The 53,197-nt window shown below is 51.0% G+C and overlaps 3 protein-coding genes, 1 long non-coding RNA gene and 1 other non-coding gene across 14 annotated transcripts; 2 read left to right on the plus strand and 3 right to left on the minus strand.

The window, feature by feature from the left end:
* Positions 1-1,734: 1,734 nt before the first annotated feature.
* On the minus strand, positions 1,735-19,308 carry ZBTB49 (zinc finger and BTB domain containing 49). 3 transcript variants are annotated; one of them, XM_036328705.1, is made up of 8 exons: positions 19,168-19,308; positions 15,932-16,102; positions 13,471-14,573; positions 9,191-9,237; positions 5,288-5,361; positions 4,110-4,192; positions 3,862-4,023; positions 1,735-2,846 (listed from the first exon to the last, which is right to left on the minus strand). In XM_036328705.1, the coding sequence occupies exons 2-8, from the start codon at positions 16,081-16,083 to the stop codon at positions 2,170-2,172; spliced, it is 2,298 nt and encodes a 765-aa protein (XP_036184598.1). In that variant the 5' UTR covers positions 16,084-16,102; positions 19,168-19,308; the 3' UTR covers positions 1,735-2,169. The 3 variants fall into 3 exon arrangements, with proteins under 3 accessions (XP_036184598.1, XP_036184589.1, XP_036184608.1); XM_036328696.1 differs by having other exon boundaries at positions 13,471-14,591; XM_036328715.1 differs by lacking the exons at positions 5,288-5,361; positions 9,191-9,237 and having other exon boundaries at positions 13,395-14,591.
* Positions 19,309-19,350: 42 nt separating this feature from the next.
* On the plus strand, positions 19,351-36,127 carry LYAR (Ly1 antibody reactive). 5 transcript variants are annotated; one of them, XM_036328738.1, is made up of 10 exons: positions 19,362-19,483; positions 23,302-23,355; positions 25,899-26,073; positions 27,964-28,078; positions 28,684-28,791; positions 28,894-28,977; positions 33,502-33,913; positions 34,242-34,328; positions 35,332-35,417; positions 35,823-36,127. In XM_036328738.1, the coding sequence occupies exons 3-10, from the start codon at positions 25,952-25,954 to the stop codon at positions 35,955-35,957; spliced, it is 1,149 nt and encodes a 382-aa protein (XP_036184631.1). In that variant the 5' UTR covers positions 19,362-19,483; positions 23,302-23,355; positions 25,899-25,951; the 3' UTR covers positions 35,958-36,127. The 5 variants fall into 5 exon arrangements, with proteins under 5 accessions (XP_036184621.1, XP_036184650.1, XP_036184641.1 ...); XM_036328728.1 differs by lacking the exon at positions 23,302-23,355 and having other exon boundaries at positions 19,351-19,483; XM_036328757.1 differs by lacking the exons at positions 23,302-23,355; positions 35,332-35,417 and having other exon boundaries at positions 19,351-19,483.
* LOC118666454 lies at positions 28,785-44,611 on the minus strand. The gene is made up of 3 exons (XR_004970971.1): positions 44,574-44,611; positions 37,851-39,949; positions 28,785-29,677 (listed from the first exon to the last, which is right to left on the minus strand). It is a non-coding gene; the product is annotated as an uncharacterized LOC118666454 (long non-coding RNA).
* On the minus strand, positions 29,859-29,960 carry LOC118661345. Its single transcript, XR_004969304.1, has one exon. It is a non-coding gene; the product is annotated as a U6 spliceosomal RNA (small nuclear RNA).
* On the plus strand, positions 44,610-52,854 carry TMEM128 (transmembrane protein 128). Of its 4 annotated transcripts, XR_004970969.1 has the most exons (6): positions 44,611-44,764; positions 46,366-46,507; positions 47,471-47,629; positions 50,033-50,141; positions 52,280-52,355; positions 52,587-52,854. XR_004970969.1 is itself a non-coding variant. In XM_036328791.1 (5 exons), the coding sequence occupies exons 1-4, from the start codon at positions 44,668-44,670 to the stop codon at positions 50,130-50,132; spliced, it is 498 nt and encodes a 165-aa protein (XP_036184684.1). In that variant the 5' UTR covers positions 44,610-44,667; the 3' UTR covers positions 50,133-50,141; positions 52,587-52,854. The 4 variants fall into 4 exon arrangements, 3 of the variants coding, with proteins under 3 accessions (XP_036184684.1, XP_036184692.1, XP_036184672.1); XM_036328791.1 differs by lacking the exon at positions 52,280-52,355 and having other exon boundaries at positions 44,610-44,764; XM_036328779.1 differs by having other exon boundaries at positions 52,280-52,850.
* Positions 52,855-53,197: the final 343 nt, after the last annotated feature.

A 53,197-nucleotide genomic window follows, 5' to 3' on the forward strand; every position in this document is an offset into this window, starting at 1 on the left:
TCCCAGCCGGGCGTCCACACACCTCCCAGCCTCGCAGTGGGAGATGGGAGGGAGGAGGGGCAAGTTCACAGGAGACCTTGTGGCTGTGGGGCTCTGTGCAGGGCGCTGTGCCCCCCCCCCCCCCCCGCCCCCCGACCTCGGGCTCTCCGTCTGCTGCCGTCTGCTGCCCGGGACATGCCGGGCTGAGTGCAAGGGCTGGTGGGAAAACCAGGAGTTGAACCTGAATCTGACTTCAAAGCCGGTCCTCTCCTCTGCAGCCATGCTGCTTTTCTACGACATCCCGCCTCCCCGTCTCACTGGTGCCTGTGATTCTGAGTGAGAAATGACAGGGTCGGGTGCCTTCACTCCGGTCCTTTGTGCAGTTTTACAGGCAAGTACCTTGCTTGTGCCACAGGTAACTCTTTTCACGTGCTGATCTTGTTTTGAAATCACAGGACACGACTCATTCCCACAGAGGCAGCAGGTGTGCTGAGGGTTGGGGGATGCGTTTAGGGAGTCGACTAGTGGCCGGACCTGGGCAGCAGGGCGGTGGGCGAGGGGTCATGGGGCGCTTGGAGGAACAGAGATGCTCATCTCAGACTAGAAAAGAAAACGAGAGAAGGCTGAGGCTCAGAGCCCGCCATGGCCTGACAGCGGGGGGCAGCCAGGATGCGGCTCAGTTCTGATGGTGTCTGAAGCCCACTGTCCCAGGACGGCCGAGCCAAACCGGGACCTGTCCTTGAAGGGGGAGCCCTTCACTTTGCTACTATGGCCTTTAGATTAATAAAAATGCTGGAGGAAACACATTATATAGCAAGGCAAGTTTCATTTACTCAAATTATAGTATGAGTTTCATCCTATATAATAAAGAGCTAATTGCAAATGGTCGTCACACCCTCATGCCCTCACGCCATCATGGCTCAGACACTCAACACTGGGGGGAGAGGAATGGGGACCGGCCAGGCACAAATGAGCTCGTGAGAGAGGAATGGGGACTAGCCAGGCTGCGGCCCGGGAGAGGGACAAGCCGCCCGCCCTGCGGTCCTGGGTGCCAGCAGCTGCGCCTACGCCTGTGGCTTGGCCTGGGAGAGGGACAAGCTGCATGCCCCACAGTCCCGGGCGCCAGCGGCTGGGGCTGCAGCCCGGGAGAGGGACAAGTTGCCCGCGCCGCGGTCCTGGGCACCTGCGGCTGCTGCTTAGGCAAAGCTGCCCAGCCCACGGTCCCTTGTGGCTGTGGCCGGCCTGGACGCCTACAGCCAGCCGGTCCTGGGTACCTGCGGCCGGCCAGAGAGAGGGAAGCCTGGGTCCCAGGTGCCTGCAACCAGCCGGAGGAGGGAATCCTGGGTCCTGGGTGTGTGGTGAGGCAGAGGTGGTTAGGAGCAATCTGGCCAGCAGGAGAGCAGTTGGGGCGATCAGGCCGGTAGGGGAGCAGTTAGGGGTGACCTGACAGGCAGGCAGGCAAAGGTGGTTAGGGGCGATCAGGCAGGCAGGCAGAGGGGTTAAGGGCGATCAGGCAGGCAGGCAGGAAGGTGAGCAGTTAGGAGCGAGTGGTCCCGGATTGTGAGACGCAGTTGGACATCCCCCGTGGGGTCCCGGATTGGAGAGGGTGGGTGCAGGTCGGGCTGAAGGACCCCACTGCCCCTGCACATTTTTTGTGCACCAGGCCTCTAGTATACAAATAACATCTGTTTAAATAAAAATAGAAAATGCTATAAATTTCAATCATGTAAAAATGCAAAAATATTTGTATTTTACGTGTGTGTGTGTGTGTGTATATATATATATATATATATATATATATATATATATATATACATATATATATATGTTTTCCCTTTAGCATAACCACAATGTACAGTAGTTGCCCCCAAGTCCACACGCCATCATGCCAGCCAGTCAGTGGACGGCTTCTCCAGCCCTTGGCTTCTGTGACGCCAGCTCCCACTCTAGCGCCTGCTTCCACAGTGAGCTGGGCCTTTCCTCCCAAACCCCAAGCTCAGGAGGCTTTCAGTTACCAGCCACGTCAGGAGGGACCGTCCCACGTGTCAGGCTGGCAAGAGGGCGTCGCAGGGGACGGCTGCCTCCTGGACATCGGCCTCCTGGAAAACGCACCCGCGGCTGAGCAGCACGGTGTTGGCATCGCAGCGTGGGTATCACTGGGGTCGGCGTAGCGGCATCAGCATGCCGGCATCACTGGTCCAGCTCGCCCTCGTTCTGCAGCGTCTTCATCGCCAGCCCCCACAGAGTCATGCTGGAAAAGAAGGGCCCCTCTGAGTTCCTGTACGCCGCACCTGACACCCAGCTGCCCAGGGGGTCGCTGCAGGGATTGTCCAGAGTGGCCAGAGATGGGCGGACTATGGCCATGCTGTCCGTGGGCAGCGGCCCGTTGCTGGTGGAGGCGTTGGCGGCTGAGTAAGCGAAGGCCTGAGGCTGCGTGTGCTGCCCGGGGGCCTTGGCGAGTTTGCCAGGATCCGCACTGAGCTTCTCCGGGTTGCTGACCCCACGTGGCTGAGGCGTGGACCGGAACTTACAGAAGGAGCCGGCAGAGTGGCCGTCAAATTCTGTCACGGGCTCGTCCACTGGATGGATGGGGAGCTTCACAGACACGGGCATCAAAGTCACAGACACGTCCTGGGAGAAGGAGTCGGAGCTGGGAGCCTTGTCCAGGTCGGAGGCCTCAACAGCGTGGGTGAGCTCCCGCAGCGCGTCCCGGCCCCCATCGTCCACGCGGCAGTGCATCCGCCGGTGCCGCCGCAGCACGGCTGAGCGGGTGAAGCACTTGTCACAGATCTCACACGTGTACGGCTTCTCCCCGGTGTGCGTGCGGAGGTGCCTGCGGAGGTCACCCGATCCCCCGAAACTTTTCCCTGCGCAGAGAGAGGGGTCCTCTCAGAAGTGGGCATTGGGACATGAGTGGAGTGGAGCCTGCCACCACCCGCTCTGCCCTTCTCTCCCCTCTGCCCCCAGCAGCCCCCTCCCACCTGCCCCTTGGGTGTGGGGCCTCTCAGTGCTAGCCTCCTGGACCCTGTCTGCCTGCACAGGCGTCCCCGCTGGGCAGGCAGCTGCCACCCCTGCCGGCTGGTGGGTGCTGGAAACCCTGTCAGTTTCGTTTAAATTTCTGTGAACCTAAAGCAGCCGATCTATAATGAGAAACACTTTCCTCGCGGCATCTGTGCATTCACTTTCACTACAATTCTGCCCATATTTCCCCGAGTTCTATGTCCTTTCCCTGCGCATAGCATCAAGGTGGGGATTTGCTTCCACAGTCAGAGTTGGTGAGGGGATCAATAACCTTATAGAAGCATAGCATCATTACAGAGGAGTGAACACTACACACGTATGTACACGTATGTTTAACTGCTCCCTTGTCTGCATGTTGCTCTATTTGAATTCTCGGCTCTCCAGCCCTGGTCAAGCAAAGGTGGGCTATCTATAAAAAACTGCCTTTCAACAAAACTAGCTGTTGATGCCCACGTGTTAAATTTTTTTCTGTTAACCTAAAAATAAAAGGCCTTTCAAAGCAAGAGGCAACAGGCATTTAATTGAGATCAGTTAAGAATTGAGGAAGCACTGAGAGAGGCAGAAACCCACCTAGTGTTCTGATGGGAGACAAAGGCGGGAGGTGTGTATGAGAAAGGGAAGGGGACAGTGACTCCCTAGAGGGAAGGCGCCTCTACTGCTGCAGACGAGCTAACTTAGTGATGCTAATTCTAAACCAGTTTTTAATTTTCAGTCCAGAGGTTATCAGACAGCAGTTAGAACAACTGCGTCCTTGTCTCTGCAAACAGTTCTCTGGACAGAGTGTGGCCCTGGGCCCCGTCCAAAGTTAGCACGCGGCACGGGACGGGACGGGACGGGCGGCCTGGTCTGGGCGTCACTCACCGCAGGCCGTGCAGCTGTGGGGCCGCTCCCCCGTGTGCCGGACGCGGTGCCTCACCAGCTTCCTCTGCATGTTGAAGGACTTCCCGCATTCGTCACAGGTGAACACTCTGTCAGCCGTGTGTGTCTTCTTGTGCTCCTTCAAGTTGCTGAAGTTGCTAAAGCCTGGAGAGACCACGACAGGTCAGCGGAGGCCCGCGCGCGCCAGGCAGGGCCTCCAGGAGGGAAAGGAAAGGAAAGCGCAGCCATACCTCGGCCACAGATGTCACACAGGTGCGGCTTCTCTCCCGAGTGAATGACAATGTGGCGCTGGACATCCCCAGAGGCTGCAAACCTGCAATGGATGTGAAACGCAGCTGAGAGCCCGTCCACCTCACAGCACTGGGCAGCGCAAGGCACGGAGGGCAGCTGCCCCGCCTTCCTGACTTCATCGGAAATGGGCATTAAAAATATCTTTACCTTTCCCCCCCTTTTAAAGGAAAGTAGAAAATAATGCAGGGTTTTGTTTGTAAGACACTTTTTCTACCTAGCGGCATCAATCTTTCTTCTTCAGAGATGGCCACCACCGGCTCAGGGTAGGAGTCATTCCCGCCCAGGCCTGGGATAGGAAATCTAGGTGCGTTCCCTCCAGCCACCCTAGAGGAATGACAAAAGGGGGGACGGGAGGCTGGGAAGGTTGGACTTCTTTGTTCCTACCACCTGCTTCCTGCATAGGTGACTCTGCGCCATGGCCCTCTCTCCCTCACAGACCAGAGAGAATTTGCATGCTACCATCACAGCACTTACAGCAGCAGGTGGCTGATAGGTGCTGACTGAATGGATGGCTAAATGAATGGCTATAAAGGCAGGTGACTGGTACGGTCCGGGCTGATGCCTGTTGTCCAGCATGACCGTCAGAGGAGAGCATGTGGACTCTTGATACCTGACCCCTGGGGGGGGGGCGGGCAGCCAGCGTGCGGCTGTGTGCACTCGGGAGGGACCCTCTCCGCACTGCACCTCACCGCCACAATGAGACTGCGCCAAGTGTCGGGGCTGAGCTCCGCCTGCCTTCCTGCTGCTGTTCCCACAGCCGGAGGCCGGGCTGGGCAGCCAGGCTGCAAGTCTCACGTCCCGCTAGATACTCACCTCCCAGGGCACTCATCTGCTTTCATGGCCATTTTTAGAAAGAATGGACATTTCAGTGTAAAATCATTCTGTGTCACATAAAATCCCATTTCTAAGACTTCTGTCCTGGGTGTTCCTACTCTGAATGACTGTCCTTGCGCTTTTGTTACTCATCTGTGACATACAAGGCTAGGCAGAGGGTCCGACGGGCCTGCGCTCCTCCGTGGAGTGAGCCCCACGCGGCGTGTGTGCGAGCCCTCAGAGCACTGCTCTCCATGGAAACCGGACCAGAGGGCCCTACAGGCGAGGGCAGCCCAGCACTGACCTCTTGCCACAGACTTCGCAGATGTACGGCTTTTCACCAGAATGCCGACGCAAGTGAGTCTGCCAGTTACCGGCCTGCAAGAAAGGAGAACCACAGCACACCAATAACGAAAGGGTTTTTGGAAAGCAGGTCACACACATTCACATGGAAGACTGGCAGGTTTACCAGGTTCCAGTCCACTTTCCAAGGACGACTAGACACACACTCAGAAGGAGCCACGTGCAAGAGGAAGGACTGCCGGTTCTAACTGGGGGTGTCCCCACTCTGGTTTCTCCACTGTGCCCCCGGGCCCAGGGCTGCACTGGCTGCCCCATCGCGGGCCTGCCCTGGGCTGCTTCTCTCTTAAATGGGCGACACAGTGCAGGGTGCCGTGGAGGTTGCCAAGCTTGTACTTTAAACAGACCTTGATGTATTATTTCATATGTTTTTAAACTTGAACCATCTATATGCAAGTAGCACTTGAGAAAAGCAGCAGCGCTTGCATGTGGCTACTCCCTGCTGTTTCTCCCTGAGAAACATGCCTTGGTTAATAAAGGTACGACTCCCCGAGCAGCACCCCCTCTGCAGCGGCTGCTCTGCCTGGTGGGCTGTCACACTGTCCTGTGTGCAGAAACGAAATCAGGAGTCACTGCGGTCCTCCGTGGCAGGGACGCCAGGCTCCTGGTTTCTGACGCCAGCAGGGCTTTACCAAGAATGCCTGATTTAAGGGAGGCCGCGGAGCAGACTGCCAGTGCTCAGCAACAGGCCGTCAATATTAAATGGCCCGCAGTGAGGCTGAGACTGCAGATGCCTCAGACATTAAGCACTCCGGCTACTGCTTCCCACTTGGACGTGGAGGCAGAATTTCCCACTGTGGAGGCTTCAGTTAACAGTCTCTGTCACATCCCTACTTAATATTTTATAGAGTTCTGTTAAACACAAACACTGAAATAAGTGAGCATACCCACGGGAAACAATGCTCAGGCGTTATGCACAGAATAAGCCATGAAGGGGGCATGAACAGTAATACCAACTAACACACCTGGCTTTGTAAATCTGCATTTTTAAAAAAATATATATTTTTTTACTAGAGGCCCGGTGCACAAAATTCAGGGCACAGGTAGGGTCCCTAGGCCTGGCGGGTGATCAGGGCCGATCGGGGCCTTCCGGCTGTCAGCCAGGGCCTCCCTTTGTTCCTCGCCACCTCCTGGTGGTCAGCACACATCCTAGCGAGTGACTGAACTCCCGAGGGGAAAATTTGCATATTAGGCTTTTATATATATAAACTGATTTCAGAGAGGAAGGGAGAGGGAGAGATAGAAACATCAATGATGAGAAACACGGATATGCTCCCTACTGGGGAGTGAGCCTGTGACCCAGGCATGTGCCCTTAACAGGAATCAAACCCGGGACTCTTCAGTCCACAGGCTGACGCTCTACCCACTGAGCCAAACCAGCTAGAGCTAAATCTGCAATTTTTTAAAAAAATTAAATGCAAAAGACAGTCCATGGTGACAGGTTTGAGGATGGGTCTGAAGTCCACCTGTGGGTGGAAACATACAAACGTGCAGGAACAGAAACTGAGGTCGGGATTTTCTGTTATGACATGGAAGTCCTTCTATCTGTCAGACACTGAGAAACACTGTGTCACATCCTACCTTTTAGAATATGATACATATGGTTTACACAAAATCTCGGGTTTATTTTAGGTAACCAAAGAAAAAGAACTTGGCAAGCCCTGACCGGTTTGGCTCAGAGGATGGAGCGTCGGCCTGTGGACTGAAGGGTCCCAGGTTCGATTCCGATCAAGGGCATGTACCTTGGTTGCGGGTGCATCCCCAGTGGGAAGTGTGCAGGAAGCAGCTGAATCGATGTTTCTCTCTCATCGATGTTTCTAACTCTCTATCCCCCTCCCTCTCCCTTCCTCTGTATAAAAAATCAATAAAATATATTTTAAAAAATTAAGAAAAAAGAACTTAGCAAAATATTAGGAAATACCCAGGTTTTAACAGAATGACTATGCATAACAATAATAAAGTGACTGCCCAGCCAGTGTGGCTCAGTGATTGAGTGTTGACCTATGAACCAGGAGGTCACGGCTCAATTCCTGGTCAGGGCACATGACAGGATTGTGCAGGAGGCAGCTGATCAATGATTCTCTCTCATCATTGATGTTTCTCTCTCTCCCTTCCTCTCTGAAGTCAATAAAAATATATATTTTTTAAAATAATAGTATAAAGCGACAAATGCTAGTAGCAAATATATCTGGTCTAGTAGGCCTTCACACACATTACCACGTTACCCTTAGTAACTGGCATTGACATCTATTTTCTAGACGAAAACGAGGTTCAGCTAAGGGGGTTGCTCCAGTTCCTCGGCTGGGCCAGGAATGAATGCCGCCTTACTGAGGGGAACCCTGAGGACAGCACATTTCTGTGGCTAAACTAGCTTGTGTTGAGCACTCAGTGTGACAAGGCCTCGGTGCCCTCAGGAAGCAGCCTCCTGGAGTGAAGTAATGTACCCCTGGCTGTGTTAGACCAGTCACTTCCAAATTTCAGAAAAGCTCATCAGTCATGGAACAATTCAAACAGCACCGTCTGCTCAGCTGTTAAATGAGATCCCTCCTTCCCAGCTGTTTTGTAAACTATGTATGAAGATAGAAATTGTCTCTGAATCATTCCTAGCAAGGCTGCATTGTCCCTTTTTAAGTCAAGCATAGCAACTGTTTATTTTCCAAGTAAATATCATCGAATGGTCTTCCACTCAGTATTATAATAAGCATAGTGAAAAAATTTTAAAAAGGTTTCTTTAGGTATTTAATAGTGGAAATGAATAATGGAAATAATTATTTTTCCCCACAGAAAGGAGCACATATTAGTCTGACAAATTACATAAAAGTACATTAAATAATAGAAAAATTCAGGCAAAAATGTTCAATAATGCATTCAGATAATTTATATCAAATTATGTGGCAAATTGGGGCCCAGATTGTTTGACCTTTGTTATGTTTTTAGTTGTAGTAAACTTTGCTATGCTCTAATTATATGCTAAGGACATAGATCACATCTTAGAAATTACCTATATATAGTGGATCCACGAAAACTCTGGTAAGAGCTAATAACAATAATAGCTGTCAAGTGCTAGATGCTACTATGAATGAAGCATTTGACTAAGTTGCAAGCAGTGTTTCATGTAATCATCACAATGTCCTTAAAAAGGAGTGTTGTTCCCATTTTACAGAGCAGACTGGGGAAGGAGGACTGAGCTGTGGACAGCGTTGTACAGCGTCGGGGCCCAGCATTGGGGGGCGGGGGGGGAGGGCAGGGGGCGGGCGGTGAACACTTATCTTGTTTCAGAAGGAAAAAGAGGCTGCATTCAAAATGTTCTCTACAACACTGCATCTCTAGGTTCCTTTAGGCCTAGTGCCCAGATCAGCACACAGCCCATTGGACACAATAAACATTGGCTGGATGAGAGATTTAATACTTCACCTTAATAAGGATCAGCTACAAGACAGCAAAAGCAGAGAATGCAAACCGGTCTGTTGTCCAACATCCTAACATCTACAGTCCCAACAGGAAGAAGGAGGCATCTGGCTGAATGCAGTCCAGCCTCATTTGCAGCCTCCAGATGTGAGCTCAACATGGTTTACTGCATCTCTGAGAGGATAGACTAGGACTGCACCCACCCGGGGGACGGGTGGGTTGTGAAGGGTCCTCACACTTATGAAAAATGGCATGTTTTCCCCAATGTACTAGGATTTTGTTTTCTTAAAAATTATTTTCTCCTGATGTAGACTAGTCTTTAAGTTACAGATACCTTCAGAGGCTTCTCTCGCAACTCCAATGCATGTCTTACTTATAATAAAAATCAACACTAGGTTTCAGCTTTCCAACTATTAACAATAAATAAAAGTATTCCCACCTGAGAGAAATGTTTCCCACAAATGTTACATTCAAAAGGTTTCTCACCTAAAACAAAACAAAACAACAGCTTGTAAAATCATTTGTATTATCTGCACAACCATTTTCTGTCTAAAATGCTTAAACTATCCCGTGTCCACCACTCCAGGCAGGCACTACGCTCCTCGTCCAGCGTGTATGAAAACCGGACCCGCACCTCTTCCTCGCCTCTCGTCCTTAGACAGTGGGCAGGGTGACAAACTGAAATCTGATTAGTTTCCTCTAAAAAACCAAACGGTGCCCTAGCTGATTTGGTTCAGTGGATAGAGCATCGCCTGCAGACTGAGGGTCCTGGGTTCGATTCTGGCCAAGGGCACATGCCCATGTTGTGGGCTTGATCCCCCGTGTGGGGTGTGCAGAAGGCAGCCAATCCATGATTCTCTCTCATCACTGATGTTTCTATCTCTCTCTCTCTCCCTCTCCCTCTCCCTTCCTCTCTGAAATCGATAAAAATATGTTTAAAAAAATCATATTGTTCTCCAAATATGAATCTATGTTGAAGTCAAACTTAACTTGTTAGCGTTCAAACCCTGCCTCAGTTTTGGGCACCGGCTTTCCCTTCCGCTGAAAATCAACTGTGAGTTTCTTTGCTGAAGGGCCCAAACCTGCTTACAGCCCCTCAGCCCGACTCCTTTACTCTCCCACCAGCTCCTAACAGAACCAGGGCCTCATTCACACACGTGAGGTGTGGGCACGGCACAGCCCCAAACCGGGACGGACCTCCTGAAGGTGGGACGGGGAAAAGCCCTGCCCCTGCATTTGACCTTGGCTGACCATGCTCCCAGGGGAAACAAGAGGACACTATGGGAGCCACGTCTGATTTTAGAAACTAAGCAATTACGCTTTGGTATAGAATAACCTGCAGAGAAGGGAACTCTGCCGCCAAGAAACCACAGCAGCCCTGAACACAGACTCTAGAAAATGACCATTTTAACAGTACACTTCCAGGTGCCACCTTGAACCTAGGGAACTAACAAATAGGCTGGGCAGACGAAGAACCTTCTGTTCCCCCTCCGCCCCCCACAAGGGGTTTCACTCTCTAAAAATGACAATACCCCTTCCTTCTACATTGCTGGCTGCTAGCTTTCTGGGCTCCTGCCAGGATACTTTTACTTTGATTTTTCCTGAAACTGTTTAATGGCTTCTTCAATGGCTTCTTTCTGGAGCAGGCAGAAAGCTTTTGGTGGAATAATTATAATCATACTAAAGGCCCGGTGGACAAAATTCGTGCATGGGTAGGGTCGCTAGGCCTGGCCGGCAATCAGGGCCGATCTGTGGGGCGACCAGCAGGGTGATCAGGGGGTCCCCCGCTGGTACCTGCCTTGGCTGGCCTGGGGCCTGCAGGCTGGGGGCAGTTCCTGCGTTGAGTGCCTGCCCCCTGGTGGTCAGTGCGCATCACAGCAACCGGTCATTCCACCGGTAGTTCCGCTGTTCAGTCGATTTGCATAATAGGCTTTTATTATATAGGACTAGAGGCCCGGTACACCAAAATTTGTGCACTCGGGGGAGGGAGCATCCCTCAGTCCGGCCTGTGCCCTCTCGCAGTCTGGGACCCCTCAGGGGATGACCACTTGCTGGCTTAGGCCCGCTCCCCGGGGGATTGGGCCTAAAGTGGCAGTCAGACATCCCTCTGGCAGCCCGGCAGCCCTCAGGGGATGTCCATTTGCCAGCGGGGAATAGGCCTAAACTGCAGTCGGACATCCTTAGCGCTGCTGAGGCAGGAGAGGCTCCCACCACCACCACTGTACTGGCAGCCATCAGCCTGGCTTGTGGCTGAGCAGAGCTCCTCCCATGTGAGAGCACCCTGACCACCAGAGGGCAGCTCCTGCATTGAGCCTCTGCCCCCTGGTGGTCAGTGTGTGTCATAGTGACCAGTCATTCCCAGTCCTTCTGCTGTTAGGGTCAGTTTGCATAATACCCTTTTACTATATAGGAAAGAGGCCTGGTGCATGGGTGGGGACCAGCTGGTTTGCCGTGAAGGGTGTCCCGGATCACAGTGGGGGTCCCGCTTGGGTGCCTGGCCAACCTGGATGAGGGGATGATGGCTGTTTGCAGCTGGTGACACCCCCTTCAGGGTGGGGGTCCCCACTGGGGTGCCTGGCCAGTCTGGGTGAGAGGCTGAGGGCTGTTTTCAGGCTGGCAGGTGACTGAAGCTCCCAACCTCTCCTTTTTTTCTTTTTTATTCTGGGATTTATTTACCTTCTATGGCTGTCACTGGAACTGAGAGCCGGCTTTAGCTCTAAGGCTCAGCTCCAGCTCTGAGACCTCAGCTACTGAAAGCAGGTATCTGGGTTTGTTTGGCTTCTATAATTGAAACACTGTTGCAGCTCCAGCTCCGAGGCCAGCTGGCTGAAAGCAGGTTTCTGGGGTTTGTTTAGCTTCTACAATTGCAACATTGTTTCTTAGAGTGCAGCTCAGAGGCTGGCAGCAGCAGGCGGGGAACCTTGGCTTCCTCCATCACTGGCGCAAGCAAGCCTCCTGTTCGCTTCAGCTGCCTGGCTGCTGGCTGCCATCTTGGTTGGCAATTAATTTGCATACCCCCCTGATTAGCCAATGGGAAGCGTGTCAGAGGTATGGTTAATTACCATGTTTGTCTATTATTAGATAGGATTACTTCAGTATTTTGGGACAACATTTATGTCGGAAATTATGGGGATAATAGATAATGTTAAGTTAAAGCCCCCATTATGCGATCCAAAAATTTGAAAAAAAGAGGCCACTGGTTATTAAGGCTCCCAAGTGACCAGAATTGATAACCTTACTACAGTGGTTCTCAAACGCTTTGCTCTCAGGATCCCTTAACACTCTTAACTGAGAACCTAAAGTGTTTGCTTATGTGGGCTACACCCGTCAGTACAGTCCATACTAGAAATGAAGACAGAGTGATTTTTAACACATGACTAGACAGCTCACTGGCCACCTGGGTGATGACAGCCTGTAGCCGACTCCACTGCACACTTGTGGGAGAAGACAGACAAGGCAAGCAACATCCTACATGGTGACAGAAACAGTCCGGCCTCACAGACCCTGGGAGAACAACTCAGATCGTAAGTCGAGGACCACTGCTTTCTCAATAGAGTACGTCCAAGTGAGCATCCCACTGTAATGGATGACATTATTGTTCAAAAGAACAAACAATTTAATTTTTAAAGCTAAACAGATACGTTTCTCAAAAATTATACTGATCATGAGGCTCTAGGAAATTCAAGCAAATGGAATGACCTAAATTAAGGTGTTTTTTTTTCAGGGCAAAACTGAATCAGTGATACTGCCTTCATATGGAGAATACTTCTGAACTACTAGTAACAATAAAGGTAATACTTTATATATTCAAATACATTACAATTTATAAATGGCTTCCATAAATATTAAGTAAGTCTCTCTCCACAATGCACTGAGGTGGTAAACACCTAGACACACCAGGAGTCAGTGATAGCAGAACGTCACATCGATAACTGCAATTGCACAAAAGTCTTAAAAGCAGTTACTCTGGAAGCATCTGTAGCTCATCACTTCCCATGCCTGTAAGGTAACTGCCATTCACCTGCCGTGTGTACTAGAGTCATCCTGCTTAAGTGCAGGAAGTAACACACACGTACTGTAGAAGGTAACGTACATGTGCCGTATAACACTTTTAAAAAAGCTTTTGAAAAAGTAAACTTTTTGGAAAGGGGAGGAGGTATGAATTAAGGAAAATGGAAGAACTTTCATTTGAAAATATCAAATGGTTAAAGCTGATCCTTATTAAAAAGTTTACCTCCCACCTTCTGAATCACAATTTTTAAAATCTGATATTCACATTACTTTCCAGAGAACTTTTAGAATTACTCAAACTAAATTATTTTATTCTGATTAACCTACATTACGCTTTTAAAGAATAAACTTAATCTAATTCTAAAGAGACAACTAAATATAGCTTATCTGTTTTAGAACTTGAAAATTTCAGTCCATCAAAATAATTTACTATACTTCTTTAGAAATGGAAAGTTTGTCATAAAAACCTAATTAAAATAAAAATGAAGTGAGACATCTTTTAAAATTGGCTCTATGAAAGTATCTATAGATTACGCTTTAAGAGGCATCTCCAAAACTATGAATTAAAAAGTAGCTAACGCTCCTTGATGATTTTTGTGTGCAAATGTCAACGCCATAGCAAAACTTCTTACAGAGAGGAGCAGGCACCGTGTGCGTCTGCGCTCTTGCCTGTCCGGGCCCGCGGGCACTGGGTCAGTGTGCGTGTACCTGTATGGGACCGTTTGTGAAGCTCCAGGTTGCTTGGGTGTTTGAAAGGCTTCCCACACAGGTCACACGCGTACTGCCACTGGGACTGCGGCGTCTGGAACTGGTCCTCTGGAGCCTCCAGGTCTTCGGGACTCTCCGTTTTGATAATGCAGGGAAAGCTGCCGGAGCTGCCGGGCTCTTCACGTTCCTTCTCCCCGGCGCGGTGGCTGCTGGCTTTCTCTGTGGCGTTGTCACTAGCAGGGCCAATCCTCTGGGTTAGACCCTCATCCGACGTGGCTTCAGCAGTTTGCTCTGCAGACTTCTGTGACTTCAGGAAATTGAGCTTCTTCAGGTGAACGGCCTTTTTGAGCCTCATCTGTTTGGTGGGTGGCTGGCACGTGCTGTCTGACTCAGGGTCTGGGGCAGGTTCACTCAGAGGCTGGGCCAGGAAGTTGGGAGGCAGGTGCTCCGCGGACTGCAGGGCGCATTCGGAATGACTGACAGCACAGGGCTGGTTTTCCACGGCAGCCGGGCCTGCGGATGGGCTGACAGTGAAAGGCTGCTCGATTATTCTCTCGTGACTGGGACAAGCGGCTTGCTTATAGTACTGCTTACTGTACAAGTTTCTCAGTTTGTAGTAGTAATTTGGCTGTTTGAGCGGCAGTTCTGTGCAGCTGCCGTCTAAAGTGTCAGGGCCTAGTTTCGACGCTTCGCCTGCAGGGTGATGAAGCTGAACTGACGGTGGAGCCTGAGAGTGCGGCTCGTCCAAGGCCTTACCCTGCTGCACGTCCGCCGAACACGCCGGCAGTACGTGAGGAGAGTAGCTTTCACTGAGAGCACAGCTGGTTTCCGGAGCCGGAGCGCCCGGCAGGGAGAACACGCTACCACCAGGCATGCTGGGTGGCTGCTCCACAGGGGCTGATTTTAAGAACGTGTGACACAGACTCAGAACGTTCTGCACCTGCAGACACTGTGCTGTGTCCAGCATCACCTGCACATTGTCCTGGTTCAGGTCCAGGTGTGACGTGTACATGAAGTCCAGGATCTGCCCAATGCCACTGACATTCTTAATATCCAAGTGAAAAACATCGCTCTTCTGGCCGGGAGAATTCTGGAAGAGGCTCCTGACAAAACAAAGATGCCTGTTTCAGTGTTAACAATTCATACACACTCTTAACTTTCTCTTACAAATAATACTCATACTAATATTCAAAACAGCAATACTTCTATAAATGCCAGAATTTTATAATTAAGCGAGCTTTAACCCTTTTAAAAAATCTGGCTGGCAAGTCATCCAATAAAGCAATTCAGATAAATGAGTGTGATGAATATCCAAACTTCCAAGTAGATATCCAAGGAAGATTATGCAGTATACCCATGGCTCTTTTATCAAATAATCCATATGCATTATTAATAGTATATAGAGTACAGAAAACTAAAGGACACACATTTTTCACTACTTCCTGTTTGTAGTCTGACAAATCATGTATTTTATTTTAGGCCATAAAACACATATAAAAATATTTCCATATCTAAGTGCCTTAAAAAGTCTAAAAATAAAAATAGCTACAATAAACCAACCCTCAGTATACATTCATTTTGTTTATTAAATACACTTTTATTGATTTCAGAGAGGGAGAGGGAGGTAAAAACATCAATGATGAGAAAGAATCATTGATCAGGTGCCTCTTGCATGCCCCCTACTGGGGATCGAGCCTGCGACCTGGACATGTGCCCTGACCAGGAATCGAACGGTGACCTCCTGGTTCATAGGTCGATGCTCAACCATTGAACCACACTAGCTGGGCTACACTCATTTGTTTAATCTTAATTTTTAATTGTGTAAAAATTACATAATACTAAACATTTAATTATGGTTCAAGTGGTAAATTCAATGGCATAAAGTACATTCACGATGTTGTGCAACCATCATCTTTATGCATTCATTCTTGGAACCTTTGCATCATCCCAAAGAGAAACTCTGTTCCCATCAGACACTAACTCCCACTCTTCCTGCCCCGCCCCTGGCACCACCATTCTGCTTTCTGTCTCTCTGAATGTGACTGCTCTAGGACCCTGATACACTCTCATTTTATACTCAGTCATTCCTCTAGCTGTCTAGCAACCCAATGGTCCACACATCAGCAGTGAGAAAAGCCCTAGGAGTGAACGCGGCAAGAAAGGGCACACTTCCATAAAGCCCACACACTTTATTCTGGGCACAAATCAAATCCACCGGGGAAGGAATCTGTATGGTGAAGAATATCAAGCTAAGTTAGGTAAGCTGTCTTGCAACGTTGTTGGAGACATTTTATCAGATGCAGTCACCTGCTTCACCAAACAGCCCAGGCTGTGGGTTTGATCCCCAGCTGGGGTGCATACGGGAGGCAACCGATTGATGTTTCTCCTCTCTCTTCCTCTTTCTAAAATCAGTAAGAACATACTCTCCGTACAGTGAGAAGAACAGAGACTGAAATCGCACCTGAAGTACTGGCTGAAGGCTGCGAGGACATTCTTGTGCGCTTTGAAGCAGACGCCGTTCACCACCAGCATGCAGTCACAGAGCAGGCCCTGGATGCGCTGCTCGTGCAGCTGCTGGAGGAGGTGGCAGCTGTGCATGGCCACCGGGTCCATGCTCAGGCACTCAGGAGACCTGCACAGAGGACGCAGATAAAACATGAGTCTCGATGACAAGACTGGGAACTAAACGGCACCAAGTCCACGGATTGATCTGTGGTTCACTGTCATGAGTCCCTGTCACAGCAGCTTAAAAAACAAACATGCAAACAAACAAAAAAGTCGTTTCTTAAGCATCTTAACCAGTGCTGTTCAATGGAACTACCTGTGAAGATAAAAATGTCCCTAGAACGCTTCTGCTCCCCTTACTACGGCCCTAATCTGCCGTACTTCCTCCCCTGCAAGCCCCCGAAGGCTACTGTCCCTTAACACTCAGCCCTGAGCCGTCTTCACTTTCCCTGATAACATATCTGTCTCTGGCCTCCATCTGTTCTAAGCAGAAAAGTCCTAAATTTGAAACTTTAACTTCAACCACCAGTTGCAGATGTCCAACTTTCTGCTAACCATCTGTAACTGTATGACCCCACAATGAAGAATCTCCAAAACTTACCCCCATTATCTCGCCCTCAGCTCAGCACCTTGTTCTGACTCCCCTGTTTCTTCATGGAAAGCTCAGTTTCTGGTATGTGGATTTGGGGTGCTGGCATGATCTCCTGGTTTGAGATCAGGGTGGCATTCAGAGGACACTGGGACGAGAGGCGAGGTCATCTTTAAGGAGCCACACTGCAGCACTGGGAGCGGATGTTACCCAAGAGGGGACACAGGAAGGGGAGCCTCCACCGGGCGGCGGGGCACTGTCCCTAGTGCTGAATCCTCAGAGGTACAGAGCAGCCAAATGACTGAGTCATCAGTCACCCAACCCATCCCCCTGGCTGCCAGGGAAGAAAAGGCCTCCTGGTTTACTATTAGCCTCACTTACAGACTGCTCACCACAGGCCCGGCGCTGTGCTAAGCATATCATATATGTTAACTCAAATAAATCATGCTCTAAGAACCATGACCGCCGTTTTACAAGTCGGGAAATTAAGAAATGGGAGTTTAAGTAACATGCCCGTGATCATAAAACTTAAATCCCAACGCCAGCATTTAAACCGCAATCAGTGCCCGTGGGCTATGCTATCGCCGTGAGAAAGAGGATGTTAGAAAACAGCACAAAACCTGCCTCGACTCCAATGCTGAAATGCAGCAAATGTTCGGAATGGACACTGGACGCTTTCTAGCTCTACAGAGGTGACAAGGGGAACAATTCTTTGGAATGACCCTCAGAGTTACGATGATCTGCAGTCACGAACTATTCCATAATTTACTTTGACAATAAAAGTCATGATGAATCTTCCCTGGCCGGTTTGGCTCAGTGGATAGAGTGTCAGCCTGCAGACTGAAAGGTCCTGGTTTCAATTCCGGTCAAGGGCACATACCCGGGTTGCGGGCTTGATCCCCAGTAGGGGACATGCAGGAGGCAGCCAATCAATAATTCTCTCTCATCATTGATGTTTCTATCTCTCTCTACCTCTCCCTTCCTCTCTGAAATCAATAAAAATATTTTTAAAAAATCATAATCAATCTAATAGTTTCATCAAGTTAATCCTGTAAGTCCCTTATAAAAACCCTCTAGAAAAAGAATTGGTAATTTATATTTCTTACTAGAGGCCTGGTGCACGAAATTCATGCGGGGGGGGGGGGTCCCTTCAGCCCGGCCTGCACCCTCTCCAATCCGGGACACCTCAGGGATGTCCTACTGCCTCTCACAATCTGGGACAGCTGGCTCCTAACCGCTCGCCTGCCTGCCTGACTGATCGCCCCTAACTGCTCCCCTATTGGCCTGATCGCCCCCTAACCGCCTCTGCCTCGCCCCACACTCAGGACCCAGGATTCCCTCCTCTGGCCGGGTGCAGGCACCCAGGACCCAGGCCAGCTTTGCCCGGGCCAACCACAGCCGCAGGGGACCATGGGCGGGCGGCTTCGCCTGGGCCACAGTCACAGGAGCCCGGGACTGTCGGGTGGGTGCCTTATCCCTCTGCTGTGCTGCAGCTGCAGGTGCTGGTGCCCAGGACTGCGGGGTGTGCAGCTTGTCCCTCTCCCAGGCCGCAGGCACAGGCACAGCCACTGGCACCCGGGACTGCGGGGCGGGCGGCTTATCCCTCTCCCTGGCCGCAGCCTGGCTGGTCCCCATTCCTCTCTCCCCAATGTTGAGTGTCTGAGCCATGACGGTGTGATGACCATTTGCATATTAGCTCTTCATTATATGGGATGTGTCGTATGTGTAACAACTACAGGTAACAATGTATATACCTAATAAAAATAACAAATGTGTATAAAATGTTTCCTATATGCGACCAGGCACTATGCTGAGCCCCTGACAAGTCACCGCATTTAATGATCAGCGTCCCGGTGAGGGAGGCTGAACTGTCGCCCTCGCTCTCTAGAGGGGGACAGCGAGCACCTGCAGGTGACAGGGCGCAGGTCTTCCCTCTCCTCCTAGGGAAGCAGCCCCGGCCCCCACCCGCAGCAGCAGCGTGTTGGAGACGGGGCCCATAAAGGGGCGATTAAGTTAAAACCCTAAACCAGTCCGCCTGACGCCCTCCGAGGAGGGGGAAATGTGGGCACAGAGCCCCCAGGGGTGCTCCTGCCCAGGAAACCCCGGGGAGGACGGCACAGGACGGGGGGGCCACAGGCCAGGGAGAGCAGCCTCGGAAGAGACCACGGCGACCCCCGGAGCAGCTCCAGCAGGGAGCACGCCTTCCCTTCCAGGCCGACACTTCGCTGCGGGCGAAACCCTCCTGCTCGCCACGCTCGCCCCCTCCGCTCACACCCACCACCGCACGCCGGCCGGTCTGAGGCCCGACACCGGCTCCGGGCCGGCCGAGCAGGAGGCCGGTGGGGCAGCGGTGGGGTTTCCCGGCCGCAGGGGCCGCACGGGGGCGAAGGCCCCGCTGCAGGGCGACACCGGGTCTGTGTCCCGGAGCCAGCGCTCGGCTCGGCGCCGCCGCGGCTCCATCCCGCACGACCCGCAGCTCTCCGCCGCCCCTCGCGGAGCCCGGGATGCGGGGCGGCGGCTCCTGCCCCGCCCGCCTCCCCTCGGGCCGCTCCCCCCGGGCGGCGCCCGCACGCCCTCGCCTCGCGGCCCCGCGGCTCCCTTACCCTCGGACGCCGCTCTCGGACCCGCCGCCTTCTCCTCACCCGCCGCGCCGCCCCCAGAGCCGCTCGCGGGGCTCCCGGAGCTGCGGAACCGGCCCGACAACGCCCCCTCGGCGGCCCGGGCCCGCCCCCGGCTTCCGGCATCGTCACTTCCGCCGGGGGTGTGGCCGCGGCGCGCATGCGCGGGGCCGCGCAGAAACGAATTCCGCGCCGGGAAGCGAGGCGGGCGGCGGCGGCTGCGCTGGGCTGGCGGGCGGCCGCGGCGATTCCACGTGCTCCCCGCGGCCGGTTGGAACCGTTGGCGGACGCCGGCTGAGAGGTGAGGGGCGGCGGCGCAGGTCCGACCTGGGCAGCGGGGCTCAGAGAGCGAGGGGGCGGCGCGGCCGTGCCTGCGCTTTCACCGTCGGGGTCCCTGTCCGCCCGGGAGGAGGCCGTCCCTTCGGACCTGGTTCGTGCCCCGGGAGGTGAGGGAGTCCTGGGCTTAGAACGACCGGCTCCTCCCGGTTTTAAAGCCGGATCCCGCCCTGCTCGGGGCAAAGCAGGCGTTGCCCCGCTGGACTGGGCTCAAGCTGGGGACAGGCTGCTGTCTTCCCGGGGTCGGGGAGCTCGGTCCGGAGAGGGGCGGCCTCAGGGCGGGTGGTGGGGAGCCGGGACCGCGGGCCAGAACCACAGCGTGTGGATCCAGGTTCGCCTCCCACTGCACGCGTGACCCGCTGCGAGTTACCTGTTTGTGCCGCGGTGCCCTCGTCTGTCGAAAGGGAATAATGCGAAACCAGCTCCGAGGACTGCAGACGGGGGAAGCGCTGTGGCCGGCGGGGCTTGGGACCTCCGGCCTCAGCAGGTGTCAGGATGGCCTGCAGCCCCTATGGCTGGGGAGACCCGTAGGGAAGGAGGTGGAGGGTGAGTATTTGCAAGGCTGCCTTCCCTGCAGAGAGGGGCCACGTGGGACTCGTTCACGCAGCTCTCCCGCAGCCCCCCGTGTCCAGCATAGAGCCGGACAGGTAGGAGACCTCCACGGACAGTTACACCAGTGAAGGGATGCTGCTTCAGGCCGTACTGGCGATGTAGTGTGTGGGGCCTGGGGGAGGTTGGCTGGCTTTTCCCCGCCACAGTTTGCTCACCTGTGGAGTGGAGATGGGTGTACCTACCCACCTGTGGGGTTTTTGCAGAGAGCCAGGGAGAGGTCCTGCGTGGATGCACCCCCTATTCGGGGGTTTAGGCAGGACGGTGGACGTCATGTGCTCATCTGGCCTTCCCTTGCACCATCCCCGTGGTTTCTTGGAATTCTTCTGAAAGGGGCTCAGGATGGTCTCGTTGGCCTGACCCCTTGTTTCACAGATGGGAGAACCTGGAAGTTCGGGGAACAGTGACTAGCTGAGGCCACAGTGCTCGTGGGGACAGCTGAGGTTGCCAGCCTGGCCTGTCACGGGCTCTTTTGGCGGTGGCGGTGGCGGTGGCAGTGGCGGTAGCAGTGGGGTTTAGGTCTGTGTGTATGCGTGTGAGAGAGAACCCTATATAATAAAAGCCTGATATGCTAAGTGTCCGGTGGTCTAGATAGCTGTTTAATCAAAGTGTAATATGCGAATGATATGCTAAGGCCGCTCAGCCACTCGCTATGACGTGCACTGACCACCAGGGGGCAGGCACTCTGACCAGTAGGTTAGCTTGCTGCTGGGGTCTGGCGGATCAGGACTAAGCAAGGTAGGCCGGACACGCCCTGGAGCCCTTTCGTGGTCCCTCCCTGGCTGGCCAACCTCCCATGTCCCTCCCTGGTCCCTCAGCCTGGCCTGCGCCCTCTTGCAATCCAGGCTGAGGGACCTCCCCTGTCTCCCCCCACCCCCCCACCCCCAGTGCACGAATTTCATGCACCGTGCCTCTAGTGTTTTAAGAATAGTGACTGTCATTTTTGTAAAAATGTAGAGGGGGGCAGGGAAGGTTAAAAATCACCACAAATCCAATCCCAGAACAAAACCTGTTATCAGGGAACAGGGTGGTAAAGTAGCACCTGTGGGGTGGGGACTGAATTTATGAAGATAGATGGGGGAATTGAGGTCATCTTAAAGAAGTATGGGTTTAGGTGGGGACTGGGTGTGAAGCATTGATGTGCAAATCAAATCCTGCCATTGGGGAAGGAGTCTTTCATAGCTGGTACCTTACTTCACTTTCCGCACAATGCTCTGATGGCTTTATAGGTAAACAGATTCAGGTTAGCGCACCTTGAGGTCATTTAGGTTTTGATGGGGAGGTGCGGGCTGCGGCCCAGATCAGTCCAGGCCCAGTTCCACAGGACATGGCTGCCGGGGTCCAACCCCAGCGGGTCCAGGGGTTCCCAAAGGCGTAGACGGAGTCAGCAAAGACTATCCACCCTCTTCCTACGGTGGAGTCCTATCCATCCCGAGAGTGGGGCTTACCTAGGGGTCCCTGTTCGGGCGCCATATGCCAGGGTTCAACCCCAGCGGGTCCAGGGGTCCCCAAAGGTGTGGACGGAGTCGGCGAAGAAGGAATGATTTGGAGACAGCGTTCAGTTGATCAGCAGCCTTGCCAGGATCTCCAGCCAAGTTCTGGTCTGGATCTCCAGAGTGGTTCTGCTTAGGATCTCCAGCCAGGTTCTGTGTTCATGTTCTCTTGCTAGGTTCTCCAGCCAGGTTCTGTAGCCATGTTCCCTCACTAGGTTCTCCAGCCAGGTTCAGTCACCGGGTTCTAGTCAGGTTCTCTTGCCAATTTCTGTAGTCAGGTTCAGTCCAGGATCTTTTGCCATGTTCTCTCCAGCGAAGTTCTTCTGTCTGTAGGTTCTATGTATGTTCTGTCTTCTTAGTTCTGTGTTCTAAGCTCTGTATTCTAAGTTCTGAGTTCTAAGTTCTGTGTCTTGCTGTCTTGTTGCATCTGTATTTATACCAGTTGATTCAATCCTATCAATCTCTATTACAAAGGTTAGGGCGTTTCTTATCTCCATTCCAGGGAGTAAAGATTATGTAGCTTAAGCATGATTATTCGTAGTTAAAGTGATTAATTACCCGCCTGGCACTTAGTTGAGGGGTTTTATTCCCTCCCTAACTTCAGGGGAAAATCCCTACCTGGGGAAACAACCTTTCTCAGAGACCTTGGTTAAAACACATAGTGCCAAGAAGGTGAGCAAACATATTAAGAACAGTATGCCATATATGCCAGGTCCCTTGAAACAGCAAGCATGGACCAGCTCCCGGCACATGGCTGCATGTTGATAAGTTCCTGACGGCCCCAGCCCCTGGCAGATGCTGTCTCTGCCCCTTAACTCGGCACCACTTCCCCACCCCCGTCCTCCTCCCTGTGACGTGGTGGTTTGCTCAGTCCTCATATTTAAGATCTAAGACTTAGGGTCCTTGTATTTTAAAGGGGAAGGTCGTTTGTAGCGCCTCTGAGTTTGGGGGGATGAGGGTCTCAAGATCCCAGATGCCAAGGTATGGCCAAGGATATGACAAGTCATGGTGGAGAGGCAGGCAGGCGTCTCCAGGCAGATCAGAGCCACCCTGAGTCTGGGTGGTGGTCCGTTGTGATCATAGATGGGAGATAGCTTTGTGGAGAGCTAGTGGCTGTGTTCGTCATTCATCACCCTTTTCTCAGATCACAGCACGTGATGAGAACTCAGTAAATTGCCCAGTCAGACAAATAGACAGCAGAAGCTCACACAGAGGGGGGTCCGGGAGGGGGGTTACCTGGGTGTGTGGATCCCAGTGCACACCTGGCCTTCAGTAAATTCTGCTGAGTTCACTTACAGCAACATCTGGGGCTAAGATCTGCGTATGTGCAGCCAGTCCACAACCTTGCGTCCTACTTGCCCTTCTCTAGAAGGAAGGACACAGCATCTGTCTCTGTGGCTGGATTGGCACCCAGCCTTGGGCAGGCGAGGAGCCAGGGAAGGAAAAGCCGGCTCTGATGGAGGTTCAGCCCCGGAGAGAATGCCATCTTTTCACACTTGGGGCCACACACTGCCATGTTTGACATCCGAGCCCTGCAGACAGCGTCCCAGCGTCTTCATGCAGCATGTCTTCAGCTCCCCTAATTTCTGTTACAAATTTACCATTTCTGTTTAATTATTTAAATTTCTCTAACATTTATTTCGTCTTGTGGAATGTTAATGAGTTTAATTTTTTGTTTTAGGCAATGCTTGCTATCTTCAGTTGGAGGGACTGACTTTTCACATGGTGTATTTTTGTAAGTGTGTCGCATTTGCACTTCTGGAATTGTTTTGCCCTGCACTGAGCCTTGGCCCCTTCCTGTCTGCTGTGCAGTTAGGACGGCTTTCAGCTAGCTGTTCCTTGCAGCCCACCCCTCACACAGACATACAAGTGCTTCCTGCATAAGTGACAGGTGTTTCCCCCGGGGGCTGGGGCAGGTATGAGGCCTGATCAAGGTGACCCTCAGCTGGTGCTGGGATGTCCTCTGGGCTCTGAATAAGTGAGGGGTAAGCTCCTCACAGGCCTCATTTATCTCCTTTGCAAGCAGGTGGCCACAGTGTTCCCATTTCATATCAAGAGTAAAAATGCAGCCAAGGTTCTGACTCACTGTGCAAGCCACACGTTCGGCCTGTAAAGGAAAAGGAACACATCTCTAGATGCGGGCATTAGCTGTACAGACGGAGGGAAGAGGCTGGAGGTATTTTTTTGGTGGACATGTGATCAGATAATCCCATCCTGACTGATGTTTACACTGTGTGTGGCTCATCCCCAGAGAGAGGAGTTTTGCGCAGATACTGCCAGCATCTTGTTTGTCAACATCACTGGCTTCTTTCCGTCCAGCCGGTTTGCTTCCACCTGTCCTTCCCAGGACCTTCCATGATGACAGACCGAGCCTCCCAATGGGATCGCACACTTGCCAAAGCCCCCTCCCCCCTCTTCTCCCTGCAATCAGAAAACAGGAGACCTCAGCAGGGAAGGCCCGAAGGCTCTTGGCCATAGCTTCACTCTGAGGAGTATTTTTCATTGTTGAGCTTCATTATGAAAGAACTTACACATGTGCAGCAGATAAGTGGCTTATCACTCTGCTCCTACCTTGTGTGGACAATGGCCATCTGTTTCTCGGTGCCGAGTTGATGGTTTGCCCTTGTTCTTGTACCAGAGTGCCCTGCAGACTACTGACCTGATTAGGTGGTGCTGGCTCTTCTAGCCCTTGTTCTCCCTGAGGGGCAGGCAGCATCCGTCTGAGCATCCGTCTGCCTGTGCAGAGTGCTAGGCTTGGAGGGAGCTGCGTCATGGCCCACATGATGCCAGCTCCCAGGCTGGCAGCTGTGCCACACTTCTTCACTACAGCCAGGTGAGATGGTGTGGCCGCTGCACATCCTAGAACAAACAGCCGTGTTGCTTTCCTCTGGATTCGGTGCCAGGCTGTAGCTGACCACATGCCCTCCCTTGCTCACTGACCCGGATGGCGAGCTGCGGAGGGGGACCCTGGACCAGGGCCTGTGTTTTAGCGTAGCCAGTCAGGCTTGCTGATGTCCGGCAGTGCCAGGAAGAGCCAGAGGCCTCATGAGAGATCAGCTGGGCCTTCGTCAAGCCTGGAGCTGCAGCCAGGATGTACATTTCCACTCAAGGCTGAGCGGGCGTGAGCAGCTCCGGTCTCTGCTCAGGAGTGACCTGGGCAGTGACCAGGGCAGTAGAGGAGTGTGATGCAGGCGTGAGCAGGCCCTGGGAACCAGAAGGTGCTCCTTGGTGCTGAGGATTTGGGGAGAAGTCTTGCCCTGAAGCAAATTGCACCCATTTACTTGATCCTTGCCTTAATTTTCATAGTGAGCAAGGAAGTGCCGGGTTCAGTAGCTTGGATATAAAACAGCAGTCCTCTCACATGGGAAGTTACTGGGACGGTCACGCTTGCAGATGGGGGTGTGTTTTGGAGCACAGTGGCAGCGCCATGAATTTTTAAATGGTTATGTATCTGTACCGGCACAGGTCATGCTGACAGTGCTGGGGACACCAGGTCTGTGACCGCCCTCCAGTGTTCCAGTGCCCAGCAGTTAGGGCAGCTGCAGGTTCCATTTCTCTATCGATCCCACAAGGAGCCACAGAAGGAGGCCCCTCCCCCTGTCCACTCAGCCTGAGGACACACCCTCCTGTATTAACACTGAGGATGCATAGCAGTGCCGACAGGAATGTTTGTGTGCCCTGTAGAAATTAGAGGCCCCTTCTCTGCCCTCTAAAGCTCCCTCCCCTCCCCTCATTCTGCTTTTCCTGGATTTGGGGACCTGAGATAATTTGCAGTGCACACCTAAGTGTGAGAGAGGGAAGGAGGGACGGAGGGAGAGAAAGTTATTATAAAGTGTAAGATATTTTACTTATGCTCCCAAAACTTCATCCTTAGAGACAGCTGCCAAGTTTAAATCCTGATTCTACTGCTGTGTGACCTTGGGCAAGTTACTTAATCTCTCTCTGCTTCAATACCTCATGTAAAGTGTGAACAATAGTTTTCCCTCACAGGGGTGCCGTGAGGGTTAAATAAATTAATATGTGCAAAGCTCTTAGAGGGCCCAGCACACGGTGTGCATGCACTCATCTTGGCCATCAGTGTCACTGTTAATTATAATTTTGCTTACATGGTGGTAGAGTTACACATATATTGTTAATCAACTTTAATTTTGTTAATTTGTAGTTATTTTCATGTGAAATTATGGTTGAAAAGTTAGCTGTGTGATCATTTATTGGGAATAAAAGTTCAGATTATAATGATAATTACCTTTTTTCTCTCTTTCCTTTTTATCTTTTTAGGACAAGATTTAAAGCCTATCTTGGATAGAGAATACTTAATCATTTAGCTAAAAATGGTATTTTTTACATGCAATGCATGTGGTGAATCAGTGAAGAAAATACAAGTGGAAAAGCATGTGGCTGTTTGCAGGAACTGCGAGTGCCTTTCCTGCATTGACTGCGGTAAAGATTTCTGGTAAGTTCCGAGTAGCTCCTGTATCCATAGTGAAGGCCCAGGCCAGTGTTGGAAGCACTGTTTCCACAAAGCTTTAAAAAATAGAAGCATGCCTGAGCTGGTGTTGCTCAGGGGATAGAGCGTCAGCCTGTGGACTGAACGGTTCCAGGTTCCATCCGATCAAGGGCACATGCCCGGGTTTCGGGCTCCATCCCGAGTAGGGGGCGTGCAGGAGGCAGCCGAACAATGATTCTCTTTCATCATTGATGTTTCTATCTTCCTCTCCCTCTTCCTTCCTCTCTGAAATCAATAAAAATATATTTTAAAAAAGTAGAGGCAAATTTGAGGAAGAAAATTATGAAGAAAATTACAAGTGGGTTACAAGTCCATTTGCCTGGTCTGGATGATTTAAAAAGAAGACTGAGGAAGGGAATTGAAGTGATCAGAGCATCGGACCCATCAGGGCGCTTGCTGTCATCTCGTTGCCACCATCCCAGACCCTGGGGCGGGACCCTGGAGTGAGGCTTCAGGGCATGGGGCGCTGATCACACGGAAGAGGGGGTTTGTAAGCCAGAAGGATGTTTGCTAACTCACAGTGAGGCGGCGTCTGAGAGGGAAGCCGAAGTCCTTCCCAGGAACTCGGAGGTGATGCTGGGGTTCCACTGGGGGAGGGGGTTTCTCTGGAAAGGTGAGGACTGGGGGAGGGGCAAGACAGGCCTTGAGGTTCATCCGGCTGCATCTCTAGGGGGGTCCAGATGCTGGCTCACTTCCTCCATTTTCCTCCCCTTCAGCCTCAGACGCGGCCAGTCAAAAGGCGGCTTGGCACAGGTGCCACTGTCCTCTGGCATTGAGAGATGTTTGCTGACGGTCCGTTTTATTCTACTCTAGAGCAGTGACATTTAAAAACTGATTTGGGAAATGACTGAAGTCTTTGCTTGTACTGGATCCCAGGAGGAAGATTGACATATAACACAGGTTCTTTCCCTCCAGGGAGTTTGCGCCTGGCCTTGGCCCACACATTCCCTGAGGGCCCCATAAAGCTTCCGAGAGACGGAGACAGAATTGAGTTTTCTTTTTTCTGACTCTGAGACCCAGAACTTTTTAGTGACCTGATGATCCCTATTTAAAAAATATTTATTGCCCTGGCTGGTTTGGCTCAGTGGATAGAGCATTAACCTGCGGACTGAAAGGTCCCAGGTTCGATTCCAGTCAAGGGCACATGCCTGGGTTGCAGGCTCGATCCCCAGTAGGGGGTATCCAGAAGGCAGCCAGTTGGTGATTCTCTCTCATCATTGATGTTTCAATCTCTCTCTCCCTCTCCCTTCCTCTCTGAAATCAATAAAAATATATTTTAAAAAATAAATAAGCCAGAACCAGTTTGGCTCAGTGGATAGAGTGTTGGCCTGCGGACTCAAGGGTCCTGGGTTCGATTCCAGTAAAGGGCATGTACCTTGGTTGTGGACACATCCCCAGTGGGGAGTGTGCAGGAGGCGGCTGATCGGTGTTTCTCTCTCATCGATGTTTCTAACTTTCTACCCCTCTCCTTTCCTCTCTATAGAAAATCAATAAAACATATAAATAAATAAATAAATAAATAAATAAATAAATAAATAGTATCTATTTATTGAAGTATAATTGACATATAACATTAAATTAGTTTCAGTTGTACAGCATTATGATTCAATATTCCTGTTGTTTAAAACATGTATGGAAAGTTTGGCGGTGGGTTTCCTATTGAACAGCGTGCAGCTGGGAAAATGTTTCTGCAGCAGGATGTGAGCACAGTAAGTGAAGGAGGTGGGGGCGTGCGCAGTGGGCCGGCGTGGACTGCCGAAGGCAGGAGCAGCGTGCTGACATCACACAGCCACCACTGAGAATGCACCTAACGGTGGGACCTCTGTCACCTCACAGGGGCGAGGACTACAAAAACCATGTGAAATGCATAAGCGAAGACCAGAAGTACGGCGGCAAAGGTTACGAAGGGAAAGCCCACAAAGGCGAGATCAAACAGCAGGCGTGGGTGCAGGTACGTTCCGAGTCGTCTAGTAGTCTCAGCTGACGCCTTCCACTTTTCTTGGGAAGCCTAAGAAACTAAGAATAAATGCCTCACCCATCCCGACAAGAGCCAGGAACAGCATGCCTTAGCCAGACTGAGGGTCGTGTTGGCATCTCAGTAAGGCTTGCAGCCCGTGAACCGCTCCATTTGTCGGAGTCTTCTTTCTTTCAGCAGTGTGTCGTAGTTTTAACTCAGTAAGTGTTACGTACGCTCCTTGTTTAAGTTCTTAGTTTCCTTTTCAGATTGTCCGTTTGTAGAAATGCAGCTTGATATTTGAGTACAGTTCTGCTGAATTTGTTCATTGGTTCTAAAGGTGCTTTTTGGAGAATCTGTAGGGTGTTCCACATGTAAGACCATGTTGGCTGAGAACAGAGATAATTTTACTGCTTTCCAACTAGGATGCCTTTCTTTCATCTTCTCACCTACTTGCTCTGGCCAGGACTTCCAATGCTATATTGAATTTATAAGGATAGACATTAATACAAAATTGGGACTTGACATGTGGATTCTGTAGCCCTGGCTACATGAAATGTATGTCAGTTATTTTGTTGTTGTTTTGTCTTTCTTTTTTGTAGAAAGTTAATGAATTAATAAAAAGGCCCAATGTCAGCCCCAAAGTGAGAGAACTTTTAGAGCAAATTAGTGGTTTTGACAACATTCCCAGGAAAAAGGCAAAATTTCAGGTATGTATTTGAGATGGCTTCCCTGACTGGGGATATGGGCCCATCAGGGACAGCTGTGTTTACCTGTCCAATGGGATTTCCCCCCCCTTTTTTTCCTTATAGAACTGGATGAAGAACAGTTTAAAAGTTCATAATGAATTGATTCTGGAGCAGGTGTGGAATATCTTTTCTGAAGCTTCCAGCAATGTAAGTCAGACCTAGTTTTAGATTTGTTGCGTGGCAGACATGCTTACTAATAATGCGGTGGGAATGTCTTATTTTTGGAGGTCAAGACAGCCTTCTTTTTCAGAGAGCCTCTTGGGCCTTCTTTTATGGGAAGGAATAACTGAATGCCTTGCAGAGAAGAGTTCCTTATTGTGCACAGAAAGGTATTTCATCCCCATGTTTGACATTGGTAGCAGCTAACCTGGAACCGTTTACTTAGAAAGCAGGCGGCGGACGTATCGGGAAGAACAGGAGCTCTGGGTGTCCGGCAGACCTGGATTGAATCCCTGCTGCTCTCTGCCATATGTGTGATCTTGGGCACGTTACTTGTCTTGTGAGCCTCAGTTTCCTTTTCTTTAAAAAGTGGATCATATTCATTCATTCATTCATTCATTCATTCAGTACTTATGAGTGCCTGATCTGTGCCAGGCCATGAACAAAACTGAACCAGCTCAGGTGGCGATAGTGCTGGGCAGGAAGATAAGCAGGTGAGGATGGAGTGCCTAGGTGGCCTTCTAGGTAAGGGGAGAGGGGTCACCAGGGCCCTTACCTGCTGTGGTTTTAAAGTAGATGAGACTACAGAAGCACCCACCTATGCCCACCTTTCAGCGGGCACTCGTTAAGCACCGTCTCTTCCCTTCCAGTGGAGGAAGAATTCTGTGGGTTGAAGCCAGCCAACTGCCTGTCAAAAAAGGTTGGATATGTGAGTCCTCAGATGTGGATATAGGTGCAGAGGGTTTGGGTTTGATATTGTATAGCCACAGTGTTGGTTACATTGTTAATTTGATTTTATCACCTTAATTCTGTTGCACTTCCTTTTTGGAGCTTATATCCCATTCAGAGTTATATCTTTAATAGCTTTGTTAAGTATGGAACGCTTCACGAATTTGCGTGTCCTCCTTGTGCAGGGGCCATGCTAATCTCTGTATCATTCCAAGCTTAGTATATGTGCTGCCGGAGTGAACTCAGTAGTAATTTGTTTTTTTTAAACAAATAGGTTTCTTGGGGTTTTTTGTTTGTTTTTTTAATATATTTTTTATTGATTTTTTTACAGAGAGGAAGGGAGAGAGATAGTTAGAAACATCGATGAGAGAGAAACATCGATCAGCTGCCTCCTGCACATCTCCCACTGGGGATGTGCCCGCAACCCGGGTTCATGCCCTTGACCGGAATTGAACCTGGGACCCTTCAGTCCGCAGGTGACGCTCTATCCACTGAGCCAAACCGGTTTCGGCGCTCAGTAGTAGTTTAAAAAAACAACAGTGGTGCTGGCTGGTCTTTTCTTTTGGTCACATTGTAAGGAGTTGATTTGCTTGCTATGGAGAGAATAGTTTAGGCAGCAAACAGATAAAAATGAAGCTTTATCTTGGCAGTATATCTAGCGTTTGTCTCAGAACGCACAAATTGGGCCTTTGAAACCTTATGACCAGTCACTGAATTGGCCTGTATGTGGCACCTACTTTTTAAAGGTTATTGCCATTATTTTTACTAAGAATCAAAGATTTGAAATGACTTAGATCAACTGTAGTTTTTTTTAAAGTTCTTTTGAAGCTGTGAACATACTAGGAATTAATAGTCAGTAAACAGCTCGTGGTATCCTGGTAAAAAGCTTATTATTGGTTTGCCTGTGTTTTGTGAACTTCACGGCACATCCCAGTGTTTGGTGAAAGCAAGTAGTCCTGAGGCCCTGTTCATTCATGCCTGCAATTTTATCCCTCCCTTTACTCTGTGCTGGGCATTAGGTTGGCGGCTTTCTCTTCTACATGATACTTTTTATACCCAGCACAACGCACACCGGTCACTGGATACAGCTGTAATCAGTCCTGCCCTCATGCAGCTGTGTTCTTGTGGGGGAGACAGACAACTATCTGTCTCCCCCACAACAACTATGGGTGGGTTTTTGCTATAACACCAGATTGTGATAAGCACTAGGAAGAAATAGAAGGCAGGAAGAGGGGCAGAGAGCAAAGCAGGGTGCTCTGTCAGGTAAGAGCCAGTGAGGTGGTACTGAGGAGACCACACTGGAGGAGAGCCTGGAATAAAGGAGAAGATGGGGAATGGGTTGATCAGTCACTGTTGTGTGGCTGCAGGCTGGTGGCTGTGTGCCTCCTGCCTTCCCCCTCCTTCTCTCTGTGGTTTAAGGTGTGGGAGCAAAGCACCTGCTAGAGCAGCGGTTCTCAACCTGTGGGTCGCGACCCCTTTGGGGGTCGAACGACCCTTTCACAGGGGTCACCTAAGACCATTGGAAAACACATATATAATTACGTATTGTTTTTGTGATTCATCATTATGCTTTAATTATGTTCAATTTGTAACAATGAAAATACATCCTGCATATCAGATATTTACATTATGATTCATAACAGTAGCAAAATTACAGTTATGAAGTAGCAACAAAAATAATTTTATGGTTGGGGTCGCGGCATTAGGGAGGTTGAGAACCACTGCACTAGAGACTTGATCTGAACTGGGCGATGGCAGGCTGAGCTCTGGGGCCCTTGGTGATGAAGATAATAACCGATACGCAGTATGAACACAATTACAGGGCAGGAGGGAAGCTTCTTTTCCCCCTTCCTCCTGAGTCTGTACCTGAACTCATTCTCTGCTCCTTGCCCCCCACGCCGTGTGCCTGGATGACTTTCTTTCTCTGAACTGCTACCGAGAAAACCCCGATTTAGTTACCACTCCTCTGCCAGAGGGTGAGCATGGGTGTCAGAGGGAGGCATGACTGTATTGTACTTGAGTTAAAGCCAGTCGTTTATTTGATCTGTCTTGGAGGACAGTAGCTCCGTTCTTGTGACCTAGACTCTGGAGGGTGAAGACTGGAGGTGACTGGCTGGTAACTCACAGATGGAACTTGGGCCCGGTCTGCGGACTCATAAGTCTCAAGTCTCGGGATTTCCCGGAGCTGCTGCCACTGGCCCTCTCCCTGCCTGACAGGCACCTTAGGGCCGCGGCCGTTCAGTAGGTAGCTCTGCGCCAGCTCGTGGGCAGGGCTGGCGTAGAGATTTCTGCACATTTCGAGTCACGGAGTACAGCAGACAGTGGGACTAGCTGTGCTGAAGTTATTTTAAAAATAGGGCCGAAACCGGCTTGGCTCAGTGGATAGAGCATCGGCCTGCGGACTGAAAGGTCCCAGGTTCGATTCCGGTCAAGGGCATGTACCTGGGTTGCGGGCACATCCCCAGTAGGAGATGTGCAGGAGGCAGCTGATCAATGTTTCTCTCTCATCGATGTTTCTAACTCTCTATCTCTCTCCCTTCCTCTCTGTAAAAAATCAATAAAATATATTAAAAAAAAAAAAAAATAGGATCCAGCCCTAGCCAGTTGGGCTCAGTGGCTATAACGTCAGCCTGCGGACTGAAGGGTCCCGGGTTTGATTCCCAGTCAGGGCACATGCCCATGTTGTAGGCTTGATCTCCAGTGTGGGGCGTGCAGGAGGCAGCTGATCAATGATTCTCTCTCATCATTGATGTTTCTATCTCTCCCTCTCCCTTCCTCTCTGAAATCAATAAAAAGATTTTTAAAAAATTAAAATATGATCCATGTGCTGATTTGAATAAGGGATGCAGTGAGTGCGAGGTTCTCCCCACCCCAGCGCATGTAGTTAGTTTTCCGTGACTCCTCAGCCGCCACCTTTACTGCCCAGGCGTCGCTGACTTCCTCTTGGGACCCGCCTGGTCTGAATGACGGTTCAGTTAGGCCTCAGTGTAGCGCTGGTCGTTTACAAGGCCCTTCTCGTGTGCGCTGAGCGTGCCCTGCACTGAGCGCGTGGCATTTATTTTATTTGTACATGAACAGTGTGAGGAAGGGCTTCCTGCCTTTCATTGTACAGACGAGGAGACGGGTCTAGAGCAGGTAAATAACTTGCCCTGAGTCACCTGGTAATTGACAGCTGGAACTTGAACCCAGGCCTGCAGGTACCTAAACCTAGTTTCTGCCCCGCGTTGAGCGCTCACCTTCATTGGAAAGAAAGGTGAATTGTGAGCCATAAATAAAGGTCTGGCGGAAGTGATTTAAGAATTCTTTCCTTTTCAAGTGGGACAAAATGCCTGTTAAATGCAGAGAGGGGGCCCCAGCTGGTTTGGCTCAGTGGATGGAGCATTGGCTGTATACCGAAGGAACCTGGGTTTGATTCCGGTCAAGGGCATGTGCCCAGGGTGCAGACTTGGCCTCTAGTAGGGGGCGCGCAGGAGGTAGCCGATGAATGATTCTCTCTCACCATTGATGTTTCTATCTCTCACTCTCCCTTCCTCTGAAATCAATAAAAATATTTTAAAAAATATATAAATAAAATGTTTTAAAAATGCAGAGAGGGGTGTGGGCTGGGGGAGTTCTTCTCATTTTGTGTATTTACTATATTTTAACTGTGGGGGGGTCACAGTTCTAAAATGGTAAGTAAGAAAGACATTTTCCTTGGAACAGTGTTCAGTAGATACATGTAGGTTGTGAACGGGTGTGTGGAATGAATACTTACGTGTTTCTTGGTTTTTGCTTCATAAAAAGGAACCAGCCAGTAAAGGGCAAGAGCAAAAGCCACTCAACCAAGTGGCAAAGCCACCTGCAGAAATCACCACCACGGTGGCACCTTCCAAAGCCAATGACACCACGCAAGGACAAGCAGAGGCAAAGAAGAACAAGAGAGAGAGGAAGGAAGAGCGGCAGAAGAAAAGGAAAAAAGAAAAGAAAGAACTAAAATTAGAAAACCACCAGGAGAAAACCAAGAGTCAGAAGTCTAAAAAGCGCAAAATGAGGCCTGAGGCCGAGCAGGAGGCGGGAGGGGAGGGTGCCCCCGAGGCCACGGGCCCCACAGGGAACAAGCGCCAGGGGCCGAGGAGCACGGGCAAGTGTGGAGTGAATGGAGACGTGGACAAGGAAGAGACAAGCATGGGGAAAAGGAAGCGGAAGCTTTCCGAAGGTGTGTGGCGAATGCTGCAGGGCTTGTTTAAATGGCCATGCTCTGAATTTGGGGTACATAAAATCTGTTAGATCGTGCATTGGGAACCAAGTAATGCAAAGAGCATAAGCTTTGGGGTCAGGGCAACCTGGGCTGAGTCCAGGCAAGTGGCCTCACCTCTCAACTCCCGGTTTCCACCACTGTCCCCCACTGTCCAGGAGGAGAAACCCCGCAGGCTGGGTTGCTTGGGGGATGAGCAAGGTGATGGAAGGGGCTGGCCATGGACGATGCATTAAGTGTAGAAGATGTCAGAACTGCAAAATCTCTATTTTTTTTTAAATCTATTTAGTTGAAGCATATTCTAAGAAGAAAAAGATTAAGTTCCCAGGACTGGCTGAAGGCAGAGAACCAGAAAACCATGAAGCTCCTGCAAAAGGTATCACTTGTGTCATTTGGAAAGCTCTGCCCTCTGGGGTGGGAGGAGGAGGTGAGCAAAGTTCTCTAGGGCGGGAGTGACTCCAAAGGAACCCAGGAGGGCTGTGAGTCACTCCTACAGTGTGTCTGTCTGGCTTGAAGGATTAAGGGGAAAGCAGTCTGGATTGGAAATACGCATTATCTTTGGAACTTAAACCCCCGTGCTTTCCCAGACCCGCTCCCCTTCCTGTCCTCCAGCCAGACCTGGCTGTTCCCCTCTTATCTCTGGGTCTGTCCCTGGTGCCTCCTTGCTTGGACTCCATGCCACCCCGCTCCCTCGGCTGGCATGTGTCCTTGTCAGAATCCAGTCCCTGGCCTTGCCTCTTCAGGCTGCCTCCTCCACACGGCTGCTCCCGTTCCTCAGGCCCGAAGCAGCCCCCGGAGTCCTGCCAGTTAGGAGATCCAAGGACTCATGGGAAGCGAGGCTTTATTGTTGGAGGTTCAGTGACTGCCCAAGTTGGGTTAGATCTCTTAGCTTGGAACCCACCCCCCAACTTTAGTTTTTTTAAGGGTTTACTTTGAGGTAATTTTAGATTCACATGAAGGCTTTGGATCTTGTCGCCCACGTGTAGTGATATTGTGGCTGTCTCCTCTCGTTCAAGGTTAAGCTCCTCGCTCACCTCTGTGTTGCTCACTGCTCAGCCCCACGATCTCCGTGGATGCTTAGTGAATCTTGCTGAGGTCCTTCAAAGCAACTCTATCTTTTTACAGGAATTTGTAGTGGTGATGGTGTTTATGTTGCCTGGTTAACCTGCTCGCTCTGAGAACAAGAACGGTGAAGGGTAGCGGTGCTTTCAGGCTACTGTGATTGGACAGGCCGAGGGCCTGCTCCACAGTGCTATGGTCCCCTGCCCACTCAGGATTCATTCATTTCCCGGCAGCAAGTAGATGTTGCAGAAATCATTTCCTTTCCCTTCTGGTAGTACAACAAAACAGTGCTTTGCATGTTATTCTTTGTATTGTAGGTAAATTCAATTGGAAGGGGACTATTAAAGCAGTCCTGAAGCAGGCCCCAGACAATGAAATAGCAGTCAAAAAGCTAAGGAAAAAGGTACGCACACGAACCTAGGTACACCAGCTGGGGAGAATCGGTTCTTTATTTTAAAACACCTCAAGTGCTGTGAGTGTGTGTGTGTCTCATTTACGACGCCCTGGTAACCCGTCCGGCCTTGTGGGGAGGGAAGGGGCTGACTCCCACCCCTCCTCAGCCGGCGCAGTGCGGGCGTGATTTTGAAATGATTATTCTAGTTTGCGATCCTTTATTCCAGAGGAATGCTTTCTTCTCTGGTTTTAGTTTGTTATCGACATCTGACCCACATGCAGTCAGGTGCTCACATTCACATGTGCTGCTGCACCGATTTCGCAAGCACAACCCTGTGTGGCCAGCACCCGGGTCTCTTTTAGGTAAATGTTCAGGACAGTGACCTTTATTTGACGGTTGCTCTCCTTTGCGAAGGTTTTAGCTCAGTATTACGCGATGACGAGCGAACACCACAGGTCTGAAGAGGAGCTCCTGGCCATCTTCAACAGGAAAGTCAGCAAGAACCCCGCCTTCAAGCTACTCAAGGACAAGGTCAAACTTTTGAAGTGAATATTTTTATATTTAATAAATTGAGTCCATTCTGTTGATTTCTTCCTTTCACTGCTGTTTGTAAAACATGTAATAAATAATAACAACTCAAATTTTGTTTTCTTATAAGAAAAATATATATTTTTGGTAGATCTTTTATGAGAAAATAAACTATATTGTCCTGAATCCTCCAGTAGCCTCGGTGCCTGCAGTTCTTCGGTGTTACCCTCTTGTCCTTGAAACCCTTCTCCATCACAAGGATGAAGGAGATAATCCCAGAGTGCCCCTGGGTGGGTCTGCGTTGTCTTTAGGGAGGGGACAGACCACCCAGGCAAGTGCAGTGATGCATCATGGAGGGGTGTGTATAGTTGTAGTGTTTGCCCAGAAAGGGAGGGAGGCCTTCGCCCAGGGCAGGGACAGAGGGCATTAGGTTAAGGCCCCTGGATTGATTCTTGAAAGGTCTTACCTACTTGCTGTACTGGGGCGTCTTTCTCTTCCTGCCACTCCACCCACCCACTTTCCCCCGCAGACCCCCCCACACCCACGGGGGAGGCAGTGGGTGGTAACGGGCTCAGGGCAGGGCTCCCGGTACTACGGTGAGACGTGACCGTGAGTCTGGCTTTGGGTCTTAGCCAGCAGCCTCTCTCGGGCAGGTGACGTAGCCTCCCTGAGCCTCAGGGTTTTTGTCTGTTAGGCTGCCTTCCTGAGGTCATAGAGTGAAATTAAAGTGATGTGCACAAGCAGCTGTACGTAGGCGGTGTCGAAATGTCCCCTCCTCACGTGCATGAGGTGCGCACAGACTGCGGTTTACCATGGACGGCGGCGCTGGCTGCAGGGAGGCCCTTCCCCCGGACACCTCGCTTTTCCAGCACGTGGCTCTCCAAGTGCCTGGGCTGCAGCAAGAGAAGCTGCAGGGACCGGGCAGAGTGGCAGCTTAATGCAGAAATCCACTTCCGTTCTGAGGCAATCCTCCCATTTCATGTGTAGCCATTTCTCAGGACACTGGTCCAGTCATATAGTCCATTTTCCGAATGTAAACTTTCTACTGAAGTATCATACAGAAATGGGTAAAAACCTAAATGGACAACTCAGGAAGGCACACACGGAGCCAAATCTAAGACGTGGGCTATCTGTAGCCCAACAGCAACCATATCCTCACCATGTCAGCATGAACTACATGTGAACTAGAGGCCCGATGCATGAAATTCAGCCCAGCCTGCACCCTCTCTAATCCAGGACCTCCTCGGGGGATGTCTGACTGCCAGGATCGGGCCTAAACCGGTAGTCGGACATCCCTCTCACAATGCTGGACTCCTGGCTCCTAATCGCTCATCTGCCTGCCTGCCTTATCGCCCCTCACTGCCCCCCCACCAGCCAGGTTGCCCCCAACTGCCCCCCACCCCCACTGGCATGGTCACCTCCAACTGCCCCCCCTGCTGTCCTGGTTGCCCCAACTGCTCCCCTGCTGGCCTGGTTGCCCCAACTGCCCCCCTGCAGGCCTAGTCACCCCTCACTGACCCCCCCCACCAGCCTAATTGCCCCCAACTGCCCCCCCTGCTGGCCTGGTCACTCCCAACTGCACCCCCCTGCTGGCCTGGTTGCCCCTAACTCCACTCCCCCCCCCCCCGCCGGCCTGGTTGCCTCTTACTGCCCCCCATGCCGGCCTGGTCACCCCCAACTGCCCCCCCTGCCAGCCTGGTCTCCCCAACTGCCCCCCTCCGAGGGCCTGGTTGCTCCCAACTGTCCCCCCTGCCGGCCTGGTTGCCCCCAACTGTCTCCCCCCCACCCCCCGCCGCCTGGTCACCCCACACAGCCTGCTTGTTCAGTCGTTTGGTCGTCCCTCACTAACCCCCCTGCCGGCCTGGTCATAGGCAGCCATCTTTGTGAGGGTGTGAGGGTTAATTTGCATATTACCTTTTTATTATATAGGTTGGTGTCATAGAGCCTGTGCCCTTTGTGTCTGGCTTCCTTCTCTCAGCATTCCCGAGATTCACCACGTTGCATTGATGCTGTCTTTGTCCTGTACAGCACGTCTCCCTCTACTGCTGATGAGATGCTGGGCTGTCTCCAGGGTGGCTGGGTTTCTGATGAAATGGACATCTTCTGTCTCCTGGTCCACATAGCTCTCATTTCTGCTGAGTGCATGCCTATGCCTGGAACTGCTCAGTCATCGGGGGTGTCCGGCTTTGACAGCCACAGCCACACAGTTTCCCAGTGCTTTTACCCGTTTCCACGGCTGCCCTCTGTGTAGGAGGGTGGATGGGTTTATGTTGCCCCCAAATGCACTGAAAGTTAATATTCCTCGAATTTCCATCTCTGTATCTCTCAAGGAAGTTCTGTTTTTTTGAAACTGTCAAGCAAACTTAATCACCGGGGCTTTGCACTAGATAACACAACTGGAAAATGGTACCTCCAGGTTTTCTCAGCAGATTTCAGTCTCAAGTGATGCTAAAAATAAATCAGAATAGCAACTCCCCGGCGTCTTCTTACTCTACCATGTCCTTATCAGTGAAAGGAGCGCAGGCCTTGCTCAGCCCCCTTATCGCTGGATTTGTGAGCTCCTGTCATTTGGGCCTGGAGCATCCTGTGCTGGTTACAAAGCAGCAAAGGCTCCCGGGAGAGCGGCTGCTGGTGAACGAGCAGCTTTGTTTGAGTGCAGAGGCTCCTGCGGCTACTTTTTGCTACGGGATCCAGGCGAGCTTTCACTTATTCCCTTTGATAGAAGTGGTCCAGCTGTCCCTGTGGGAGTGCAAGCTGTCATTGCCGAGTAAATACATATGTCAGAGTTGAGAGGTCAGACACTGCTTGGAAGGCGAGGCCTTTGGCCACAGAGCGGGTACCGTGAGCTGCCGAAATCCTACTTTTGCCGCTCTGCCCACCTGGCGACCCCAGGCCGACTCCCCGGAGGCCGGTGGTAGTGTGTAGATTGGATTTCTCCATTGCAGATCAAAGGCGGGTAGAGCCTGGGCTCTCCGGGTGCTTCCCCACAGCACTGCTCTTGGGATCTGCCGACAAGTGTGCAGCAGGCACTAATGGAAACCTGACAGGACGGCCCTGCTCCAGCCAAGGGCATCCCGAGCGGAGACGTTTCATAGCTAACTGAACGGCACTCTCTCCTCCAGGTTTCAGGGGAAGTTAATAGAATTGTCTCAGCATTAAGGGGTTTCTGCATAAAAGTTACACCTCTTGGCACTTGTTACTGTACAACTCTAATTTAGATGCTGTGGGACTTGGCATCAACTTTTATAGCACGTGGTTGCTTTTTCACTTAATGGAGCCATATTCCATGACGTTCCACAGGAGTGCCCGATGCTCTACCATTTGAACATGTTTGAGAACCGTGGGCCTGTAAGGAGAGCCAGTGGTTCCAAACACGGTCATGGCACGGGCACTGTGTCTGGAGGGCTCTCTGTGCCAGCTCATGGAGGTCCCTAATATCAGGCCTTCTGGCTTCTTCAGAGCCCTGACGCCATGATTGGCGGCGTGGCCGCTCCTCCCCTCACAGCCGGGCACTCTGCTCTCCATTGCCGAGCTTAAGGGCAGATGTTTTCTCTCTCCTGCTTTGTCGTGTTTAACTTGAGGGCCCATGGTTTCCTCAAGGGTTGTGTGGGTGGTATCGGGGGTGATGTCCAAGGGAAGCTGAGAGTCCAGGTGACCTCTGTGTGCAGGGATTCACCCGCCAATACCACCTTGCGATGCCTCGATGTGCCCGAGGTTGGTAGGGGCTTTTCCTATGGGCTCTGTTCAAAATGTGCATGTTTGCATATTTACTTTTGTGATTTTTAGTACATTGAGATGAGCAATGGAAGGACACACAGATTTTTTGTGGCATAAAAGCAATCCTGCTTGCACTTCTGTCCTGTTGCCTGGCGTGCCCTGAGCTCTCAAGCTCGGGACAGCGAACAGATTTTCTCTGACGTCAACTCGTCAGTGGGGATGCCTTTCTGGTGCTGGTCGGGGTTCGGAGGCCCCGCTCCCGCTCGCAGGAAGGGGAAGAAGTGCTGCGATTGATTCTGTGAAAAACACGTTCGTAAAGAAAAGAAAGTTAAAACAGCAGATTCTTCCTCAACCCCAATGACGAATTGGGGAAAATTTACAGAATGGTAAAGCCGGCAGTTGCACATGTTCTGGTGTCTCCTGCCCCCTGCTGGCGCGAATGGGAAGTACAACAGGGTACCCTTTCCGGAGTTGGTGTGAAGAGAGCAGTCAAAAGCCTTTCCAATGTTCAGATCTTTGTACCTAGAATTCCAATTCTACAGCTTTTGTCAGTGAAGTGGGGCTGTAAAAAGGGACACATATCTCATTGTGTTATTTATATAACTAAAGGGAGTTTTAGAATGAAGGCCACTGTCCCCGGTGAGCTATATTACCATTTACACACTTGTTCCCTATGCTGGGTGCTTTTCTAAGGGCGTTGCATGTACGAACTCATTTCTGGAGGTGCTCGAAGTCCAGGAGGCGCTGCTGGGGCAGCTACCGAGCGCAATGAGAGAGGAGGGCTGCCGCACTGGTCTGGCCTCAGAGCTGCAAGTGCAGGAAACAACTCTAATTAGCGTTAATTTGAGAGAGAAAAAAACCTTTTTTTTTTTTTTTTTTTTTTTGCTGAGATAGCTGTGGAGTCTTAACAATGGATACTAACAACAGTGAAGACTGAGAGCGTCCTGCCGGCTAGGCACTGTTCTAAGTACTTTGCATGTCTTAATACTGTTAACCTTCCAACCCTAGGAGGTAGGTACTGTTCTTAGCCCCATTTTGCAAGTGAGGAAACTAAGGCAAAAAGGAGAGCAAGTGGCTTTCCCAAGGTTGAAAGGGCCAGCGGTACAGACCAGCAATGACAGCCAGCCAGGCAGTGGCTCCAGGGCGCAAGTCCTTACCTGGGGGACCTCGGCCTTAACTAGGTGGCTGGACTCAGGAGTTGAGACGACGCTACCAAGACCTCTTGGCTTGGCTTGCATCTCAAAGCTTCCTTCCTAGGTGGGCTCCATGTGTCTCCATGGTGACAGCCCCAAGCCCACACTAACCTCATAGCTCACCATAGCAACAGAGAAGGTCATCCCAACCCCCACCTAAGTCCTGGGGCTGACAGATCTGGCTCAGGTCCTGTGCCCTCTCCCAGCCTCCTGAGAACTCTGCAGGACTCCCGCAGGAAGGAGGGAAGTGGTTTCTCAGAAGAAGGATGCTGAGCAGACAGAAGTATGGCCACAGTGAAAGCCAGTCAATTGTGATCAAGGGCCAAAGTGAAAACCAGGTAATGGGGGGCTCCTACTACATGCAAGGCCCTGGAGAGATACTAAGACATGGTTGTTGCCCCATCAACTAGCGAGAGAATAGGCAAAAGGGAACTTGCAACAAAGAGTCGCTGGAGCCTGAGGAGAAGGAATAACTAAGAGGTGAGCAGGAGCCTGACAGCAAGGCCTGGCAAGCCCAGTAGCTACCACCGCTCGAAGGCATACGACAAGCCAGGCACTACGCTAAGCAACCGCTATACACGTTGCTAAGGGGAGGCCAGCAAAGGTCAGAGTCAAATTCATCTCCCCCCCGCAAGTAATGCACATGGAAAATGAGAATGGCTTGGCTGGTAGCACGCTGATATCATACACCTGTCACTAAGGTGCACAGCACACATTTAAGAACTCATTCCAGGGGCCCCAACAATGAAGATGTGCTCATTAGATACTGGATTTCTTCCAGCCGGCTTTGAAGGAGCACCAATATGGTGTGCAAGTAGTGCCGTTCAAAATATCGGGGGACAAAGCTGGAAGGATTTCAGGTCCAAACACAAAGGCCCTGAAACCACCAAAGGGGAAACCAGATCTGACCTGAACACACTACATATGGAGCCCCGGGGGCTGGTGCCATGCTCGGGGAATATTCAGTTACCAGGGAGGCCCAGCACTGACCTTTCTGCGGGGCGACAAGCCACAGAAGACTATTTGACAAGGGGAATTCGCTTCCTGTTAACAAGGCACTAGCCCTGTACAAAGGGGGGCAAAGACCCCATTGGCTTTGAAGAGATGAACCCTGGTTCTTTAGGAATCTGAGACGGAAAAACAAAACAAGAATGAGGAGTTATTGTGTAGAAAGGCCATATGATCCACCCAGCTGTTCAATCCTTTGCTCCAATGGGTTTGCTAGAAAGGCTGAAGAAATGATAGAATTAAACCAGTAGGAACTTGACATTCTTATTACATTTCTTTTGCAAATACCCACGGCATATAGAAGGTATGGAAGAGTGCCAACTGACTTAAATTTTACTTCCTGGGTGACTCTCCAGGCTACCCATCCCCTGTATCTGACACACCTCAAGTCACTTTTTTTTTAAACCTTGTTTTAGTTTATTTTAGCACCCTCTATTTAATGATCTCAAATAACATAATTTTAAATACAATTAGTGTAGAAATGAAATATAATTATAGTTTTGAATTAAAGATAACAAGCCCAGATATCTGTAGCCTTAGTTGTGGGATTTTTTAGTTTATTTTGTGTTGTTTTTCTTGTATCTTTTTTTAAAAAAAATTATCTTTATTGTTGAAAGTATTACAGATGTCCCTCTCCCCTCCTCCTCCCCCCCGCCCCCCGCCAGTGACCCCAGGCCAACAGCACTCTTGTCTATGTCCATGGGTTATGCAAATATGCATATAAATTCTTTGTTAATTTTCCTGCTCCCCACACCTCCCAGCGGAACACACTACCCTTTATTCTGTCCTCCCATGGCCCTACACAGTGCTTCTATGATGGCCCTGTAGTGCGGTTGTCTCCTCTTGACTGTAACCTACCTCTGCCCTAGGTAAGTTAGGGTTTTAGCAGCTGCAGCTGCTCAGAAACTGTCTGCTGCCGTCATGAAACGCTTCCATACATTTACACACACTGCAGGCACTGCAGGACAGCTGTGGTCACCTCTGGCCCGGGAGCTCCTCAAGCACATCATGTCTTACTCATCTTCCCTCTCTCCCCCACCCCCCTCGCCTGGCATGGTGCCTACCAGTTCCTAGCAAATGCTAGCAGGTGCTCAGTGAGTGTCCGAATGGTTAAGCGCATTCTACACATGGCAGGGTCGGAAGGGGGTAGCAGAGGATTCTTAATATAGAAAAACGTGTGAAGTCACGACAGTCTTTTCCGGCTTATGAGCATGACTGATGGGAGACGGCCGTTTCCGGGAAAGGATAATAAATTTAGTTCCCGCCTTCCCAGCTGGTGGCATTTCTCAGAAGTTGGACAAAGGGGGTTGATAAGAACAACATATAGGTGCTTCGGTGTCAGCCACCGGCGGGTGTAATCGCCCTGGTGCAGGAGAGGAAAGAGGTCCAGAGAGGTTGCTCTCTTGCCCAAGTGCACCCACATGGTCGGGGCCAGGCCTGGCCCTGCGGCCCTCTCCTCCTCCGAGGCTGCCGTCTCGCTGGGCGCCACGCGGAGGAGAGAACGGAGCTGGGGCTCTGATCCGCGGCCTGCACGCGGCACTTCTCCGCACGGGGCACCTCTCCCGCACGCACGGGGCACCTCTCCCCGCACGCACGGGGCACCTCTCCCCGCACGCACGGGGCACCTCTCCCCGCACGCACGGGGCACCTCTCCCCGCACGCACGGGGGCACCTCTCCCCGCACGCACGGGGCACCTCTCCCCGCACGCACGGGGCACCTCTCCCCGCACGCACGGGGCACCTCTCCCCGCACGCACGGGGCACCTCTCCCCGCACGCACGGGGGCACCTCTCCCGCACGCACGGGGCACCTCTCCCGCACGCACGGGGCACCTCTCCCCGCCCGCACGGGGCACCTCTCCCGCACGCACGGGGGCTCCTCTCCCGCACGCACGGGGCACCTCTCCCGCACGCACGGGGCACCTCTCCCGCACGCACGGGGGCACCTCTTCCGCACGCACGGGGCTCCTCTCCCGCACGCACGGGGGCACCTCTCCCCGCACGCACGGGGGCACCTCTCCCGCACGCACGGGGCACCTCTCCCGCACGCACGGGGGCTCCTCTCCCCGCACGCACGGGGGCACCTCTCACCGCACGCACGGGGGCACCTCTCCCGCACGCACGGGGCACCTCTCCCCGCACGCACGGGGCACCTCTCCCCGCACGCACGCACGCACGGGGGCACCTCTCCCCGCACGCACGCACGCACGGGGGCACCTCTCCCCGCACGCACGCACGGGGCACCTCTCCCCGCACGCACGGGGCACCTCTCCCCGCACGCACGGGGCACCTCTCCCCGCACGCACGGGGCACCTCTCCCCGCACGCACGGGGCACCTCTCCCGCACGCACGGGGCACCTCTCCCGCACGCACGGGGCACCTCTCCCGCACGCACGGGGCACCTCTCCCCGCACGCACGCACGGGGGCACCTCTCCCCGCACGCACGGGGCACCTCTCCCGCACGCACGGGGCACCTGGGAGCCAGGGTCGGCCCCGCAGGCAGAGGCACAGAGGGGGGAGCGGCGCCGCGGGCCGCGCATCCCCGACCGGCTGACTCGGCACCACCAGCTCCATCCCTCGGGGAAAATGGGTACTTCCGGTCTTGAGAGGACCCGCATTTTGAAATTAAATCATTTGGCGGGTTTGAGCGCGAAGATCACGAAACCAGTCCCGCCCTAGTTCCTCCCCTATTAAACCCCAAAGACAAAACTGGACGCACCGACTTCCAGAAGCCGGCCCCTCCGCCCGGAAATCGATTCCGGAAGTTCCCACGGGGCGACGTCACTTCCGCCGCGCTTCCTGGAGGCGCCAAGATGGACGCGGCGCGGGCCCGGGAGCAGCTCCGGCGGCGGTACCTGTTCTCGCCCGACGCCGAGGCCTCGCTGGACGGCAGAGGCTGCGCCGGGCCGGGTAGGCGCTCCCCCGGGCGCTCCGAGCCGCGCCGAGGCCCCGGGCCAGGCGCCCCGACATCGCCGGCCCTGCGGCCTCCCGCAGCCCGCCCCGTCGGGAGGGCCCGGCTTCTGGTCTCAGGGTTCACCTGTCGTTTGCACGTCGGGTGGTTAGTGTCCTAAGGACCCTTAACACCCCGCAGCCCTGCGCGTCTGCACCCCAGGCTGCGCTCCAGGAGTCCCCGAAGGCTGGGCTGCCCCGGGCTTGGTGGCCCCCATTCAAAACGCCCCCCGGCTCTGTTTTTAGGGATCAGCCAGGCGTACCCCGCAGGCCCGCGAGGGGTGGGTGCGGGGGTTTGGCTCATCTCGGCGTCGCTGGCCACAGCACCCGGTGGTCCGCCGCGGGGAGCCGGTCAGACCCCAGGCCGACTGCGGGCCGCGCGGGTGGTGCTCGCGGGGAGGCGCAGGGCAGCGGGTGGGGTACGAGCTCCCCCTGCGGCACCAGCGAGCGGGAGGCGGTGCGGGCGCGTTTCCTGGCGACGCGGGAGGAGAGAAGCCGCAGGAGGTGACACTGAGCTGCTTCTGGGCAGGGACCCGGGAGACATGGCTTCCACATTCGGGCTTTTGGCCCGCGTTACGCAAACCGCTTGCATGTGTTAGGTTTTAAAGAGAAATCAGAAGACATCGTGCCCAGGCGTGCGTGCTGGCGTCTCAGTTTTGAGGGTCTTTGTGTTGGGAACAAGCTGCTCAGGAATCCTAAGGGGTGAGGACCTCGGGTGTGCACCCCGGTGGTTCTCCCGTGAACGGAGACGGGGCGCGTCCATCCTCGGGGGGAACTTGTTGGAAATAACTCGTCGGATCCAACCCCAGCCGCCTGTTCTGTCAGATGGAGTCCCGGGTGGAAGACATGTGGACTCGTCCCCACCTGACTAGGCAGTACTGCGCCCGTTCCACTTTTTTTAAAAAAATATATATTTTATTGATTTTTACAGAGAGGAAGGGAGAGGGATAGAGTTAGAAACATCGATCAGCATACCTCCTACTGGGGATGTGCCCGCAACCAAGGTACATGCCCTTGACTGGAATCCAACCTGGGACCCTTGAGTCCGCAGGCCTACGCTCTATCCACTGAGCCAAACCGGCTAGGGCTCAGTTCCACTTTTGAGCGGCCTTAAAAGGTTGTGTTCGCTTAAAATCATTAAATAGTGATAAGTAGTATTTTTGGAAAATGGCACCTGTTTTGTGCTCTAACATGTGCCTGCGGCATTTTCCTTAATAGGACTAATGACTTTCTTAGATGAAATATGAGGCATAATATTAAAACTCCTACACTGCTAGAAGAGGTCATTCTTTCTGAAAGATGGAATATGTAGATTTGATTTCAGAATCCATTTAAAGGAGAGAAGTTGACTCTTGCACATGTTTTATAGTGGGCTCCTAGTAATTATTTCTGCAATATAAGCCTATTTTGGTGTTTTTTACAGAAGAAATTCGTGCTATGGTGGGAGAGATTTCTGGTTCGCAAAAAGCTCTAGGAAATTTTTTCGTTTGTCTTAAGAGAGATTGATTTTTCCCCGTGCACTTTATGGTGATTTAATAAGTTGAAATCTCCCTTATTTGCAGGAGCCTCTGCAGCTGTTGAGAAAAAGCAAAAACCTCTTCCAAGACTTAATGTCCATTCTGGATTCTGGATATTGGCATCCATTGTTGTGACCTATTATGTGGATTTCTTTAAAACTATTAGAGAAAACTTTCACACTAGTAGGTAAGAAAACTTCCCTGAATATCACATGATCGCACTCATTTGTGGACTATAATGAACAACATAAACTGATGAACAAAAACAGATCCAGAGACAGAGAAGCATCGATCAGACCATCAAACCTCAGAGGGAAGGTAGGGGAGGGTGGGAGTAAGGGGAAGAGATCAACCAAAGGACTTGTATGCATGCATATAAGCCTAACCAATGGACACAGACACTAGGGGGGTGAGGGCATGGGGGTGGGGGGCAATGGGGAAATAAGGACACATATGTAATACCTTAATCAATAAAGAAAAAGAAAGAGTAATAAAAAAAAAAAGAAAACTTTCCTGGTTCATAAGTTAAACACCCTTGTCTTATTTTTTGTGTTTTATTTTGTTAGTTGAAATTTTTGTTGTTAATCCTCACCCAAGGACATTTTTTCCATTGATTTTTTTTTTTAGAGGGAATGGAGGGAGTGGGAGAGAGAAAGAGAAGCATTGATGTGAGAGAGATACATTCATTGGTTGCCTCCCACACCCCCCCCCCAACCAGGACCAGGGATCGACCCCACAACCCAGTGTGAATTAACCATCTTGCACATTGATTTTCAGCATTTCAAGAAACCTGACACACAACTTCAGAAACAAAAGGAAAGCTGCTCTCTTTCCTGTGTTCTTGAGGAAAATGCATAGCCATAACCAGGGCTCTGTTCCGGGGGGGTGGTTTATGAGCGCACACGTGCATGCCTGTATTGAGAGGCTTACTTTTTCATCCTCTCGTGGGTCTCGGGCTCGTCCTTTCTCACTCATCTCCCCGTAGATTGGACTTTCTGAAATCTGGAATCCAGTGATTGTGGGTCCCTCTGTGTTCCTCTTCCAGTTGATATTCTTGTAGAAACAGATTTTTAGGCAACCAGTGAAAACTTGTAAGATTTCTGCTGATGTGCTAAGAGCTGTCAATCCTGATGACATTTTTGTCTTACAGTTGGTTTCTCTTTGGCGGCGCCTTGTTGCTTGTCAGCGTGTCCATTGCATTTTACTGCATTCTCTATCTGGAGTGGTATCGTGGGATTGAAGATTATGATGTCAAGTATCCAGCCCTGATACCCATCACAACTGCTGCTTTTATCATGGCAGGGATTTGGTAAGTTAACTTCGAAATACTGATAGAAATGAAATGTTGGTCAGGTACTGATGTGCATGGTACGAATGTCAAAGGAAAAAAACGAATAATGGGGAAAATAGTCTCCCTGTCATTTCTAGTCTCCAGTTTCCTTTTCAGTAATATCGTCCTTTACGTATGTATTTAACTATTTAAAACACAGATGGTGATGTACTATCTGTATTCTGCAATTTGCTTTTTAAGTCATTTTCTATGACGTATAATACATACAGAAAGTGGAAAAAACGAAACTGTACAGCTGAATGAGTCATCATGAAATGAGCATTGGCGTGAACCGCTCCAGGTCTGGGGAGAATCGAGCCAAGACCTCGAAATCCCTTCCCACCTCCCCATAGTCACTGCCCCAAGTAAACACTGTCCTGACCTGTATGCTGGTTGCTCTCGTGCACCTCGTAAGTACTCTGTTCTTTTTATTTTTTTTAACTTTATAGAAATGGGCTCGTAGCATCTATTCTTTGCTGTTTGCTGTTTACACATATGATTCATCCGCATTGTTGTGAGTAGCAGTTGTTCATTGCTGTCGGGCAGTCCAGCCTGTAGCTGAATCCCAGTTTCTTTTTCTACTATTGATAACATTTGGATTGTTTCCAGTTTGGTGGTGTTATTAATGAGGCTATCAAGAACATTCTAGTGTATGTCTCTTGAGAATATGTGCACATTTCTGTTGGATGTATATGTGAGAGGGACACATTGATCGGTTGTCTCCCACACACACCCCGACTGGGACTGGGGATCGAACCCACAACCCAGTGTGAACCAGCCATCTTCCACATTGATTTTCAGTATTCCAAGAAACCTGACTTAATGTGGAGGCGTTATCTCTACAAGTGAAATTGTTGGCTCATAGGGTGTGCATGCCTCCAATTTCAGTAAATAATGCCACACTATTTTACAACGAGATTGTTCTTTTTTTTAAATTTCTTTTTATTTTTTAAAAATATATTTTTATTGATTTCAGAGAGGATGGGAGAGGGAGCGAGAGATAGAAACATCAGTGATGAGAGAGAATCATTGATCGGCTGCCTCCTGCACATCCCCTACTGGGGATCGAGCCCATAACCCAGGCATGTGCCCTTGGCCAGAATTGAACCTGGGACCTTTCAGTCCGCAGGCTGATGCTCTATCCACTGAGCCAAGTCAGCTAGGGCTATATGCTTTTGCTCTTATAAAAATACCCCAGTTGGTGTCTTTCTTCATAAGTTAATAGGCACTCAGTGAAAAAAAAGTGATTTTATTAATGTTTGCAAAAGTACACTTGCTCACTGAAGAAATATCTGTTAAATACAGTAAATACAAAAGAAATAAATCCCAGGATCCTGCCTGTCAGGGAGAAAAATTACTCTTTATGTACAGTGAGTCCTCACTTAACATCGTCGTTAGGGTCTGTGACGGTAAGTGAAACAACATAAAAGAAACGGGCTTTCCCACAGGCCAGTGGGTAAGCGAGAGTGCCGCTCTGCGTGGCTCAGTGTCGTGGTGAGGTGCTGTTTCGTGGGTGTAGCCCTGTAGTTTGTTTCTCTCTTGATGTTAAATCAATTATGATTTTGGGAACCACCTGCTTTTGTACATACTCAGTTTAAATCTTTTTTTTAAAAAATGATTTATTTTCTGTAGTTGAAGGTCAAGGGTATTTAACATACTACGTTATGATGTGGCTCTTATTAACCCTTCAGTAATGTAGGTAGACAGCTGTGTTATTTTACACTTTCTTACAAGGCTACTGTCACCCCCAGAAATGTTATTTAATTTTTCAGGACAGTATAATTATAGCTCTTTTAAAGTTCTACTTACTAAAAGGTTACATTTTAAAGTCAATAACTGTCTGAAGCATTTAATTGGCTATAGTTCTTCCCATTTACCTTCTGCTCTTACGAATTCAGTTCACAAAAGTCAGTTGCACTTAAAGTGTTTTACCTTAGTGATAGGAATAGTGTTTTTCTCAGTGGAAAATTTAATAGCAAGTTATAAATGGTTGCTTTTTTCATTCTGTTTCTAACAGAAAAATGCTTTTAACCATCTTTTTACCGTAATGGTTTGATAGTGTGGGATGTTGAGAGCAGACTACGGCCATTCTAGTTCATGTCCCATTGCAGACCCCGACTTTAATCACTTAAGTTCCCTTAAGCCAAGCCGGCCTGCATTAGAAGACCTGTGACTCTAGTCCAAGTACTTTTTGAAGAGATTATGATAGTTCCAATATTTGTTAGATCACATCTTTGAGAGAGAAAAAAAATACACATAATGTTGTTGGCTGAATGAACTGGTCCAAATTGAGTAATAACAGTTCTCCAGCTGCAGACTCTACAGCGGAATAAGCGTGAGTGGGTGGTAGCTGGTTGTCAGCCTGTGGTCTTTTCCTTTCAGCTTCAACATCGCCTTGTGGCCCGTGTGGGCGTTTTTCACTCCGCTGCTGCTGTTCACCCAGTTCATGGGCCTTGTGATGTTCATCTCGCTCCTCGGATGATCCCTGCAGGTGAGCTCGGGAATGGTCTGCTCTTACTGCCCTCGTTTGGAGAACATCTTTCACAACAGTTTCAGGCGACTCCCTGTGATTTGGTGCATTTGTGTTCACACCGGAGCTGTTTCCCGCTGAGCTCAGATGGAAGGACGGGGAGCCTGCCCTTGTGTATAATGCAGTTCTGACTCGAGAGGGCCCCCCATCCTCCAAAGGGCTTAGGGAGGCAGTACTTGCACCTTCTAGTAAAAACACGTTCACACCTGGGACCAGTCTTCATTGAAGTCAACTTACATACAAGTGACTATGGGTTAGATTGTTCTTAAGGAATGGGAATTTGGGGGAAATGAACAATTTTACCCAATTGGGGGAAAAAATTCTGCCATTTTTCTGACTGTTCTGGCTGCCTCATAAAAATCTGATGGATGGCACACCAACTTTTCCCTTTGTCTTATGTATGGGATTTCTGCCTCCGCACAGACCCCTGCCCCTCCTTGGACCTGTGGCTCCACATGGGGGGGTCTGCTTGCTGAGTGTCAGAGAGCACGTTTATTAAACACGTGTGTTCAAAGGACTCACTCAGTGCTTAGGGACGTGAAAAGGACAGGTGGTTGCTCCCTTCCCGTCGCTTGTATCAGAACTGGGAGGAAGTTGACTTCATACATCAGTTTACAGGATGAAAATGAGGCCCAGAGAGGTAAAAGTTATCGAGGTGCTAATGAAAATGGACATGTCTGCGAATAGCAGCATATTCTCCCTCTGGAGTTTTAGAGGGAAGTCAGTGTAACTAGGAAAGAAAGGTACATAGCCTGATGTTGCCAGCACTTCCATGACCACGGCCACGCTGATGTGCAGAGTCCCACACACACTGCCAGCACATCCATGACCACGGCCACGCTGATGTGCAGAGTCCCACACACACTGTGCCAGCACATCCATGACCACGGCCACGCTGATGTGCAGAGTCAGTCCCCCCACACACTGTGCCAGCACTTCCATGACCACAGCCACGCTGATGTGCAGAGTCAGTCCCCCCACATACTGTGCCAGCACATCCATGACCACAGCCACGCTGATGTGCAGAGTCAGTCCCCCCACACACTGTGCCAGCACATCCATGACCACAGCCACGCTGATGTGCAGAGTCAGTCCCCCCACACACTGTGCCAGCACATCCATGACCACGGCCACGCTGATGTGCAGAGTCAGTCCCCCCACACACTGTGCCAGCACTTCCATGACCACGGCCACGCTGATGTGCAGAGTCAGTCCCCCCACACACTGTGCCAGCACTTCCATGACCACGGCCACACTGATGTGCAGAGTCCCCCACACACTGTGCCAGCACTTCCATGACCACAGCCACGCTGATGTGCAGAGTCAGTCCCCCCACACACTGTGCTAGCACATCCATGACCACAGCCACGCTGATGTGCAGAGTCAGTCCCCCCACACACTGTGCCAGCACATCCATGACCACGGCCGCGCTGATGTGCAGAGTCAGTCCCCCCACACACTGTGCCAGCACTTCCATGACCACGGCCACGCTGATGTGCAGAGTCAGTCCCCCCACACACTGTGCCAGCACTTCCATGACCACGGCCACACTGATGTGCAGAGTCCCCCACACACTGTGCCAGCACTTCCATGACCACAGCCACGCTGATGTGCAGAGTCAGTCCCCCCACACACTGTGCCAGCACATCCATGACCACGGCCACGCTGATGAGCAGAGTCCCCACACACTGTGCCAGCACTTCCATGACCACGGCCACGCTGATGAGCAGAGTCCCACACACACTGCCAGCACATCCATGACCACGGCCACACTGATGAGCAGAATCTGACCACAGCACACTGATGTGCAGAGTCCCCTCCACATTGCTGTGGGGGGGCCACCGGGACTCTTAGAGTGCGCCCTTTATCCTGTTGACAAGTGTCACCTTGTCTGACTCTGTCCCCTGCTTCCCCCTTGAAATGGTGTTAAATCTTTTTCAGTTTTGAGTTTTTGCACATGTTAGGAAGCTTTTAACTCCCTGCTGACATGACTATCAATGGTCATGAAGAGCCTTGTAGACTGAACTGCTTCCTCACACTACAGCCACAGCGTAGTACCCATTGTCTCACGTGGGACATAAATGCTGGCTTTCTTTCAGGTTCAAGGGCATGCAAACTGAACCATCAAACATCCAGCTGGCTGGCAGCGTTCCAAAGGGGGAAAAGCATCCTGAAGTGAGTGGTGTCCTAGGAAAAATTGTACCTTCACTGATCTGTGGTTGAAATGAGAATAAATTATATTTTATTTGCATATTCTTAAACTCAGATGATTTTTCAGATTCAGAATAGGAGTATTCTCTTCAAAATAGAAATAACTAAGTTGCAGTGTGAGTCTGTCTGAATCATGGAGAAAGTATTGGTGTGAAAGTTACATGCAGTTTCATTATAGATGCGCATTGCTCCCAGGGTTGTAGGTGGATTGCTCACTCTTCACTTGTGAGGTGACGGACGTGTCCATGTGCCTTTAACCCGCAAGCAGTGACTGTGGACCCACTGTGTAATGCCTTCGCCAGTGAGAGGACCAACTGAACATATTCTGTGCATTCCTCTTTGGATTTTACCATTATGTGTAAATCATGGGGTTTTCAGCATGTTTAACGTATGAGCTTTTAATGATTTTTAAGTATGTATAATTATTTTCCCTAACATTTAAATAAAATATTTTTATGACTTTCTTGTGATTTTGTTAATACAAACGTGGGAATAGTTTGTTTTCAGCTCTCAGCCCCGAAAAGTTACCTGTAGAAATGAGGTTTGTTTTTAGAGAGGCTGTGCTGCTCAGAGACCTGAAGACTAGTCACTTTCTCACGCAAGCATGTTCCCCTTCCACCTGCGCATCGCGAGCATTGTGACGTGGAAAGTACCTGATGTGGATTCTTCCCGTAAAGGGACTTCCAGAGACGATCTGATTTGTCTCCACTTGTGTGTGGCTCAGGCCACGCCGTCCTGCCGCTGCCTGACCCTGAGTGGTAGTCTTTCTCCAGCTGCGAAGTGGGAACATCTGTCGTGTATGGTTG

This window comes from Myotis myotis, unplaced genomic scaffold, assembly GCF_014108235.1.
Source record: "Myotis myotis isolate mMyoMyo1 unplaced genomic scaffold, mMyoMyo1.p scaffold_m19_p_1, whole genome shotgun sequence".
Lineage (NCBI taxonomy): Eukaryota > Metazoa > Chordata > Mammalia > Chiroptera > Vespertilionidae > Myotis > Myotis myotis.

Coding starts and splice junctions, on each gene's coding strand:
- ZBTB49 (XM_036328696.1), bottom strand. CDS start 16,083: ATGGACCCGGTGGCCATGCACAGCTGCCACCTCCTCCAGCAGCTGCAC. Junction 14,592..15,931: donor GCCTTCAGCCAGTACTTCAG/GTGCGATTTCAG, acceptor ACACTGAAACAG/GCATCTTTGTTTTGTCAGGA. Junction 4,024..4,109: donor GTGTGACATCTGTGGCCGAG/GTATGGCTGCGC, acceptor TGGTCTCTCCAG/GCTTTAGCAACTTCAGCAAC.
- LYAR (XM_036328728.1), top strand. CDS start 25,952: ATGGTATTTTTTACATGCAATGCATGTGGTGAATCAGTGAAGAAAATA. Junction 28,079..28,683: donor AACAGCAGGCGTGGGTGCAG/GTACGTTCCGAG, acceptor TCTTTTTTGTAG/AAAGTTAATGAATTAATAAA. Junction 28,792..28,893: donor GGAAAAAGGCAAAATTTCAG/GTATGTATTTGA, acceptor TTTTCCTTATAG/AACTGGATGAAGAACAGTTT.
- TMEM128 (XM_036328791.1), top strand. CDS start 44,668: ATGGACGCGGCGCGGGCCCGGGAGCAGCTCCGGCGGCGGTACCTGTTC. Junction 44,765..46,365: donor CAGAGGCTGCGCCGGGCCGG/GTAGGCGCTCCC, acceptor CCTTATTTGCAG/GAGCCTCTGCAGCTGTTGAG. Junction 46,508..47,470: donor GAAAACTTTCACACTAGTAG/GTAAGAAAACTT, acceptor TTTGTCTTACAG/TTGGTTTCTCTTTGGCGGCG.